The sequence below is a fragment of the Equus quagga genome, chromosome 14, assembly GCF_021613505.1.
Source record: "Equus quagga isolate Etosha38 chromosome 14, UCLA_HA_Equagga_1.0, whole genome shotgun sequence".
NCBI classification, from domain to species: domain Eukaryota; kingdom Metazoa; phylum Chordata; class Mammalia; order Perissodactyla; family Equidae; genus Equus; species Equus quagga.
The window spans coordinates 82,541,130-82,613,218 of record NC_060280.1 but is presented as its reverse complement, the minus strand read 5'-3'; positions in this window follow the sequence as shown (position 1 = coordinate 82,613,218).

Sequence of the window (72,089 nt, the reverse complement as noted above, 5' to 3'; positions counted from 1 at the left end):
TGGAGATTCTTAAGGTCTCTAACACATACCTGGTGAACAACTGGTGTTCACCCTATACATGAGCTTAGATGAGAAGCAGAGTCCTATTTGGAGGAGCCAGATGGAAAATGACTTACCCCAGACCAAAGATCCTTGACTAGCTCAGCACTTGCCCTTGCCAGACGGAAATATTTTTCAGCCTTTTCCAGACACGCCCTGCTCTTCTTTGCAAATTCCACTCCCCCTGGAATTTAGAAGAGAAACCAACATTCACAGAAATCAACTCACGTAGACTAAATCCTCGTTCACGTTACATCCTGAGCACAATTATGTAAAATGGGCATCATTATCCTTATTTCATAGATGAGAAAATTGAGGCTTAGATGAGTTATTTAGCATGCCCAAGGGCTCAAGAGTAAGAAATTCTGGGAACCAGATCTGAACCACCTTCTGCACCCACACTGTGCCGCCTCTCCCCGCTCCCCCGCTCCCCAACCTGGGACAGCCCCACTCACAACCTTGTGAGCCCAGCTGCACCCTCGGGGAAGGCTCCACATGCTCTCGGAGGAAGTAGCACCTCTCCTCTCTTTCCTGGCACCGTGCTTTCTCCACGCCTCTGTCACAGCCTTTTCCTCCTTAAACAAGCTTATTTGTGTGTCCACCTCTGCCACCAGACGGAGCTCTCGGACGTCAGGCCCTGTATCCTAAACACTGCTTTCTTCCCAAACGGAGAAGAGTGGCTGACCCGTGAAAAGTGCTCAGAGACAGTGGCATGAACAAGGCAGTCTTGCCCCCTTGGAGCCGGGAGTGGAGGTGTCTTCATCAGCTTTCGCTCTCTCCTCTTTCAGCCCCTTTTCTGGTTTCACTTATGCTGTGCCAGGGGTACACAGAGCCCCAGGTCTCTGAGTCCGATCTCTGTTCAAATCCTGCTCTCGTAAGAGCCAGGGCATGAGGCCGCTTTATGGGTGGTTCAGTTCAGGCTGTCTCTGTTGGTGCACATTCGTTCACATTTCTCTTTTTAAAAACAATAGTAAGTAGTTTATGATGACTTTAATGGAGATTAAATCACTAGAACCAAGTTTTTCCTCATTGTGGAGCTGAGCTATTCTCCACATCTACTGTACAAAGTCACATGGGCCACGGGGGCATGGTATTAGAGGTCCAGCAACTGAATTGAGTTGGTTCCAGAATTACAAAGCGTGTGTCCAAACAACCACCAGAGCCCCAAACCCAGGCATGGAAGGAAAGGGTAAGTTTAAGGTTATGCAACATCTCCTCCAGTGACTGGTGATGGCAGGAAGGGAGGTTGACAAGTTCATAAGACAGTCTGTGAGGCACCTGACATTTCCGGGAGCTGTCGACGTCAGGAGAGCACACAGGCTTCATTAATCCCAGCAAAGGGCGGCTCGAAGGCCTGGCAGCCTCCTCTCACTTCTCAGCTTCCCCTGTGTGACTTGACACTGGCCAGTTTCATTACCATTAACAGCTCTGCAAATTGCACCATCAGCAAAATGCCCAGAAAGTTCATAAACAGCTTCACAAGCAAATTCTGGTAGAGGACTCACCTCTCTGTCTCCTAACAAAGGGTGCAACTTCCTGGTGTTTCTACCAGCTTCTGGGGGTAAGAGACAAGTTTATCCTGGTGCCCAGGTAAGGGCTCAGGTGTGGGACCATCTCTCTGGGCTAGCTGGGAGTTCATTAAATTTGGAGCCAGAAGAACTGAGTTCTATCCCAGGTTCTGATGGCTACTAGCTATTTGACCTTGCAAAACTCACTTAACCACTCTGGGTCTCAGTCTCCCCAACTGTAAAATGGGAACAATAATAGTATCTGCTTCACAGGGTTGTTATAAGGGTCAAACGAGATGATCTGTATAAAGTAACCGGTAAAGGGATGACACAAAATAATGCCTCAATAAGAGAATAGCTATCATTATTGCTATATGTCACACATGCGTTATTATAAGACTCAGCCCATGTCATGGGTGTTGTGAGGTTCCAATTAGTGCTCTGAAAACACTGCACATACAGATGCAAGGAACCATCACCCCTGTGAGTATTCTCAAGCCAGTCTTTCCCATCCACTGAGTCTAAAGGACCCTCCTTCTCAAAAACTCCCGTCCATCTCTGTTTTCTCTGCCTTCTGCTCCCATCTTTGCTGTGGCTCCTCCCCTTGGTTCTTTTCCTGAATCCTGGAGCTGCCAATGCCCGCTGGATGCCCTGGCACTTTCAAGGCAATGTTCTCCCAGCCACAGGAAGGGGACACCAAGGGGTTCAACATTCTGAGAAAATGATCCATAAGCCAGCTGTGTTCTGATCGCTGCTGCAGCTGGGTGGGATCAAAATGTGACCATGTGGTCCACTTAGGGGAGCCCAGGCCACCTGGAGGCCAGAGGAACAAGCAGGACCACATCATTGGCTCACACATCCCCCAAACCAAGGCAAAGGGGCAGAAAGAAATTTGGCTGAGTGTCAAAACAAGTAACTGAATGAAACCGCCCAGGCCCTCTGAAAAGTCACTGCCCCCCCCCCCCCACCCCCCATCCAGCCTGCAGTCTGGAGATGGGTCCTGTGGTCAGATGCGCCTTTGGCGGGTCCGGAGTCTGTGTGGGATTGATTTTTAGAGCCTGACTGTCTGCTGATAGATGGTGTGATGAAATGAGAGATATAAATTGTCACCCTCTGCAATCCAAGAGGCTGTCGCTGCTGCGGTTACTCTCTGGCAGGAGGAAAGGGACGAGGAGGGCAGTGCCTGGTGCCATGCGATGGGGCCCAGCCCTGCGGGGTTCAGAACTGTCTGGCTAGCATTCCTCACAGACAAATGGCTGCCTGCTGCTGGGTTGGGGAGTATGACGGTCGGAGCAACGGCTCTAGGGTGGCCTGAGCTTACCTCCGGCACTTCCTTGCTGCGTGGCCTTGGGCAAGTTACTTAACCACTCTGAGCATCAATTTCTTCCCCAGAAAAATGAATACAATAGTAATACCTACTTCATAAGATTGTTGGGTTAAGAAATAAATGCATGGCTACCCATGCATACAAAATATTCCAACTAGCAAGCCAACCCCAATAAGGCAATTTATTATTGCACAAAATAACTGTCATAGGGAGGAAAATTCCCAGATTTTTTAATTGAGTGACTTAACAACGTCATCAAGAACCTAGGCTCTTTCTATCTTTTCTCTCTGCCACCCTCGTTGTCTTGGATCTGTGCTAATGCTAGGCCCCCATGCTCACAGCTGCCATTGCTCTGGCATCACAGCCAAGCATGACACATCCGGAGGAAGAAGAGAAAGGCCCCCCACCTTATGTCTCTTTTCAAGGAACCTTTCTCAGGAACCTCTCTCCTCATCTCCCCTTTTATCTCATTGGCCAAGATCGTGTACCCTGCCCTTACTAGCCCTTGTGTAAGCCAATGACTTACTAGGGAAATGTGCCCACGATTGACCTGCTCCTTGGGTAAGGTCACCTTCCCTGGACACATGACTGCATATCCCAAAACTATGAAGAGAGGAAGCAAGGGTGACAGGCTTGGGGAGGGAAGTGCCGTGGGCTGCAGCAGGCGAAGCAGCGGCCGCGCCAGCTCCTATTGCGCGCTCCAGGTCAGCCCTCTGCGTCTGGACTGCAGCGCCACACCTGGAGGCTGGGCCCGGGGGACGGGCTTCCAGCTACAGACACTTCCTCACAAAAGCACGTTTCCTTACAACCAAGGAAAACGTTAAGAATACTATTCAAGATTTATGTTATTTATTTCTAAAGCTAAGTTGAGGCAGTTAATTAAATTTTAAAAAGCTACCATTAAAGAAAGCTACACTAATATCAAATTTAAAATTTGAAGAATTACTTAACAGAACATAAACATGTAAGGATATTTAGATACAAATCATATCAATTTTAAAACTTAGCCCTTTGTGGTAAAGTAACCAAATTTCTGTTTACAAGAACACACAGAGCCCTCCCTTCGAGTTGGTCCTGCATCTCTCCTGGCTTGCACTTCCTTGTCTTGTCGCTGCGCAGAGCCTGGCTCCACTCCTTGCTCAGCTAGACCCTCATGAGCTCTCCTGGGCTGGTTTTCTCTTACCTCAATTAAAGAGATAGTGCTGCCATTTCCTCTGTCGTCTTCCTTCGCTTTGGACTTGCTTGGCCACAAACCCCAAAATGACAACTGTCCTCACAGGCTAGGGCTGCCTTCTCTAAGCTCCATTCTGTCAGCCTCCTCAAATCTTTTCGAGAAGAGGTAAGTATATATAATTGAAAAATGTGTATTCTGATGTTTCCTTCCTCAACTCCATCCAATTCTCTGAGAAGTTATGGTGTGTTTCTTCACTTTTTAAGTTTTTTCCTGCAGATAGACAGGCGGGAGGAAGAAGATCACGGCTATAATTGCAAGGCGTGCGCCATCCTTTCCCCTGTGGTGCCGGGTCGACAGTGGGCAATGATGACAGGGCGGCAAGGGGGCAGGAGAGCCAGGACTCAGCTGTGAACACTTCTGTCAGATCTGCTGCAGGTGTGGCCCAGTGCCTCCCGACCCAGGCACAGACCCCAGAGATGGGGCATCAAGTGAGCCTGCTTACTTGATGTGCGGGACACCCATCTTCAGAGCACAGTGCCTCCCCTCACACCCACACTGCAGGGGACCCAGGAACCTGTGAGTCGGGGGCCATAAAACAGGACTTCCTGACAGGACTCCCTCTCCTGACAGCTGTGCGTCTCCCTCACCCACGCACCCCTACCACGCCTCAGCCATGGTCTGAGCAGCCACTTAGGGAATCAAGCTCGTTAAACCAGGAGGTTGGATTTCATGAAGCTGCTTAATTTAGCTTTTAATTGCATGCAGGTTCAAATTATATCAGTGGGTTTTCATAATGGATGTTCCCCTTCTCTTTGAGAGATGAGAAAATAGCCAAGTCCCCAGGGCAGCATGGAGAAAGGGTGGCGGGGTGGGGCTGGGGGCAAAGTAACTTGTATTCAGCCAGAGATTGGAAATGTCGCCAAATCAGGGATTTAGGGGTCATTTTGTCCAGGCCTTCAGCACCTTCAACTTGTACTGTTCTTAATCTATTTTAGACATAGCAACCATCCTTCTCTACTTAGGGCCATTAGGGACTCCCCTCCCCAATAAAATGCACCAATGAGAATCAATTCCTGAGACTTTGGAATTTCTTATGGAATATAACCTAAATCTGTCTTCCTGTGAAAGATTATTATTCTTGCATTTCAGCAGGAGGGAGTTGGCCCAACTGCTATTTGATACTGAAGACTTGAAAGCGTGGGCTGAACTCCGATGTGAAAGCCCCAGCAATAAATAACAGAAGGAAGCAGTTCCAACAGCCATCACAGCTGTAAGGGGCCTTTGTCTTATCTGAAGAGTATCTTTCTAAAGCTCTGTCTCCCACCCCATTGCTTCCCTCAGTTTCTAGGTGGGAGGGGAATAAGGACATCATTGTTGGGAAGGGACACGCAGGCACAGAAATAACCTAATGCATTTTGCTGGTGAGGATATTAAACAAAATCTTATTTGAGCACAAAGCCCTCCTCTTCGACCAGTTGAAGGGTGAAAGATGGCAGCCATGCAGGTGCAGGTGTGTGCCCACTTAAGGGGGTAAGAAATAAGAAAACAATTCAATACTAAACAATTGAGTGGAGACTCAGCAGTTAGCTTTGAGTAAAGTTGATGTTGGCATGGGAGCTTAGACAAGGAAGACTTCTTGGAAAAGGTGAGCTCCAAAGAATTTCCTCAGAGAGAGGAAGGAGAGAGGCAGGGGGCCAGCCCCATTCTCTTGGGCACTAGAAAGGGGATACGTTGGAGCAGGTGCTCTCATATTTCCCTGAAGAGTAGACATTCTCAAGGAGGCAGCTGACAACAGAACAGCAAGACAGGCACCCCTCTTGTCCGACCATCAGTCTTCAGGTCATGGGTCACAAAGGTTACATGGAGGGAGAAGTGATCCAACAAATGGGAAGGCAGCCCGAGGAGGATGGCTTCAGCAGGGGAGGTGGAAAGGCAGGCTAAGCACATTCTTAGCGGCTCATAATGGCTCAGGATCCGAGTCTTGGGCCCCAGCTGTGTGTGGGGTACCGCGTCCTGAGAGCAGAAGGGCTCAGGGCCTCAGGAGCATTTACTTCACTCCAGGCTTCTCAGTGTGAGATGCCTCCTCTTTTCTCCTCTCCCAGTTCCTTGCCTTCTCTCCCAGTATTCAGCTCTCTCCTCCCAGGCTGAATTCTGAGCCCACAGCTTGGAGTGGTGCCAGAGAAGCATGTGAGCTGCATACTGCTTGTCCTCAGTCTCCTTCCATGGTGGTTTCTTCTCCTCCCTCCCTCCCCTCCTCTTCTTCTCCAATATTCTCCTTCTTCTTTTCCTCCTCTTGGCCCTTCCTCCTCACCACTCTCTCTCCCTCCTTTTTGCAAAGATTGCAAACCCCTTTTTGCTCGCCATCCCTTCTGCTTGCAATTCTACCAATATGCCACCAGATTGTATCCACTCTTGATTAAAGTCCCCTCGAATCCCAGCCCTTCTCAAGTTTTCACATCTCGTTTGCCTCCCTGTCCTATGAACCCCCGCACTGTTGTCTTTTTGGATAGTGAAGTATTAGAAGGTCCAGTGTTTGTGCCCAACCTCCTTTCCTTAAGGACAGGGTCATTGTCCGTGGGTCTCCCTCCCCGTCCTGGGCATCTGGCGCATATGAAGTATGACCCGAGGACCAAATCCTGCTGGATTGGAACTATCCCTCATGGGTTTCAGGAGCTCTCTCTGCTGGACAGCTCCCTGCCCCTTTGGCCGATTTTGTCCTTGGGCGGGATCCCTGAGAAGAGCAGTAGCTGCACCTCTCAACTCTGGGAGGAGAGAGATCCAAACAGAACACTAAAATGAAAGTGCCCCGGGGTCTCTGGAACCACAGTGGGTAAACTTGACGTACTTTTCCGCTAGCCTCTCGGCTTTATCTCTGAGCTGGTTCTTCTCTAACCATCTGTAGTCTCTCCCAACCAAAGAAGATCAAAAATCAAATATGGTAAAAAGAAGATCTCTTTTCCCTAAAGGCTTCCAGGAACCAGAATGTGGGAACTGGTCAAATCTTTATATACCATTTAGTCCAGAATCCACGATTTATAGATGAGGAGGCTGAGGCTCAAAGTGGGTAAGAGACTCACTCAAGATCCCACGGCAGCTGGCTAGAGTCGGTCCTGATGCCAGCACACACCAGCCTCTGCCTCCAGGATGCTCCCTCTTGCTGTACCCTCCTATGGAGGCAGAGATGCATTCCACCTGGTTCCCTGCCTCAGTTTCGCCCTGTCCTCCACGCCCTTCTCTCCCAGCTCATGGTCACTTAATAAGCACAAGATATCTTCATCCTCACTAAGTATATTACTGAGAGCACGGCTCCTACTGGCCCCTTCTCAGTAAGTTTGGGCTCTAATGAGGGCAGATGCTCAGCCACAGGAATAACTCACTATGTGATTCCGGCCCTTGGCAGCTGTCCTGCAGGGCAGTTTCCCTCAGGATCCACTTAATCACGGCACAGATTGTATATATTGTATTGTATACTGTATAATGGTACTGGAGTTCTACCACCTCCTTCTCCAGTGAACTGAGATGGAGACGGATGGTTATAATTCTCTGAGCACTGAGGCACTGGGAGGCCTCCAGCTCCTGGGGAATAAGGTCTGTTTGGCAAGGAAGCCCTCTGCAATCATGGGAATGCGTTAAGCCGCCTCCACAGGCAGCTGAGGGGCTGCAGACTATGCTTATCTCAGCCAGAAGTCACCAGCAGAGTGAAGGCAGCTATGGCCTCGCCTCCTCACAAAGCCTGAGGTCACCATTTAGATAGGCACTCTTTGTGCCACGCTCCAGCTCCTGTTCTGTTCCCCAGGAGCCTCTGCACAGAACCCCTCTTAGGCAATGGAGGGGGCAGGGATTCCACTCCAGCAGGAGGAACGGCTCACTGAGGAGTCCACACAACAGTCAGAACTGGTCCCAAAGCTGAATCCACAAAGGAAGAGGGAGCCACCAAATCCCCAGCCCAGCCATGCGCTGCTCTCTCCTCTCTGCCTCCTCATGCTCACAGCTCTGGGCTACAATCCCACCAAGAGCTACTCACTAGGTGGAACAACATATAAGCCAAGGTTCAAACAGGACAAGGGGGTGTGGCCCTTAGTCCATATGGTGGATGAGAGAGGAGAGAAGGGAGCAATAGCAGTGGCCTAAACTCCTAGATAATCTGGCAAGTAGGCATCTTCTTAACGCGAAGGGTCCAACAGGCTGTGGAGGTGGGGGCAGGAGACAAGGGGCAAATCTTTCACCACGCCCTAGGCAAATCTTCTGAGGTTATGCAAGATTCAATGAGGGATTCTACTGAGATCTCAGGCTAGCATGGTCAGCAAAGGACCGGCGCGAGGAGGGGTGGGGAACACAGCAGGAAGTGCCCTGAACCTAGAGATAGCGAACTGGGTTCAAACCTCAGCTCCTTCGCTTATTAACAGTGTGATTTAGGACAAAGTGTTTGCTATCTCTGAGGCTCAGTTGTCACATCTGTACAACAGGGGCAAACCACATGAGGTTTGTTTTAAGCGTTAAAATGAAATAGCCTACTTCAAACTGCTTGGCCCAGTGCCTGCCTCCACATAGGCACTCAGCAAACGTTTGTCCTCTCCTGCCTTTCAACCAAGGAGGCTCTTGCCCTGTGGTTATTTCCCAGCTGGCAGCCGCGTGCTCCAGCTTCTGCAGCTCACTGCAAACCAGCCCCCAAGGAGCACTTTCCGGCTGACTTGCCTGACCCAAGCTGACAGCCGAGTTCTTGGCACTCCAGCATCCTCATGCCCAGAGGTCCCTTCCCTGGGGCTGAGGAGGGGGTCTCCCCAGGGCCCAAGGAGTATCTTCTCCCTGATTCTCTAAGATTTTGCATGGGCAGGCACGGGAGGGACCGAGAGGCCAGAGAACATGGGGCCTAGACAATCTGGTCCCCTCTCTCCTCATCCCCACACCAAGCCACAGTTAGAGCAGAGATGTGAGTGGGCCTCTCCCAGGACTCCAGGTTTCTCCATCAGCACCTGCCCGCAGACGCCCCACACCTGCACAAACTCTGGACCCAGATACGGCAGACTGCTCGTCCCAGACTCTTCCGTCTCTGTATCTTTGCCCAGGCTGTGGTGCCTTGCCACTCCAGCTGGGGTGTCCTTCCTGGCTTTCCTCCCCACTGAGATTGTCAATTCACACTTTCCTCTCTCTTCTCTGATTCCCAAATCAGCAAGGCAAGCACCTTTTGAACATGCTAATATTACAATCCACAATGCCAATATGACACTCATTGACTTTATTTCTTTACTCATCCAAAAATATTTTCTGAATCCTTATTGTGTGCTAGATATGATTTTAGCTGTCACCTGTCTCTGCAGTGCCCCCCGGCAGCTGGCATGCTCGTTCATCTCCACACCCTCACCACTTAGCACGGGGCCCATCCCAGAGGAGGTGTTTGGTAAGTGGACAGAGTGCATTTTTCTCCAGTCAGCTCCTGGTCCCAGTCTGGGCCATTTGTATGTTAGGCAGCAGTTTCTTTTTATCTTCGGGGGCCTCCAGGCCTCCTGCCTTCATACCTGACTTGTGAAAAACACCCTCTGGAAGCTTTACCAAGTGAACTCAGGGCATTAGAGGCTGGAACATCCTCATGAATGATGTTTTCATCAGAGCAGGCTTCCCAAGAAGGCACTGGGGCATTTTTCCCTCCATCTGGGAGGTGATTGGACCTTGGCAATGGTGTAAATACTTCCTTACTGCCTAAGGGTCAGACCCAACATTGATTGTACTGCTCAGTTTAGGAGTCTTTGCCCCAAAAAAGCAAATGCCACCATATGTTCATGTGACAGAATGTGTAGTCCTATGTAGGAAAACCTCTAAGTGGGGAGTCCACCCACCCCATCTGACCTGGAGTGAGCCATCCCGTTTCTCCGTCCACAGGTGCCTCACTCATCACACGAGAGACCAGCCTGCTGCTCCAAGGTCCTTCCTCTCAAGGTCTAGAGGTCCCAACTCTAGACCTCTCCACATTTATTATCTCTGCCTTATGCTGTAAAAAATGGTTTGCTGGACTATCCTTTTTGCTTTGTCTCTCATTTTTTTAAAGAAGTCAATGGATATTATAAGTGTCCACTAGAGTTGCCGATTGGTAGGAGATGACTACACCAAGTCGCTGTAATTCAAGCCAAACTTAAAGACTTTGGCATTTCAGTTAGCCTTGCAACTTTAACATGGGTCTAAGCACAAATTTTATTAGACTTTTTTGAAATATTGGCAAGGGATTCCAGAATCCCCATTGTTGCAAAAGGCCTCAAGAGGTCTGGGACTCCCCTGGGTGAAGGCCCATGAGTGAAGCTTCATTTCTCAACTCTGTGTGTTCGGCCGCGGCATGGAGGCACAGGGAGGCAGGGAAGAGACAGAGCGGGTACAGGGCTCCGAGGTGTGGAGTTTGACTTCCTAGTTACAGTCCCCCAGATAAGGACTTGTCACAGGGAAAGTGAAAGAGCCTTGCCTTGGCTTGTGAAACTGTCATTTCGGTTTTGCTTTCGGCCCTTGAGGGAGACCCACACTGAGACTCACAGCCCTGGGGCCCAAGGTCAGTGAAGCAGAGGGACTGCCTTCTGCTTGTCTCTCCCAGCCTCTGCTTCTCAGGCAATTCTCCAAGCAGAGCGAGCTCAGAGCCACAGAGCATCAGAGCTGGGAGAATGTCAAAGGAACACGGGAGCTTCCCACTAGTTTTAGAGATGGGGACCCTGAGGTCTAGAAAAGTGAAGTGACTTGCCCAAGGTCACATACACCAGCTGGACATGAAACCAAAGCCAGAGTTCAGATCTTCAGACCACGTGGCAGAGCCCTTAGCCAGCACCAACCACTGCCAACGGCAGCCCAGGCTCAACACTGGTCCTCACTTCCCAGCCTCCAAAGCTGCTGACCTGGAAGAGGCCACCAGATGGCAAGTGGCAGACAAGTACACTCAGACCCAGCACCCTTGGTCACTAGACTCATCTCCGCTCCCCTAACTCTCCTCCATGAGCACTTTGACTCAGTCTCCAAGCCAAATGTGAGAAATGATAGTCCCTTCATTCCCTCATTCAGCAGATGCACTGGGTACCAACTCCATGAACAGCCTGCTAAGTCCAGAGACACAAAGCCAAGGGACCCAGGCCTAATGGGAGACAGACACATGCCCGGCCCCTTGCAGCACCAGGCGAGTGCAGGCATTCCACAGAGATCCACACATGGGTTTGGTAGCCGGGGTAGAGGGAGTGGGAAAGGACTGGGAGGCCCCCTGGAGGGGAGTACCTGAGCCAAGCTTCAAGGACAGCTATGAATTGACCAGAAGAAGAGGGCGAGAGGGCACTCCAAGCAGAAGGAACGCATGGAGGTGGGAAGCAGCCTGGTTTGGGGAGATTCCTCCTGGCAGCAGATGGTTCTCAGGAGGCTGTGAGTGGCAGGAGATCGTGTCCGGGCTGCAAGGCCTCGCAAGCCCCCTTTCAGAGCAGGAACGTTTGTCGTTAAGCCATGGGGTGCTCTTGCAGGATTTTAAGCAGGAAGATGACCAAGTTCAGATCTGCATCTTAGCTAAATTACTTTGGCAATAGAAGGAGGATGAATGTTGATTGATTAGGCATGCAGGGCCAAGACACTGGGATGCACCGAGGGAGGGAATGCCAGAGGAAAATATGGAAAGTTCTGGCTTCCAGCCCAGAGTCCTGGGCTTTGGCCCCATGAAATGATGAAATCGGGTGCCTGCAGGTACCTGCATGCCACATGAGGGGAAAGTGAGCTCTGATGCACTCCACTGCCCAGACAAAGCCCTGCAGAGGCCCGCTGGGCAGCTGTCCACAGCGCCCACTGTGCCGCCCTGTCCCACAGGCAGCTCCTCCGCCCCATCGACGTTTGTGTGCTTGGAAGGGCGAAGGGACCCCACTCTACTCCCAGATAGGGTGGGCCCGTGCTCACCCTCCCACAGAGCAGGCCACCTTGGCTCACAGACGGGATGCCCTCAGGATGCCTCACGGTTAGACAAGGATGCCTGGGGAAGCCTTCGCCGGTCAGGCAAAGCTCAGGCTTTCCCACACTCTTAACAGCTCTACTCCCCCCACAAACTAACTCTGTTTACAGAAGTAGAAGATTCTAGAGCTGAAGATCTACACGGTCTATTCGTTGACAAGACAGAAATCCCCAACAAACAGCTGCGGAGGGAGGAATGCAGGTACAGATGGTGAAGAGCACATCTCCACGCGCGTGAGGCGATTTACCGGTCCGTCTGTACATGCTTCGTGGGGAGCGGTCATGAGAAAGGCCCCGGGCCCTGGTGATGACATTGGTTATCTCTCAGGGATGGCATTCATGGCTTTTAGTTTCTTCTGTGTGCCTTTTGGCAATTTATTTTATAATCATTTGTAAAAAAAAAATGATTTGTGTAGAATGACGCTATACTCTTCCTAAATAGTGCTTATTACAGGTTTATTTTAATTCCTTGGACCCAGGAATTAACTCCTTTTCCCAGGTCTGTGCGGGAGGCTTCCTGCTATAATGAAAGCCTCCTGTCCCAGCCCCTGAGGACCAGGCCCCGCCAGACAGAAGGCAGGGTCTCCTCCCACTCAGCTGCATCTGTAGCCCACCTACAACGTCCACAAGTCCCCGCTTCCTTCTCTCCCACAGCCAGCATCATGGCCTTCCAAGCCTGCTAATGACATCCTCAGAGTGTCGGCCCATATGGCACGTTCAGGTCCTCCCTGTAGCCTGCCAAGCTAGCCCGAGCTCAGCCAGAGAGGATGTGCGTCCTCAGCCGCGCCGCACGGATCTGCTCTGTCTGCTCTGTGGGACAGAGAGGCAGGCTGTGAGGAGCAGTGTGCTCCCCAGCCCGCAGCCCTGCTCAGCCACAGTGCTTCTCTGCCGGTGGGCTACCCACATTCTGTGCGCCAATTTCCATGAGAAAAGCCTCCTAGTCCTTGAGAACCAGGGGTGGTATGGTCCTTCCTGACCTTCTAGTTCATCTCAAAATGGCACTCCATTGGGGACCTCCTAACATACCAGGCTGGCTACCTGCTCAGCATCACGGGGGAGAGAAAGGGCAGAGGCTGAAGAAAGGATTTGGGAAGTAAGGAAGTAAGAAGGAGGAGACTGTAAAGGATGACAGGGAAGGGGGGCTGGAAGTTGCCGCCTGTGTCCTGGAACATTTCTAATACTGGTTTGCCTGCGTGATGCCTGAAATTTCCCCATTAACATCACTCCTTTGGATCTGGACATTGAAAGCTCTGCTTAAAATGAAAATCAGTTTCCCAGAAGGAAAAACACACCAATAATAATAATATCAAATATTCGTGTAATGCTTTATGCCATATCTCATTTCATTCTCAAAACAGCCGCCTGAGGCAGGCAGATGACTCCAGCCCTGTCACAGGCAGAGAAACCGAGGCTCCAGGAAGCTCGGTCTGGCAGCATGGTGCAGTGCTTGCCTTGTCCTGGGAGTCAGGTGGCCCCGGGCTCGAACGCTGACTCTATAAAATCTCAGAATGAGCACAAGCACTGTATCAATTAAATCCTCACGTGTTTAGGCCACGAGGTCAGGTCTCTGTTAAGAGCCAGATGCAATCGCTAACTGAGAGAGAATTTGCTCTCAGCTGTGGGTGCTGCACGTCATCAAACCTGAATGTGGATGAGCTCAGTGAGGGCGTTGGGCAGCCCGCGGAGGTGAAGCTCCTCCCTGGAACCTGCATCCTTTACGAGCAGGGGTAGAGCACTGGGTCAAGGCTGCTGCTGTTCCACGGGAAGTTAGACCACACCGCTTCTGAAGTACAGCACTGGGGAAATGGGAGAAATAAAACAGAACGTGTGTGATTTGACTCATTCTTGTCACTTTCAACAAAATCCTGCAAGAGAGAGATGGACTTCAAGTAGAGCTAGCTGGTGTACAAGCAGGGGAAGAAATGCTGCGTTTCTCTATCCCACACCACGCATATGATGAGTGAAAGTTTTTGCAAGCTAAAAACAGCTGAATGGTTCTGGACCCCAGACTGAAACAGTTACAAATGGGGGCTGTGAAATGGGAACTCTGGTGGAAGATAAAACTACAACCCAAAGCCTTTATTAAACTGTTTTATTAAGAGTTCTCTGCAGATAATGAGAGTCCATGCCCCACAAAGATCAGATTAAGGGCGTTATCGTGGTCACCAGTAATTTACGAGCTGAGGGGACAGACCGAGCTACAGACGCCAGCAAGTAAAAGACACAAACTTTCTGGCTTAAAACAATGTCTAGACATGAAGAAATGTGCCTGGGGTTATTGCACATTAAGATGCTCAGAAGCAAATAGGCTAGAAGTCAATTTAGGGACGAGGGAACTGTGTTTTAAAAGAAACCTCAAGCCCAGTCTGAAACCTGAGACTCAAACTGAGTCTGCAAAAGCCTAAAACACTCTCCCTTCCCTGGTCTCACCCTCCAAACTGTGGGTGTTGAAACTACTCATCCCTAGGAAGGACCAGCACTCCAGTGCCCCACTCCAAGGAGGCAGGATGTCAATCCACGGGGAGGACCCTCCCAAGGCAAAACCAGAGACCATAGAGGACACAGCCCAAGGAGCTGCTCCCAGAGAGCTGGAGGGGGTGGCCACATGGGCCGGCCAAGGAACCAAGCCCACTGGCGGGGCAGCAGTTCTTTCCATTCCTGCCTAGCAGGGTGTGACCATTGCTGTGGACCAGTCATCTCGGTGTTTCTCTTTCCCCCATGCCTGAATGGAAGGTGGATGCTTTAATTGTGGTTATTTTATCTTTCTCCACAATGACACATTGGGAGGTTGGAAGTGTAGGGGAGGAAGACATTTCCTCTACCCGCTCTGGGTCCTTCTAGCCAGAGAACAAATTAAATTCAGATGAGACAGAAACAAAGCTTTATAACATATATATGTGGGGGACTGGAATTGGCCACCCCAAGATATGTCTCTTTGGCATGACGATTATTTGGGACTGGTTACTTTTAAAAGCTGCAGACAGGAAAGAAACTCTGAAAAGTAGAATTTACTTACCCTCTGTTAAGAGGCATTTACATTGTAAAGGAAATCTCCATCTGCAAAGCTGTCTCCCTCTCTGTACCAGGAAGGAGGGGGGATGACTTTATCTCTAGAAACTCTTAATCAATGTGGAAGGCAAGGACTTAAATCTGCATAATAACCTGACTCTTGTTTACTGTACTTGTGTGGTCATCTCCCGTAACTGACTCCCACCACCCCCAACATCCTCCTTTGTCTTTAGCTGAAGATGATATTTAAGGTGGGGGCTTCAGCCATTTTGGTGAGTTGCTCAGGTTGCCTGAGCTTCTCCCATATATACATGTTATAAAGCTTTGTTTAATTTTCTCCTGTTGTTCTGTCTCATGAATTTAATTTGTTCTCCGGCCAGAAGAACCCAGAGTGGGAAGAGGAAATGACTTCCTCCCCTACAGTTTGGCGGCTTGGATGGGATAAAATTTCACTGGCTGGACACTGTTTGCTCCTGGACTGCTGCAGTCAAGAGATCCCGGACCCCTGACGAGAGCCAGCAAGAGGTAAGAGTTCTTATCATGTCAGTCTCCCACATCTCTGCCTGCAGGGTCCAATGGAAGCAAGCGTGGTGAGTTTTTCTTTGCTCTTCTACATTTAGATTAGCAGGAGAAAATTGTGGTGAGGCTAGCTTGTTGGATTCAATGACTCTAGGATTTGGTTGAGTACTCATTGATTATAGCTCCTTTTCCTCCTGGAGATAGTACTTTTCCTTGTCTCTGTCTTTTTGTTGTTTGTCGTAAGACATAGGCATCTCTATAAGCCTGTTGTCTGGGCCTTTTGTCTTGTTCTATGTCTTGAGAGCTTGGCTTTGCAATCTTTCTGGTCTCCGCCATCTGGAGGATGCATGTACCGGCACACATCTTGGCAGCCAGTTGTGTAGACTGGGGTTCTGGGACACACTCTCTTTGTTGGGCTGTGTTAGTTCTCAGGGGAGATTGTCATAAGGGGTCACAATTGCTTTCATAAAGGGCCTTTGTCGTCTCAACCTTTGTTGCTTGCTGTGCAATGAAGGTCTTAACTTTCTTAGACTATTTTTGGGAGTGAACTTTCTGGATCTCTTTTGGAGACGTCTCTTGTGTCCATGGTTAAGCTTATTGTTTGAGTCGCTGTTAAGATCCTACTCATCAATGTGGCCAGATGATGCATCATTTAAATTCGGAAAACTTCTAAATTGGGGGAAAAAATTGTGAGAGCTCTCATCAAAATTTTTATTGGTACCTATGAAAAGGCCAAATTAAAAAGGAAATACATGCAATGAAATAATGACTAGCTTTAAGACCCTGACTCAGGTTACAATTGAATTGATGAAATATAAAGGTCTAAGTGTTGATGAGATTATAAAGTTTGGAATGCTTGAGCTGATTTTCTTTATAAAGAGGTTATATCAACTTTGCCTGAGTATGTTTTAAAATGTCTGGCTGGGAATACTTCCCTACTCAATAGTATAAGACCAAGACCTATTAAGCAAGTCCTGCCCATGGGTCCTGTCCCCATGCTGCAGCTCTTCGCTGACCATGGGCCCTGTCCCCATGCTATTCTCTGAATAGAGGAGCACTACTTCCAGACCTTGAGAGTCCAAAAAACCTTTCTTTTGCCTCCTCGGCTCGCCAAGCCTGCTTGCTTCACCAGCTTGTGAGGTGAAGTTCTAGTCTTCCTTGTGCCCTTCTCCTTTTCAAGGATGGATCTAAATTCACTTCTCCAGTGGGAACCTTCTCGGACAGCTGTATGAATCCACGTTCGCTGCCCATGGCTACTCTATGGGGCAAACCTTGGACTTCAGCCTGAAGAGAATCAGTACCTTAAGCTTGAGGGTGATGGAGAATGAATTAATCCATTCCTTCCTAATTCTATCTCTAATATATAAATTTTATGTGGGCACAGATTGACCACTTAAGTCATTAGGATGGTCACCAATCTCCAAGACTCCCGTGGCAGGTTTCTTTTCCTAAGGCTGGATTGGTATTCCTCCCTATGGCTCCTGACCACACTCTGAACCGCAGGAACATCCCAATCGGGACTCTGGTTCAAGGAAAGTACCAAACTCTAACCTTTGGTTGAGTATGTCAACCCCTTCTTGGGAGAGTGGCTCCAGGATACAATTGGGTAGAATGTCGCCCAGACTGGCAGAAAATTCTTCACTGTTTTTCTCTATTCTTTTATCTGTGGGACAATTCACCGGGCACCTATTACTGTCAGGCATGATAGGGCAGGTATACAAGGGATGCAATTCTGGGCGATGCCCCCATCACCCCTTGCTATAGGAACCCCACAGGCAGAATGGGTAGGATGCTGCCCTAGGTTCAGGGGAGATTTTCAAGGTAATGGACCCTTTTCTTTCCTCTCTCTTAAAGTTACAGTGGCCATTTTGGGCTCCTTTTGAGCTTTGCAATAGAGAAACAAAGAAGTCTTTAAAGTGTCAAAGGCTCCACCTCTGGGAGCCCCCTCTCTGGTTTCCAGACCTGATCACCCCAGCAACCATGTGGGGTGCCCTCTCTTGGCAGTTGACTCATTGAGTATTTTAGGTGCCTACTGAGTCAGTTATGAGGATAGGAGATCTGTGATTTATCATGTGAACTGTCCTGCCGGTGTTGTGTGCCCAGGCACAGGAACTGTTGTGTGACCTTTACCTTGATAACCCTCAGGAAGAAGCCACAAGGGTGAGGCCTGATCCCTTCTTTTCCCTGCTTTGTATGTCTTGTTTGTCACCTTCTCTCTTGTCACCAAGTCGAGGTTAAGGTCAGGCTGGACCTAACCAGAACCTGGACCTTCTGCGCTTAACTCTCAACCCCGGCACAGGGACCCCCGGCCCTAAGCCAGCTCCAGGCCTTTACCTCCTGCTTCCCTGCCTCACCTTGTGCTGGCTCAGGGACTAAGAGTCCGGGCTAAGTGGGACTTGATTATATCTTATGACTATGTTGATGCCCACAGTCAGGCTCTGCACCCTTTCTCTGGCTGCTGTCAGTCAGGTACCAGCTTTACTGCCATGGGGAATGCCTCACCCATCCCCAGAGACTCACCCCTCGGGTGCATTTTAACTAGTTGGAAGCGCTTTCAATTGGATCGTTTATACCCCAGAAACTCCATCTGAAGAGACTTGAGTGGTTTCTCTGTGTAGTTGTGATGAAGTTAATTCCAAGGACTGAAAAAAAAAGGGAAAAGGCCATAAGCATGCCATTGCCAAGGAAAAAATCTAGCATCTTGAGTGTCTTCTCCACAAATATTAGGAAAAAGGCTCAAAACAAAATTTGGATTCATAACTATGGAGCTTTGTACTATTGTATCTGATTCATGGCAGCGACTGTTTTAAACAATAGCTGTGGAGACTCTGTGTCTGTGTGTCTACAAGTATGTCACATATGTGTGATTTTACCTCAGGATGCTGTGGCCAAAGCTAAGAGCTCTGTTTAATTGGCTTAAAGTAAGCACTTACATAAATTCTTCAATGTGATAGAAATTAACCCAGTGTCTTTTAAGTTAAGACGATATAAATTAATCTTTGGTTAATGAAAGTTTAAGTTTGTTGATTTGATTGAAAAGGCATGTCCTCAAGAGTTGTCAGTATTTGAATATGATGCAGGCATGCAGCCTGGGTTTACTAGTCGAATAAGCTCACGTTGTCTGTTAGAAATTGGTCAGCATAATAGCTTTAAATGATAGCTAATTTTGTCTAATGTCTCATGAAGTTTTTGTGGGTAATCTAAACATTATTATTGGGAACAAGTGATTTAGATATAAATGAAGTAAGAGTCTATAGATAAACTTTTAGCAATAATTATAGTTTATGGCATGTGTATTTAAAATAACTTCCAAAATCTTTTTGGTAATGAAATTCTGAAGCTTTGCTAGGTTAATTTAAATGACAAAATTCATTGAGTATCTCGATCATTTCCAAATAAGATATTAGACATTAATTATTAAATGTAAGTTTATCTACTTTTGGCTTCTTATTACAAAGAGGCTAAAAGCATTTGAGTCTATTAGAAAGCATGCCTTGTATTTTACTGTGAAGTGGCGTGTTTCTAGAAATTATGAAACGTGTTTAAAATGCTAATATAAAAGACAGTTCATAATTGCTTAGTTTTTAGTTTTTACTAGGGTCTGTAAGGTTTAAAATTCTAATTAACATATGTAATTAAAGCTACTGAAAATATAATAAGGAAAACAGCTCTGTATTCAAGGAAAGTAAAATGTGTGTTTTCAGTAAAGAGGGTATAAAGAATAGAAGTATTTTTGTTTGTTGGGTTAAGAAAGATAAATTTGTGCTAAAGTACTAGAAAGGAAGAAAGAAAGCATGGGACAAATTCTGAAGGTAAAAGAAAATTGCATAAGTTTGTGAAGGAGAAATTCTGAAAGGAGGTTTATGCTGGTCAAGTTGACTAAGATTAAGTAAGTTGAATTAAGTCAATGAGTTAAAAAAATAAAATATGTCATCGCAAAAGTTAAAGTTTGGTTTTCTCTCTCAAAAGGATAACTTTCTTGAACTTTTGGCCTGCTCAAAGTCTACTCAAAAGACAGAATCTGTTAAAATAATTTCTTATGTTGAGAAAGAAAGACTTCTCTTAAGAATTTGACTGTTTTAACTGTTTTGCCCTTGACTATTTCTGTTGTCATTTTGAGTATATACCTGAGCAGTGTTTCACAGTGAGCATTGTTTCCTATCTGAACAAACGCTTTAAAACCTTTTGATATTTTTGACTCCCTTCTCCCTCAAAAATATTCAAGTTCTTAATAAAGGCTTTCTTCTGACCTGGATGAAGGCAGAGAGTTTCTCTGGGGATTTTCAGAGGGCCCCTGGGACTTCACAGAGAAATTTGTTCTTTCTTCCTATAAGGAGGAAGATTCTAAACTAATTAGGCTTATTTGGTCTGTTAAATTACATTAGAAGCATTGTCAGATAGTGATGATAATCTTTCTTAGGTGGTATTATGTGGGTAAATGTTATTGATATAAATGGTTTGAAATTATATAACATTTCTAAAATTCTGATATGTCCTGGTTATCAGGCATAATTCTGCTTATAAGTGTTGTATTTCACAAAATTAACCAAATATCTCTGGCAATTGTCATTTTTGAGTCTTTTGTCATTTATAGACAGTTATTGTTTTACTCTGATGCTTTCTGCTTTTGCAAATATGTCTCATCTTCAGAGAGATTCATGGAAAGGACACTGACACTCTGGTATACATGTTTCTGATAAACTTTCAGATCATAGAACTGAACTGGGTAAGAAATTACAGAAATCTAATGGAGAAACTGATGACCTCATGAAACTGCTAACAGAAGATTAAGACCAAGAATCGGTTGTACAGAACTGAATGAACTTATGAGGCTGATTATAATTTTTATGACTTTTATTTGAAATATTGTTGATTTTTTTGATGTTTTGTTTTGTTTTCTCAGATTTAAGGAAATCTCTTTTTCCTCTTTTCTCTTACGCTAGCTATGACTTAGAGCAATTTGGTGAAATTATACCTTTGTGAGCAAAACTGAAACATTTAGCTTTTTCTCCCTACCTGATCCCTCCAGAATTTGGAAACTTAGTGAGCGAGTGAGTATGGTTATTTCATGGCAATATAGTTATTTGCGTAAGTTCAATAAGAATCTGTTCTCCTTATAACAGGGCACATTTGTTATCTTACCAAAGCTTTGACTGGAATGTCATATTTGAGAGAAACATACAGACTCGGATATGACAGTACTGCCTTTGAGGAATAAGGTTGACTTTCTGAAAATAAAGCCACTTGGAAGTATAGGCCTGGTACCTTGTTTACAGAGAGAGATTCCAGCAATCTTAACTGGTAAATAAGGAAGCTCACTTATCTGGCAGGTGCAAGGAACCTCAAAATATTTTGGGGAATCTCAAGAGAAGAGAGAAATTCATCCAAATCTGTAGGTACTGCAGGCAAAATCTGATGGCAAGTCCTTGGCTTAGCTTTTCTGTTCTCAAGAGGTCTTTAAAGTTCAATCTGAGATTCCTCATAAAAAAATTACAGCAAAGCAGATTTAAGAGCCTATATGATCAACTGCTATTCTTGCTGCACTTATGTAAATAATTGGGCCAAGTTTATTGAAATTAAACTTATATTGCAAACCAATTAGTCTTAATTTGGCTATCTTTTGTAAAAATGAGGGTGATTTTAGGGAGAAAAATTATGTTTCAGTAAAAAACTATAATACACATTTGTGGATATTAGATCCTAGTTCTGTTAATTGTCTTTGAGGTTTTTCTTTCTACCTGTGAACTGGACTGGATCCTGAACACTTCTCCTGAAATATCTGGTTACAAATCTCCAAACTAATGTTTTCCATTTTTTCCTTCATTTTCATTTGGAATCATTGAGAATTGAACATGCGCTTTTTCCTGAGCCTTGCAACCTAAAGCTGAACAACTTGATATAAACTCGAGAAATTTCTGTCTGTTGCTGTGTAAGCTGTAAACCACTCAGAAAGATACCTGAATGCCTGATGACGTCATCAGAGACATTTCAAGCTGCAAAAGATGTTCTGGCTCTGACATCTAGAAGTCTTCTTGACTGGCTGCCCCCTGCACTCAGGAACTGGTTTATAATTTGCTCCAACCATTAACCTTGTTTTTCTTTTTATTTCCATAGTAATACTTATTAAATACCTGATTTCTTGCTTCCAAAATATAGGGCTAACTTTGGAAGCTCCCCCCCAACCCCCGTATCACCACCTTCTAAAATGTATTTAACTGGACTGATCTATTACCAGCACTAAAAAAATGTGTTCAGTGAGGTGAAATAATCTACCACTCAGCTTCCAGACTATGAAACTTCTTAAAGTTTCAAAGGACTGTGAAACTTAAAAGTTTCAAAGGCGGGACTATGGGTGACTGGAATTGGCCATCCCAAGATATGTCTCTTTGGCATGAGCATTATTTGGCACTGGTTACTTTTAAAAACTGCAGACAGGAAAGAAACTCTGAGAAGTAGAATTTACTTACCCTTTGTTAAGTGACATTTACATTGTAAAGGAAATCTCCATCTGCAAAGGTGTCTCCCTCTCTCTACCAGAGATTACCTGTTATGCTGTCTCATGTGAATTTAATTCGTTCTCCAGCCAGAAGAACCCAGACCGGGTAGAGGAAATGTCTTCCTCTCCTACATATACATGGGAGAGGCTCAGGAAAACTGAGAAACTCACCAAAATGGCTGAAGCCACCACCTTAAATATCATCTTCAGCTAAAGACAAAGGAGGATGTTGGGGGTGGGGGTGTCAGTTACGTGAAATTACCAGACAAGCACAGTAAACAAGAGTCAGGTTATTATGCAGATTTAAGTCCTTGCCTTCTGCATTGATGAGAGTTTCTAGAGATAAGGTCATCCCTCCTTCTTCCTGTATGGAGAGGGAGACAACTTTGCAGAGGGAGATTTCCTTTACAATGTAAATGTCCCTTAACAAAGGGTAAGTAAACTCTGCTTTTCAGAGTTCCTTTCTTGTCTGCAGTTTTTAAAAGTAACCAGCCCAAAATAATCCTCATGCCAAAGAGATGCATCTTGGGGTGGCCAATTCCAGTCCCCCACAGAAGCAAATAACCTGTCTTTCAGTTTACGGGGCACCAGGCCACAAGAAGCCATGTCTGCACTGATGGAGAGGTGGTGCCTGTAGCACAACAGTGAAAGGCCCTGGGCCTTAAGCTGGATGCAGTAACTAGACAAGATCTGGGGGTCTTGCCATAGGAACGGAGGTAGGTGTTCTCTATGTGGGAAGAACAGTGTCCATGGAAGTTGGGGAGCCACAGTGACAGACTCAGCAGACATTGCTAGCAGCCTTCCCAGTACTCATTCTCCCCTCTGTGTTGGTGACATATCCCTATGCTATACAAGGTGGGGATTGCCAGTCAAAAGACCACATTTCCCTTGCAGGTAGTTATGACCATGTGACTAAATTCTGACCAATGAGATGCAAGCAGAAGATTTTGTGTGATCTTTGTAGGGAGATTCCTTTTTTGCCCTTTTCCCTCTTCCCCCATCATTCCTAACTAGAATGTAACCCTGATGAGTGGAGCTCCAGACATTGTGTTGGTCCATGAGGAGACCTGAAACTGGAAAATAATGTGGTAAGAACGCAGAACATAGATACGGTCTGCCATATTTGCTCATCTCCAGATTTCTACTGTGGGAAGGGGGAAAAGCTTTAAATTTTGTTTAAGCTACTGGTTTTACACATCCTCTTCTCCTGCTAGAAGCTGAACAAAGTTCTTAACTGATTCAAGCTCATCACTTATATTGTCTGAGTCTTAGTTTCAGCAACTATAAAATGGGGATAAAGAAACCTACATCTGAAATTTTTTGAGAATTTACATGTAATAATGTATGTAAAAAGCCCAGCCCAATATCCATCACACAACAATTGCTAAGTAAACAGAACCTGTTACTTCATTTACTACTATCATTATTATTATTATATAGTCATTAGTTCTTGCCAGGATCCAAACACAGCCAAGCCCTTGTGGTTGCATTTTATAATCGTATTAACTCTTAGCACTTTAACATTAGCTATAGAGAGACTCAAAGCACCAGAAGGGAGGACAGGAATATTTTGTTTGAGCTCAAGCATCAGGAAGATTTACTGCAAGCAGCAAAAAAAACTGAGAGCCATGTCAGGAAACCTTTTCCACAAAGGTCCAGATAGGAAACATTTTAGCTTTGCAAGTGATACCATCTGTGCCGCAGGCACTCAACAATGCAGTCATAGCACAGGAGCAGCATAGGCCATATGTAAATGAATGAGCATGGCTGTGTTCCAATAAAACTTTATTTACAAAAATAGGTGATGGGCTGGATTTGGCCAGTGCACTGTGGTGCTGACCCCTGGCCGAGAGGGATGCACTGTGAGAGAGATACAAAGCAGACCTGGAGGAGTCTCTAATTCTATAGCCATGTGTTCCAAGGGCCGAGTGGGGCACAGAGGCCTGGTGACCTGCTCTTGCTGGTCACCTTGTCCCCTTCCTAGGGCTCTTAGAACAGGTCACACCCAGCCTGCAGCCCCCTGGTCATGGAGCATTTTCTTCCCCACCCCCCACTCCACTTCACCTACTAGCTTGCATTCATCCTTCAGTTCCCAGCCTGGACACTTAAATGTCGTACCTTTCAGAAAACCTTCCTGATCCCCTGCCAGGGTAAGGAGCCCTGGCCAGTGGTTCCACCCTCTGACCCTTCAGACTGGCTGTCTCCTTCTTCAGACTCCTATGTGTCACTAACTCTGTGTGTAGCTGTTGAGAGGACATGACATCACGGGGTGCTCATAATGCTCAGGGTTAATCAGGGAGGGCTCCTGGGAGAAGTAAGCTTTAAGCTGGAGGTCAGGTAAGAGGGGGAGCTTGGCTGGATGTGAGGCAGAAGAAGCAGGCCTCCAGGTCCCAGGGTCAGGACTAGGGTGCAGGTTGGCCCTGAACCCCAGCAGGTGGTATCTGCCAGTCCAAAGTCTGTGAGCACCCCACCAAAAGGAGGTGTCTCCAGCAGGCTGTTAACCTTGGTAATGAAAAGCACAACTTTATGAGCATCAAAAATTGGCTAAACTTATTAATTTTATCTATAATAGAAAATTAATGGTTGGGATGAATGAGCCAGCAGCAGTAAGGACCTCTGGTTTCGAATATGCAGGGGAAGCATGGAATCACTTCCTAATGTGGATGGTTCCTTTCCTTTTATTACACTGCAGCAGAAATAAATTTTAACTGTCTTCTTTTTTTCAGGGGAGTATTTGGTTTTCAGTTCCAGGAATTTCCTTTTTACCCACAGGAGGGAAGATACCATGGCCAGAAAGCTTTCGTTTTCCCTCACCCCTCAACCTCTGTTCTTCCCTCTCACGCATCATCAGGATGGAAAGGCTCCTTGGTCCTACCTCTAGTGATGAAGGAGCTGTGGTCAAGCCTCCTGTGGCGTTTGTGCAGCCCAAGGGGGTCTGCTTTTCCTTGTTTTGTCCTAACCCGTCAGCATGACTCTAGAAGCTGAGCCTTGGAGAATGGAGTTGGGGAAGGAAAATAGAAATGGAGAGTAGAAGAAATGATGAAAAGAAGGAAGGGAGAAGGAGGGAGGGAGGGAAGGAGGGAACGTGGTCGTAGGAACATTTATTGAGAGGTTGACATGAGCTAAACACATTAGGGGGTTTACCTATTTAATCTCATTTAATTTTACAACAATCCTTTGGGATTGGCACTATTTACCCTGCTTTGGAGATGAAGAAACTGAGTCTCAGAGAAGATAAGTAAAGTCGGAAAACATGTGAGCCACATCCCGCCGGTGTGGCTGGTGTGGACAGACACCCCATGCTGTCCCTTGGCCCCTCTCCTCTGTGCTGACTGCATTCTAGCATCCAGGCCCCCCTGGGAACAAGAGTGCAGTGACCAGTGGATGCGCAGACAAGGCATGGCTAGGTAGCACCAACTGTATAGCCAAGGGGAAGGAAGAAAGTGTCTCCAGAGAGGGGCAAGCACAGATTCATAGGAGCTTCTTACCATCCACACAAATGTGTCCTAGTCCCTCTGATGGGTTAGCAAGCCCCTGCAGCCTCAAGGCCTCCTGTAGCCAAGCACCCCAGCCCCAACAGTTTGCACTGTAATGTGAAATGTTTGGTTAAGAAACCATATGCTTTTTGCAGGATCACACAGACTCAGAAGGCAACAGCTGCTTGCCTTGCCTGAAAATGCCTTGTGGTGGTGACTCCAGGACACAGCAAGTCCCTTCAAGGAGCACGTAAGTGGCCAGTAATGGTTACCTTTGGGAGAAGGAAAACATGATGGGAGATGAATTGCTTCAGGAAAGCTGACCCTCCTCTTACCTTCTACAATAGAAAAGTGGTGGATTTTGGCCCAGTGTGGATCCCGCTGGTGCAGTGTGGGTTGAATTAAGAGCATGGGCTTCAGTGTTGGGAAGATTAGGCTCAAATCCATACCCTCACCTTCACTGTCTGTTACTTCAGACAAGACGCTTAACTCTTTGAGCCTCAGGCTCCATGTCCATAGATGTAACAACAATACTACACAGTGATTGTAAGACTTAAAGAGGCAACAAATGTGAGGAATTCAGCACAAGCGCCCAGTACCTACAGGCACAGAAAATGAAGTCTTGCTATTATTGGGACGTGTGGGAGGTTGTTTGCTTGGTGGGACACAATTCTTAGCATGCATTCTTCGCCTATAAGCATCCTATTTCACCTGTCATCAAGACATCATTGAAATATGGCTCCTTCTCCCAAAATCCAGGAAATCAAGGTCTGCTGGACTTATACAATGTCTTTCTTGCAACTTCTCTCACCATTCACCCTAACCTCCCCTCCTGCCACAGCAAGTGCAGCATGTCATGACTGACAGCAAGTTTGGAAAACAGAAGAGTTTCACAGGGCACTTACGGTCTCCACCAAGTGTACCCTACAACAGGCCACTAAGATCACGCCTCAGAAACGTGGAAAAGCTTTGAGTCAGCCTTGTTCGATTTGACGTTTAGGTGCTTTACTCTTGTTCTCTTAGAATATATCTCTTTTGTAAGTGAGTTGGTGTAGTGTTCGAATCCAGAAGGAATGATTCTTGACTCCCCTTTGTAAGCTCTCAGGAGCATAAGAAATCGGTTGACAATTTCCGGTTGTCAAATTTTTCTAAGAGCATGAATGCTTCCAGCATAGAATCCCCCAGGTGTGAACTGGCCTGAAAGCTTTTACACCATCCTTTGCAAGGAAGATAAGAAGCTTTTCTGTGAAAGAGAGCTATGTTGCTCATTCACAGCATGGCTTCCAGGTATATGATCACGGTAATCAGGAAGGGCGTTACGTGGCTTAACACTTTCAGTAAAAGATCTTTGAGAAAAGATTCTGAAAAGCATTGCTCCAGTTGTTGACACACCCAAGAGTTGATTCCCACCTTGCTCTCAGGGTCCCTGATGAACGCTCTTGAAAACATACAGAACTGCAAGTCATCTTACTTTAGACCTCTTGAGTTAACTCTCATAGGAATTGTTAAGGTCGTGACTCTTCCAATCTCTGGACTTAATTCTGGTGGGTTTTAGATGCCATTCACCCTTCAGGTGGCTCATCTGCTCATAGAGTAGGTTCTCGGCAGTCTTAAATCTACTAGCAAAGTGAGGATGTAAATCTTCAAATGGCTTGAGCCGACTGTTAATAATTCTGAATAATCTGGAAATTTCAAGTGCCTGTATTACTTGGAGTTGATTGACCCTTGTTTTAAAATGTACCCAGAATTTGCTATAATCAGGCATATTAAGCCCATAAGATCAGGAGATGATCACCATTGAAAAGATAGTTACTCACGTTCCCAAGAGGAGGTCACACAGTGCACCACACAGGGCCACACAGGGAAGCACCAGGAGCCAGAAGGAGCAAGAGGAAAATGAGGTGAACAAAAGCCGTGGCTGTGGCTGTGCGGGAAGGGATGAGTGAGGCCGATGAAGTGGCTGAATAGGCTTGGAGTTGGATAGTTTGAGGACTGTGCCAGGCTCTGGGCTGTGGGGGTGTCTCCAGTTGTCCAGTACCTGGCCCAGGGTGACTTAGGGCAGGGAGATAGAGTCCCAGACTGATGAAATGAGGCAGATGGGGGTACGGGCTCTGAATTTGTTGGTTTGCATATCAAAGGTGTACTCTATCTCCAGGAATTGGCTAACTCTGGGAGGGGCAGTTTCTCCCCAGTTCCACAAGGGTCCAAGATGTCAAAGCATCGTAAAACACAGAAAATAAAAAATGTGATTAATACAACCCTTTGCAATGACTTGCTATCCTTAGATCATATTTACACTTGAATTATAAAATATTTTATGAGTGGTATTATTAGTATTATAATTGCTATACACAGTCTTTCTGTCTATTGGCTTCTTTTAGGCCATTACCAATATAATGCTTGATTTGGTCAAGAGAAAGCATTAAATTACTCTCCACATAAGCCTTACAAGGTGGCCCTGAATCTTCTTATCCAGCAATTTTCGAGTGTGCAAGACTGAGGTGAAAGTAAGTTTCTGCCGTGTGAACAGCCTGCCTTCAGTGAGCCGTTTGTTCTTTAGGGAAAGCTTTGTCTCTCCATTGCCTGATGCTGCTGGTGGGAAACACGCTTTCAGCAAACCCACAGTCCTTTCAGTGCCTTGGCTAAAGGAAGGAGAAGGAGAGAAAGGAGACCGAGCGAAGGCGCTGGGACGGGCTTGGTGCCATAGAGCAGGAAGAGCCACGCTCTTGATTTCTGTGCTCTGAGGCTGGAGGAGCCTCCTCAGTCTGGACCCCAGGAATCTGACTGACCAGGAACACCCCGTCAGCATACTCCACAGCAGTGCTGTCCCCCAGAGACAGCGCTGCCTTACCAACTGGAATCACAGGCACACACAGGAAATGCTTCTTATTTCACAAAATAACACTCAACTTTGAATGTTGGGTTTTGGTTTGGGTCTTGTTTTATTTTATTTTATTTTATTTGTGAGAAAGATCTGCCCTAACCTCACATCCGTGCCAGTCCTCCTCCACTTTGTATGTGGGACACCTCTACAGCATGGTTGACCAATGGAGTAGGTTCGCACCCGGGATCGGAACCCATGAACCCCGGCCGCCGAAGCAGAGCACGTGGAACTCCAACCACTCAGCCACGAGGCCGGCCCCTGTTTTTGTCTTTAATTCTGTCTATAACCTACCAAATTGATTTCATAACCAATAATGGATTTTACTGCAGTTTGAAAACCCTGCTGTAAAGAAGCTCAAAGGCTTCCAGAAGACTTGACCAAAAGCCAGAGCCAATAGCTTACTGGTCATTTATTTTTAATTAAATATCTTTAGTTTTCATTATAATGACACTTTTTGAGTGTAAAAATTCCAGCAATATGAAATTTGCCCTAAAAAAGGAGAGGGAAAAACCTCCCACGCTGGAGATATCTGACGTTTACGTCCAGTGACCCTCCTTCCAGAGTGTCCCCTTGCAGATACGTGCACATGTGCATATAATTTTCTACAGGTGGGGTCATCCGACACACGCTGTCCTGTGACCTTGTTTCATGCAAAATGTTCTTCAGGCATTTTCACTTTAAGCACCATGTTTAAGAGTTACAGTGCTTTGTCGTAAAGATCTGCCATGATCTGCTCCACCAACTCAGGGCTGATAGGCCTTCTGGCTGTTGCCATTATTTTGTGATTATGGACAATAACTTTATGAACATCCTTGCGTGCATATCTTTTTGCACTGCTGTAATTCCCTACTTATGGTAAACCTTGAAGTGAGCTAGTTGTTTCAAAGGGTAAGTACATTTATATTCCATACATATTACCAAACTGCCCCAAAATGTCAGGACTCCACCTACTAACGGTACTTGAGATTGTCCAAATCCTCACAGCGTCTCTAACGCTGGGTTTTGCCCATCTTTTAAATTTTTTCCAATATGACAATAGAAAAATGTCTCATTATTGTTGCTATTTGCAATTTTTAGCAAAGATGAAAATCTTTGCATAGGTTTATTGTGTGTCTATACGTCGTTGGTATGTGTGTGCAAATTACCTGTTCAGACCCTTCACCCATTTTCCTACTGGTTGTTCTTCTTGCTCTTGTGGATGTGGAAAAGGCAATGATGTTCAGTGGTTAAGAGTATCAGCTTCGGGGGCTGGGCCCGCGGCCGAATGGTTAAGTTCAAGTGCTCCACTTCCGGCGGCCCAGGGTTTCACCGGTTCGGATCCTGGGCATGGACCTAGCACTGCTCATCAAGCCATGCTGAGGGGGCATCCCACATACCACATGTAGAAAGACCCACAACTAAAATATGCAACTGTGTACAGGGGGGCTTTGGGGAGAAGAAGGAAAAATTTTTTTAAAAAAAGTATCATCTTCAAAGTCAGAGAGCCCAGATTCAACACTGCTCCATCTTGCTCAGTCTGTACAACCCTGGGCAGGAGGTGACCTCTCTCTATCTCTATTTTTTCATCCCTAACCCAGGATAGTAACAATATCCCCTTCCTAGAATTGTTGTGAGGATTACATGAGTTAGTGAGTCTAACATACATAAGACAGCACCTGGCACATAACAGTCATCCAGTCATGTTATGTTAAGGATGGAGTGAAATTCAAAGTATTTTGCTGATTGTGTGTCATGGGCATCAGCCAATTAGGATCAAAATCAGCCATAGCGTTGGAGCAACATCCTACTGGCATTAATCTGCAAATTCCTGGATGTGGGGGAGGGTGGCTGGCCCTAGGGGAGCTGGGGACGGGGAACATGGTGCTCTGAGGCTGAGGGAAGCACTCCTTACCAACTGGTATGGAAGATGGTCAGTGTTCTGGCCTGCATTTCAGCTGCACCGCCCTTGCCAGCTGGGCTTGCCGTGTGTGAGGCAGGAGGCTTCCCGTCTCTCACTTGTCCTTCAGCTTTGTCCATGGTTTTCTAAAGCTTTAAAATTTTGTGTGATCAGAATTATCAATCTTTTCCTTCATGCTTTTGAAAAGTCTTACCCACCCAAAGATTATACGAATACTCACCCACATTTTCTTGTAGTATTTTCCTGGCCTCTTTCAACATGTAAAATCTTTGAGAGTAAATTTACATTTTCTGTCAATGTTGAGCTTTTCAATAGACTCATTCTTAATTCCAGAAATCATCCTCTATGGGTTGCAATTTAAAATATACACATATATGTGTATATAATAAATGTATATTATAAAATATATAGTATTTATGTATATATAATATTTTATGTTTATAATGTAACATATACCAACAATAAAGAATCAAAGGTCTTTAGTTGCTGTGGCACACACCCAGCACTCCGGGGCCCATCAAAGAGACTGCCCCACAGGCCACTCTCCCCGCCCCGTGCCCTTCTCGAGCACAGTTCCTAAGTACATACTTAGGCGCTTATTTGGTTACTGGTTGTCTTTCCCACATACTTGAGTAAAGTCCATGAGGACAAGGATGGAGTCTGTATTCAGCTCACATTCTCCCCTAGATGCCAAGCACAGAGTCTGGAGGAGAGTAAGAGCATCACAGATATTTGTTGAACGAGTGAATGAAAAAGGGTGAAGATGTAGAGAGAGCAAAGAGGTAGAGAGAGAGAGAGAATGAAAGATCAGCTTGTGTTTCATAGTCTTTGCAGTCTCTGCTTTTCCACTTTCCCAACTCATCACTCTATCGTGTTCCCCAGAAACAGGTGCTTAGCACAGACTGTTGAATTGAATTGAATATAGATGACTTACAGGGGTTATTTGGCTCCCTGATCCCATAGCACAGAAACACTTTCGTGACTGACCTCCTATGCAGTCTCAAAGGCTAGTTATTTCTCTCATTATACTAGAAGCTCCTCAAAAACAAAGACCATTTGTTATCCATTATTTTATCCCCACCCTCCGCATACTGATTTGGAGCTAAGATGTTTATATATAAGATATTTGGTGAATGAAAAAGGAACACTTGGGCTCCTCACCATGATCCTCAGGCAGCACAGCTTCAAGAAACCCCAACTTCCAGGACTCCAGCTGTTGAGAGACGGCCTTTCCCACAATGTTTTGGTATGCACAGCTCTCCCACCCAGTCACGTTACCTATGCCTCCATCCATGCTAGCTATAGTTATTGGATGTGTAAATTATCATCTATGGAGTGACAAAGACTCAATTGAGAAAGGGGATCTGAAGTCAAAGCTGTCACCTCAGAGGATTCAGACCTGACAAAGAGAAGACAATAGCAGCTCTTTGCAGGGCAAGTGCTCCAGAGCTTGGCAGTTGGAGATGTCCATTCCCTCAGCCCCCAAGCTCCCCTTTGTGCCTGGAGAAGGGTTAATCCATCAAAGGCTGCTGCCATCTCCCTGCTTGTGGGACCTGCAGCAGACTCAGGCTTTGCATAGTCCAGTGTCCTGGACCAGCTGAGAGGAGGGGCCAGGAGCAGGAAGAAAGCCTTCTGCTTCATCTACCATTCTCCAGACCCTCTGGGAGGGCAGATTCTAAGGGGAGCCCCAGAGAACGCTTGGCTGAGCTGTCACATCCAGCACAACACAGCCTCCTGAGTAGGGAGGCCCTGGAGGCAATCACTGCTCCTCTCCTGGCACAGTGTGCTGTGTGGGCACTCGGGGCAGAGCAGTGAAAAGACACAGGCTTAGCAGCAAGCAGGCCACTACTCATTGGTGTTGACCCCAGGCTGGACCCTGGCATGGAGTCCATGACTTCTCCATGATTCCATTCCCCTACTCATAAATCAATGGGACATTTTATAAGAACAGGCAGCTTGTTATCAGTGGAAAGAACAAAGGACTTGAGGTTTCTGTGCTAACTTCACCGCCTGCTGACCACTAAGGGGCCTCAGGCAAGGCTCAACTCTCACCTGGGCCCTCCTTTCCAGTCCCTGTTTCATGGTCCTCAATCCCTGCTCAAATCTTTCTAGTTGCTATCTAATACAATGCGATTTTCTAGCCTGGCATTTCAAAACCTTCGCTCTGTCTCAGCTCCCAAAAGAACCTTTTCGCCTCATCATTCATCACTCTATACCCTCTCTGTAACAAACACAACAGACCACTTTCCATGCCCGGTAAGTCCTCACGATTCCATCAGATTTAATTGCCACTTTTATATGTGATCCCAGAGAAATTTTTATCTCTATATTTCTTAAAATTTATTATTTTTATATTATACATTTTCATAGTTTATACTTTTATAATACAATATTATATTTTGCCCGCTGGATTATGCACTCCTACAAGGCATTTCTTACACAACAGATATGTATATATTATGTATTCAGTGAATGTTTCCTGAATGAATGAATGAATAAATACATAAATAAATGAATGAATAATCTTAACTTGCCTTGTGTATACCTATGAAAAGGGAATTACGAAGAAAGTCTCACGGAGTTAATATGAACAGTGATTTTGACATAAATAAAAGTGCTTTGCAATTTGAAAATAATTATTCATATGTGGATGATTATTGAAGTTATCAGGATAGATTCTCTCCCTTTCTGTGTTCTTTGGCAGCAAGGATGGTATGAAAGCACAGCCATGGGAGGACTCAGATGGGATGCAGTGAGGACAGCCATGGGAGACCTCAGGCAAGGCTGTGTGATAGCACAGCCATAAGAGACCACAGGCAAAGGTGTGTGACAGCACAGACATGGGAGGCCTCAGGCAAGGATGGTGTGAGCACAGCCATGTGAGGCCTCAGGCAAGGATGGGGTGATGGTTCAATCATGGGAGACCTCAGGCAAAGGTCTGTGATAGCACAGCCGTGGGAAGCCTCAGGCAAGGGTGTGTGATAGCATAGTCATGGGAAGCCTCAGGCAAGGGTGGTGTGATAGCACTGCAGTGGGGGATCTCAGGCAAGGTTGGTGTGATAGCATAGCTGTGATAGGCCTTGGGGGGAAGAAATCATCTAAAACCCATGTTTTGAGTCACACTCTAGAAGTGGGTTTTGCTTTGATCTTTTAATACTGAATAATTTTCTGTCCCTGAGGTCACAGTCTCTTCTTGGCTATTACCACTCACCAAGGGCTCCTCCATGTCCAGAGATGTCTGGAAAACTGGCAAACTAGAGAACTGAAGAAGAGAAACATGTCCAATGCACAGGCTACATCCATGATCCTGGTAGGGACAGAAGAGGGTTATAACAAATGATTCAGGAATCTCTCACAACACAAGAAAAACTGCCCCTTCCCCACATACAGTGACAGAGGGGGCTCTCAACTTCCGCCTGTCTCCTTTAGGCCAGCATCATCTTTTACAGACACCTCCTGCCTATATTAATGACTACTAAAAAATGACAGAACATATAAATAAAAGGAGATAAGCAAATTGGGCCAGTAGAGCTTGAACTCTTCAAAGATGGAAGGAAGAGCCCTGACATGAGGTGAAGGAATTAAGATGGAGGATGGAGCTGCTTCTTCACCCTTGGAAACTGATAGAGCAACAGGCTAGAGAACACAGACCTTTAGTACCTCTCTTCACAATAACGACAACAGAAGCCTTTCCGTCAGTTGGAAATGTTCATCCTCAGAGTCTGGAGGGGGACCATGCTCTTCCTCGATACCTATGGGAATACAGCTGAATAGGAGCTAGAATGTAGGAGGAAGTCACAGCCCCCACCCTGGGGAGCCCCTTCTAAGGGGCACATGGGCAAAAACATAAGACTCACGAGAGGAAGCGCAAAACTCGCAGAGACAGCTAGACACAGCCAAAACTTTAGTAAAAACAGGCAGAGTCAGTTGGCCCGCATTTACCCTGCCCCTCTCCTCTTCGGTTACATCAGATCGAGTTTCACTGATGAACATTCATTAAATTAAACGTGTCTTACGATTGAGATCCAGGAAACTTGCCAGACAGCAGATAGAGAAATAAGTCCTCACAAAGGCATCTTTGCCAGTGTGGATAGGAAGGGTAAAAAGAATACAAAGTATCCATCCATCCAATAGTTGTTTCAATTGGTTATTTGTTTTGGTAGCATCACGTAAGTGTAGTTTTCTCTTTAACAAGAATCCATAATTTTCACCTAAAATGTCTTCAGAAAGATGCCGCCTCCATGACAGAGCCTTGGAGGGAAAGTGATCGTGCATCCTGGAGATAGCCATTTATTTACCAGCAATACGGTGACAGGCTCCTGCATAAACTGCCAAGGCTCCAGCACAGGCTGCAGCACTGTCAGAGCTGGGAGGGTGGGGGAACCACAGCATGCGTCTGGAGGGAGTATCACTCACCAGCAGAACAGCATCTGTCAAAAACATCTGACTCATTCTCGAGACAGGCTACTTTACTTCCAGCAATATATAAGTCAATATAGAATTAAAAAGAGTAGGAAAAACTGAGTTTAATCAAACAGCAAAAGCAGAAGAAATCATGGCATTTTTTCAATATTCTTGAAATTACGCTGGCAATCCTAAAGTGCTCCGGAGGTCCGCGTCTGGCACACCCTGAGGAACGCGGAACGCAGTAGCTGCCGGGAGTGTCTGCGGAATGGCCAACGCAGCTCCCGTGGTGGAGAAGAACATTCCCACCCCAGATGTAACAAAGGCAGATCCAGACATTAATCCTAGTCCTTGCTGAATAGAAAATGCAGTGGCTTAGATAAATGCATGCGATTTTATTAGTCAAAAATAATTGAGCATACATGTAATGTGGCACTACCATTTCCTCTTAAAATGCAAGCAGATGGTATGCCTTATAGTATGGAATTCCCTTAGAATCAAGAAAATATAGAATACAAGGGCCAGCCCTGTGGCCTAGTGGTTAAGTTCTGCAAGCTCCACTTGAGCAGCCTAGGTTCGCAGGTTCAGATCTGAGGCACGGACATACTCCTCTCGTCAGCCATGCTGTGGAGGCATCCCACATACAACATAGAGGGAGATTGGTGCAGATCTTAGCTCAGAGTGGATCTTCCTCAATGAGAAAAAGAAAATATAGAATACAGTGCACACTATTTGAAGATAAACTCTGGGCCAGACACTGGTGAGGACGAGGACCAGTCATGGTTCTTGACCTCAAGGAGCTCAGAGGCCTGTGAAGAGGCATGTGAGGTAGCAGGTTATCTGAGAGCAGACTGGCAGGGACTAGGATGGAGACACACAGACAGCTTCAGGAGCACCCACAGGAACACCAGCACAGGGGTTCAGGGAAGCTCAGCTCTAAGCCAAGCTGGAGGGCAAGGAGTTGGCCAAGGCAAAGGGAGAGGAAGATTCCAGGCAGAGGAGACAAGAGATGCAAATGTCCAAGGTAAAAAGAGGACAGAACTTCGGGGAACAACAAGGAGTTCTATTTGGCTGGAGGCCTGGGCAGTGCGGGGAGAGGGAAATGAAGTTGTAGAAATAAGTAGAGCTCAAACCATGAAGGGCCCAGAAGTTTGGCTTGGACTTTATCCTGCAGGCAATGTGAAGTTGTTAAGGAATTTAGAGCAGAGGGATGGTGTGAATAGAGCTGAGGGGTCACTGGGGAGGCTGCTCAACAAACAGGTGAGAAATGATGGTGCCTGGAACCAGAGTGATGACACTAGGGATGCAGAGAAGTGAATGGACTGAGGAACGCTGAGGAGGCAAAATCTGGAAGCATTGGAAATTGATTGGATTTGGAGGGAGGGCTGCAAAAAGACCCCGTTGAGTGAATGGATATAGATTAGGGCCATTCACAAGATAAGGAGGAACAGATCTAGGGGTACATAAGTTTAGGCTTCAACTTGCTGTTTGTCTCACCTGTGGTTTGAACGCTCCATTCAGCCGGCACATGCTGAGCAGCATCCGTATGCCAGGCACCATGCTGGTCACTGGGAGAAAGAAGATACAGCCCTCAAGGAGCTCTCAGGCTCATAGGAAACCTAGCCCTGAACTTTAATTTCTCCTGCCACACTGACCTCAGCTGGCCCTCTCTGCAAGCTGGGGCAGCCCCCTCCCAGCTCCTGCTGTCTATTGTGGTATGCCCTAGTCCAGGACTGTTCCCTAACTCTTCCTCATGCAGGCCTGGTCCAACTGTGAACTTCCATATCTTGTTAGCTGGGCTTGAGATTAGGCAGTTCAAAAGAGAGGAGGCTTCTGCAGCTCCAGAAATAATAAGCTCAGAATTTCCCCCAAGACCTTTGCTTCAGTCCTGGACTGCAGGTAGCAATTCCAGAATGGGAGCCTGCGGGTATCCTAGACCTCGGCAGCCAGACTCTCCTCCCCTGCTCTGTCCATCCCAATAGTTGAGAGCTCACACTCAGACGAATGCATACCCTGCCCAGCAAGGACACAGCTTGTCCTCTAAAACTCCTAGCAACTTCTACAGATGTGTTTTCCATTTACTCAACACCCTCTTTCCTTGCTCCCTGTTTTGGAACCTCCAAGGCCCATGCTTAAAATAATGGGATCCCAGATTTGTAAAGACCTTGTGCAATCTAAAGAAACCTCCTTCTTTACAAGGGAGTAAACAGAAGCTCCTAACAAGCCTGCTGCCACCCCCTTTGCCTCCCCAGCCAGTGTACTTTTTTACCCTACAAACTATATTCGCATTTTTTCTCTTCCTGGTGCCAACAGGGAGGAAAGGCATTCCAAGGAGTTCTCTATTGATTGATTCAGCCTTATCCATATGTTAACAGGGCCCCTCTCCAATTCCACTGCAGGCGCAGTGCTGGCCAGAGAGCCACTGTGCAGATGGGCTCTCAGCCTCTGCATGAACCCCTGCGGAGGGCATATCAATCGTGCTGCTTAGCTGCCACAGCAGCTATCACAAGGCTCCCAGGGGCCAGCCCCGCCAACTGGGCTGGAATGATCCCTCGCTCACCTGAGGCCACTCCTTTGCCTTCCTTCCGCGCCTTGCCTTTTCATCTCTCCCAGCTCATGCCCCAAACACCTCTGCTGAGAAGAGGCCTCCTACCCGTATCCCTTTGCCTTTGGTAAGAGCCCTGCTGCTTCTGAGAGCTCCGCAGACATGCGCCTGCCCCTCCAGAAAGAGCCAACTTCCCAGGAGCAGCCATCAAGGGCAAAGAGAATGGTGGGTGGACCCTTTCTGAAAACAATTCTTTTCCAGGTCCTTATTAAGGGGACCTGGCAAGGGGCTCAACTCCTCTGAGCTGCAGTTCAGCTTCTTCACCAGATAGGAGCATGGACAAGGCTTCCAAAATGCAGAACAAGAACAGCCTCTGCAGAGAGAGCTGAAGACAAGGAGACAGGGCTTGTCGGTGTTCGCACACAACCTGTGCAGCAAAGCCGAGCTTGTTCCTCAGCAGGAGCCTCCGTTTCACAACAGAGGCCTCGCCGCAGGGCCTGAGCCACAGCGGGCGTTTCTGCATCAAGGCCTCTGTACACAGTGCAATTTGGAAATGGCCTGGAATGAATTAAACCGCAGTTTTGCTCCACTTCAATCACTGCAGGCAGATCGAGACGCTGCTGTAATTACGACAAAGGAACCCATATTCATTGTCTTGAGGGGATTTGCATCGAGGTACAGTGGTCTTTCCACAAGGGGCCCAGTTTACTCATAAAGCCATAGCAAGGCATGCCACTGTGAGCCGTTCTGCTGTGTCTTCCTCTTGCCTCACAGAGCCAGGGGGCAAAGCCCATCTGCTCAGCAGGCTTCCCAGGCCAGCCTCTGGTCTAGAGGCCTGGGGAGGAGCCGCGAGCCCAGCCCCCCAGCAGTGAGGAGTGGAGGTGGCAGAATCACCCACCTTGCCATGAGCACAAAGGGACAGGGTCATTCTTAGCTCTAAATACAGAGGAGGAACCAGCAAGCCCCCGAGTGAGAGCCTACAGCTGACAGAAAGACCAAGGCCCTTCAGGCTGGTCCAGGACCCAGGCAAAGGGAAGCCTCGAGGGTTCTCAAATTCTCCTCCCCTGTGCCCACTTGGGACTCGTGGTTGAAACATCTATCATGGAGTAGGCCTTCATAACGCATTCCCACCACATCTGACTGCGCCCTAGGAAAGGCGGAGGGTGGGAACGCAGTAAAATGCCACCCAGCAGGAGGCACCACAGAAGCTAAGCCACACAGGATGTCAGAGATTTTGGGGCTGTAGCATGGACCCAAACCAACCAGTGCCACCACCAGTTCCAGACCTGGTTGAGGTACTTAGGAAACAGCCGGGAGAATGAGCACCCTCAGCTTCAGCAGGGTCTGAGAGGCCAAGTGGGAGGAGAGGTGGTGAATGGGGGGTGTTCAGCACCAAGCAGGCTAAATCCCACCACAGTGCATCTCCCCCTCCCCAGCAGGGCCGGAGCCCACGCACAGTGTATCTCCCCTCCAAAGCAGGGCCGGAGCCCACCTCACCACTCATGAGAGCCCACTGTGCTCATCTCTTCCAAGTCCAGGGTCAGTGACCTGCGCTGGAAGCTCAAAACCAGCCATGGCAGGGTATTTACACCATCAAAACCAGCGCACATCATGCACCAAGGCTTTTTTTTTTTTTTTTTGCCAGTTGATAAAACATTTATGAATACACCACCACACCCCCAAGTCTGAATGGCTAGAATAAAGTGAATTCTTGTTATCTCTAACCTATTCTTAAACTGGTTCTGATACTTCATGCCCTAGGCCAGCAAAGCATTCTGTTAAGCAACATGGGGTCCAGAAATATGTCCACCCACCTCCCCCAAGGCACGAAGGGGAGATGCCATCTCTCCCAAGGACACAGCTTCCTGCCTGTGTTGAGGGCACCAAGAATAAATGTGAGCGATGGAAAAATGAACTCTGGCTCTCTCTCTAACACGCACACACACACACACACACATCAAGCACATATTTATTGGGCACTTTACAGGATTACATTATTTGTTCCTTTTAGAATTGAGGAGTAGACACCATCTTGTGCCCATTGTATAGATGAAGTAACAATCTCAGATAGCCTAAGTGTGCAGACCTGGTCCCACGGCCCGTAAAAGCCAGGACCACTGAACACTGTGCAGATGGGTTCTAATCCTGGGGACTCTCTGGGAACCACCTCAGGGGCCCAGGGTGGGAGTGCACACAGGAAACCTCGGCGCACTCCCAAACAAGAATATGACAGGACACTTCTTTTGGGGGCCACAGACACCAGGTTGTTGAATATTGCTGACTCTCCCAGAGCCAGGCCCTCAGGGCTGCCCTGCCTCCCAGTCACAGTTTGCTTGGTCTCTGCAGGCCACCTACAAGTTGACAACAGAACAGAAGCCCAGCTCCAAGGGTAGAGCCAGGGGCACTTCTCAAGGGGCTGCTGCCTTGCTGCGGCTGGAGACAGTGTGGGCAGCCAGACTGGGAGACTCTCAACTTGCCGAACAGTTGGCTGCCCTTGTATGAGGACACCAGGCCTTTCTCCCTCAGCAGCCGCGTAGCTGAGAAATGGGCGAGAAGGGCTATGGCCCTGTGAGAGCTGTCTGTGTCCTGGCAGCAACGCCCCAGACCTGGCGGGGGAGCAGAGGAAAGCATAGCAGGGCATGTTTGTATCCTCTTTAAGCCTCTGAATGAGAAGGGATTGAACTGGATGTCTCTGGTCCCTTCCAACTCAAACTTTGTTGCTCAGATTCCTCCTACTTTCCGATGATCATCGGGCTCAAGAGGCACAGCCCGGGAGAAAGACCCTGGTTTCCTGCCTTTGGCACTGGCAGTTTCCCTTCTCTCTCTCCTTGGACTCCTGACCATGGACAGATAGAGGTCCCACTCCCTCAATGTGATTAAGCCATCTGAAGCCATTTAGCAGAATTTTTGGCGAAAGAGTGCTTAACAGGCATTGGAAGCTGAACACTTTAAGACATCCAGCGTGACAGGAGAAAACGGGCTGTCTGAACCGTTGTTCAGCAGTAGATTGTAATTCTAAACATGATATTCGTTATTCCACTGTGTGGATTCTAATTAACTGTCAGAAATGCATTGTTGAAGGGATGACGGATTATGCTGGGGAACTATTAATACCACTCACTCACGTCTGCCCATGTGCAGCCATAGTCCAGAGCAACTGACTCGGGATGCTGAGTGGGGTACCAGAACCTGAGATGGCCACTCCAGGCCTAGCATGAGAAGGCAATCAGCACCACCACACCTGCACCTGCAGGACGCACAGCCTCCAGCCCAGGTGAGGCCCTCTAAGAAGTAAACGATGCCTACAGCTGAAGCAATGGGCCCAATTCAGTGAAATGGAAATTTCTTGTGATAGATATAAGGGTCTGTACGTGGATCTGCCAAAACCAGTTCCATGATGGTGGGGAAGATGTGGCGTTTACAATGAAAGCCACCAAGCAGAGTCAACCCACCACCCCACAAGCTAGTGCAAAACTAGTCTGCATGAAGAAAAGCAAGTTCTCTCCACATACAACTCTGCAGGGCTCCTTCCTTCTTTGTTTTATGTTGGTCATACTGTTCAATTCCATCCAATACATATGAAAAGATCATATTAGTCTGCATGCTCCAGAGAAAGGAACCAATAGGAGGAAGAGAGATTTCTTTTGAGGAATTGGCTCATGTGATTGCAGGGGCTGGCAAGTCCAAGGTCCATAGTGCAGGCCAGCGGGTTGGAAACTCAAGTAAGAGTCGATGCCGCAGTCTTGAAGCAAAATTCCTTCTTCGAGAAAACAGTTTTTGGTCGTAAGGCCTTCAGCTGATTGCATCAGTCCCATGTCCACCCCCACATTATGGGAGATAATCCATTTGACTAGTCTGCAGTCAACTGGTGTAAATACTAGTCATGTCTGTAAATACCTCCACAGCAACGCCCAGACTAGCAGGGCACCAAACAACTGGACGCCATAGACTAAAAAGTTGACACAAAAAATTAATCATCACAAAGAAACCCTGGCAACCCGCCCTGAACTCACTCACAGGAGAAACCGCAATCGCACGACCGCGTCACGCGAGGACCACTTAAAGGGGCCACAGACACCTGTGACTTACCTCGTACTCTGCTTCACTGAATCTGAGATGCTAACAACTGAATTTTATTTTTTACTTTGTGTATTGTTTATTAAGAAAGAAAAGATTGCCAATTAAACTAAGACACAATGCATTCTTATGATATAATTTTTATTTTGCATTTGTTCAAAGAGCCATTTAGGCTTATTTTGGCAATGTCTTTTATTACATATTACTCTTTTACATATGTAAGAGGAAAAATATCAGTTAGATAAATTGAATAAGATATTCTTAAAACTTCTTCCCATTTAGAATCCAACTCTCCTGTACCACTTTGATTCAGAGCTGGTAGTGTTCAGGTTTTTCCACACGATATCATCTGTGCCATCACAAGCTTAGCTGATGCAACATTTTTAAAAGAAGCTGCATAAGAACTTGGGAGCTCTTACGCACAGTTTGCAATTACATAGAGGTGACTGACTTTAACTCTTGCTTTGGGAAGGTTGCTAAACAAGGCTCATTCACCATCCCCACAACACTTGATTCCCATGAGTTAGAAAACAGCCACTATATTGTCCCCCGGTGGTCTTCTGGGCCACTGGCACCCAGTCTGCAAGTTTGGAGGCTGGAGCTCTGGACCTTTGCACATGTATGGGCGACGAGCACGGTGTCATGACACCTAGCTAAAGCCACCATGAAAAGTTATGGCATGCTCCTACGGCAGAGGTGCCAAAATCTGGGGGAATTGTGGCTTTCAAATTGATGAAACACATTCATATCAAGTACTTATTGGGATCTTGTGATGTGGCACTCACTGGTCTACGCACCTCACATACATTGCCACGTTTGAAACACACAACAACCGTGTCAATGTGGCACTGCCACCAACCTTATCTTACAGATGATGTAAGCAAGGATCAGAGAAGTTAAGCAATTTTCCCCAGTTTACAGCACGTTGCTGAAGAGGTGAGCAATAACGCAGGCCTGCCTGACAGAAGGAAGAGTGCTCATGCTCACCAAACCTCTTCAAGGAGATGCACTCTCGGAGGTGGGGGGGCCGGTCTGCCAGTGCTCTGAGGGGTCTCCTGTGAAAAGAGTTCTGAGGATCCTGCTAAAACTGATGATTAAAATGGTAAGAACTTAAGAACAGTGGGACCTTACAAGGGAAGGGCTGGTCTGAGGGTGGTGAGTGCCCTGCCACCACATTGGTCTCTCTTCTTGTGGGATCTGGGAGGGGTCTCCACACTAGTGCTCCCCCTGAGCTGTTAGGGGGCTAAAGGAGGGCACATGAGAAAGAGCAGCATCTGCCGATTCACAACCACTCACAGAGTCCTGGGTGCGGCCGCTCTGGTTATCCCTCTCTGGGTGTAGAAGTCTTTCTACACCCCAAAGAAGAGAGTACTTCCTGTCAGTGGTAGAGACAGAAAATCAACGTCTCAGCTAACAAAAGATCTTTAATGTTTTGTACCCCTGGATAAACACTGTGAAATCCTTATCAATCTTAAATATGTTACTGGACAAACATGTCTTTCAAAAAGTGGCCTTTCAGGAATTTGCTCACTGAGGATACAAACTTTATCTTCCTCTCACCTGCTGAACATCATGAAGTGAGCTCTCTCCAACCTGAGCTGACCACAAGGAACTCTCAGAGGAGTCGCAGACTGAACTTTTATAAGAATGGAAGCCGGTAACGACCTGCCTGGGAGTGGTCCCGGCATCCAGCAGTGAGCGCGCCCCTTCTCCCTTCTTCAGATGCAGCTCTTACAAAGGACGGTCTCAGTGTAAAACTCCCAGCATGTCATTTCCCTGGCCGTTAAATCACAAGCACAGAGGCTCTAGAACCCAGACGTCTGTGTAAAGTGATGACCAGAGGACTTAGGCAGGCAGCAAAGGGGTTTAGTGAGGATGCTCAAGCGTGCGTTCTGCAGTGAGAAGTGCGGAGGCCTGTTCTACAGGGTCCTCTGCAGTGGCGGTCAGACACCCTGGGTTTGGGTGCTGGCCTGCAGTTCCTCCTGACTGAGAAGTCAACCTAACATGCTTCTCTCATGTTTATCCAAAGCTCTCTTATGGCCCTGTGTTTGGCTGACCGTCTCTGATCCAATGTGGACCTCTTCCAGGAGCCCCACCCAGTCTTCACTGTGCTAGGATGGCCACTCCTTGCCTCTGTCTCCACCAATGCACAGACCCGAAACACACTTGTTAGGTGCATGGCTTTGCCAACTGATGTCTATAGAGGGCTGACCCACCTCTCCTCTGTGATGCCCCGCTTTGTCTTCCCACAGCGGGTGCACTAAAGTTACACCTGTGCTCTGGTCCCACCTGGGTTTCTGCTGGCCCTTTGCAAGATCCACCCACCACCACCAGCACTACCTGTTCCTCTTCTAACTGCCTACCCTTAGCTGATCGAATGAGTGCTAGAATAGGAGAGGGAAGGTGGGATTTGACTGCTGGGAATGAGAGCTTGGGCAAACAAAGTCACCATCTCAGAGCTTCCACTTCCTCATCTTTGTCAGGATCGTCAGACATGTCCTTTGCTTTATACCCATGATGGTTTCAAGGACTAAAGGACATTGTCAATATCAGCAATCACTACATAGATGTGAATTCCCTTCGCCATTGTCATTATCATTATAGAGACATGAATAACCATCACCGTCACCGTTGTCACGGTATAGACGTGAATTATCACCACCGCTGTCGTTTTTTCCTGTGGAAGACACCTCTGATCACTGAGATAAGGCCTTCCAGGACCTTGACCTAAGATCAGGGGCTGGGACACCCTCCTCTGTAGTCTGTGCAGGATGGTTTTGCAAATGAAAATAAGAAAAAAGGAAGAGAGGAAGGTGAAGAAAAGAGAATTTGAGATATAAAAGAAGAGAAATGGGGTTTTCCACTGAATAATCTCAGCTTTCTCCACAGAGCAGGAGAAAAATGTCATCTGCTCAAAATGAGACAGTTGGAGGAAGCACCAGAGGGGTGAGGGGAGAGGATGTGGAGATGCCTCCAGGAGCAATACGCTAAGCAGAGGCTCCCAGCAGGGCCAGCAGACCATGAGCACCAGCCCTGAGGACAGAGTGCCAGGGGGGCCCAAGCAACCCGGAGTGGGCTTCTCAAGGGTGGCTCCAGCACGGTGGGGTCGCCGGCACAGGACAGGCGCACATGCTGCTCAGTGCCATGCTCCCTGCATGGCCGGACAGTAGCTTGGTAAGGGGCCCACGGGAGGATCTGTGTCCCCATCACCCAAGGGCATGGCCTGCAGCCAAGGAGCAGCCAGTTGTGGTCGCGGCACGAGGGGCTCGACAGGGCCTTCTGGCAGGTGCAGCTGTAGGCAAAGGACCCAACCGTCTGTGTCCACCCACCACTGGTGAGCGATGTGCCCTGCGGTGGTGTCCAACTCTTTGCTCCAACAGCACACACACGTTCCTGATTTAGAAATATGTGATATGAGAGAAGCCAGTAAGAAATCCCATTCAAATTATTACAAGAAATTCCAACGTTATTCCATCAGTGAACGCAAAGGAAGAAGCCTTTAAACACAATTTCAACTGTTGTAAATTTCTGAATGGCTGTAAAATATGGTTTTAAAACTTTTATCACTTACTTGTGTGAACAAAGCTTTTAGTCAATGGTGCCTACCAGGAATTGGAATGAAGTCTGAGGGAGAAATTGCAATGTAGGTATTTTAAGCATCAACACGGACATATAAAAAAAAGCTACACTCTCAAAAGCCTGCTCAGTTTTCTCATTTAAAAACTTTCATGGATTTTTAGAACTCTTATACAAATTTATTATTTAATAGCTTTCTTTAAATTGTGTATTTTACAATTTCTCACCAACCTTAAGGCATAGGACAAGAATGTAATGACTGTTTTCACCGAGTCCCATAGAGACACCCCCAAGTCCCCTCCAGGTTGGTCCAGTGCACAACTCAAACGTTGTTTTCTGTGTTCATCATGACTGGAAAAAGAAGCCAGGTTGGGAAGCACTGTGGAAGGGGATCAAAGAGAAATGAATAGATGACGAGACATTTGAGGGGGGCCAGGCAGCCACAATCCAACAGCCCTCCCAACAAAGTTCTGCATCCCAGGAACAGATTCCCAAGTGGAATTGCATGGGAGCCCAGAAGAAAGCTTCAGGGGCGAGGGCCCTGTTGTACAATCCCAGGTAGCATGAGTCCCACCTGGCCAGGTGGGTAGGGGGCCATGGGGAGTTTGTTTACCCTACCTGGGAACCTAGATTTGAGGGTCAAGCCAATCCAGGTGAATGTCTGCAGGGCCAGCCGCACTGACTCGTCTCTGCTTTCCCCATCTGGAAGCCCTCCCAGGGATGTCCCAGAGACGTGCCTCCCTGAGACATTACCACGGGTCTCACAGACAGGAGGCGATTCCATTGCAGAAATGTTCCCTCTCATCCCAGATTTCAGTCACCTGAAATGCCACTGTCTCTCCTGTCCCAAATGTGACCTCATGTGCACACAAAACAGCCTTGTAAACCATCCACTCACAGAAACCAAGTCTAAACCCAGGAACCACAGGTGGGATGGGACCACACCGTGCAATGGGAAACGCTCTGCACAGGATGGGTTTAAGCCTGTTTTGGCCACTGACCAGCTGAAGTACCTCTAGCCACCCCATTCCTTTTCTAGCCTCAGAGTCTTCATTTGAAAAATGAGAAGGTTTTACCTGATGATCTTTAAGGTACCTTCTAGCCCTGACTTTTTCCATTTCTCAGGTAATCAACATCCAAAAGATTTAATTAAATGTTGGTTCATATTATTGAATCAAAATCATCAGAATGGAATCCCCTTGACAGGAGCTATACCTCCACTGTTCACAGCTGTGTCCCTGGTTGGGGTTCAGTAGCTATTGGATGGAGGGAGGGGAGAGGGAGGGCAGGAAGGAGAACAGGATTGATGGACGGATGGAGGAATGGAAGGAGGGATGGATACACTTTCTGGGAATGTATCGAAGTTAAGGCTCTATTAAAGATGTTGTAAAGATCAATCATTTGAAAAAAAAATCCAGTAGGGCATGAGAAACTAGCCCACCATGGACCACAGTAACTAGATAGAAGCACGTTTAATATCAAAACCACATTGGGAAAAATGCACTGAGTGGAAAGTCATGGACAAATGCCCATTAGAATTGCCAGACAATGGGGCCACGGAAGTTGCTGACTCTCACTTGACCAATCTTGGAAAGTTCCTAGAAGGAGGGAGGATGTAAAACCCTGTTTGGGGGATGGAATTCTGTGCTGGGTGGTGGACCAGAGCACACAGCCCAAGTTAAAGAAGCTATTAGAGGCGGAGTTGAAGACCAGGCCGAGTGGACAGGGAGAGGAGGCACCGAGGAGAACCACTTCTTCACGTTGAAGGGGCCACTTCTATCAATTTGAGCAAAGCTCGCAACGTTCTGGCCCTTGGCTCTTCTCTTGGCTTCTCCTCTGAGCCCTCATAAGGATGGTAATGCCCAGAATGCCAGAGAAAGCCTGAGGAGATGCCCACCTCACTCCGGCCTCCCAGAGGAGAAGCCCTCCACCCTCTAAAGCCGGCACTGAATGCCCCGTCAGAGTCCATCCAGCCTGTGTCTCACCTCCAGCACTTCACACCTGCCCAGCTCCCAGGTCGCCTTCTCTATTGTCACCGGGGCTCATCCAGGAAAGGCAAAGACTGAAAATGATTGGCCTGGGCAAACTCTTATGAAGGTGCTGTCTCGGTGGGACCATCCACTCCACAGACACTTCTGCTTTCACAGAGAGGGGAGGAGAGGTGCTTCCCTCCAGGGGCCAGTCAGGCCGTTTTATATCTATTATACAAATGAGAAAACTGAGGCCCAGAGAGGGCAAGTGTCTGGGCCAAGATCACGCAGCCATTAAGTATTGGAGCTAAGTTTTAAACTCACAGAATCTGGATTCAGAACCTACCAAATTGTTTTTGTTTGTCACTGCCTTTGTTTCTTCAGAAGTGTTGTCTTTTTAATTATTACTGTACATGTCAGCAACATCAACCGGGCTTCAACAGAAAACAACCACCCATAGCCCAACCCAGCAAATCGGAACTGTGGGTCGTGTTCCTGCCTCCTTCTAGTCCCCACCACTGAGATGGCATATTTGCTCCCATACAGGTTGGTTAACAGCTGCTGCCGAAGCCTGTCCACTCTGCCCACCTCAGCACTCCCCTAAGAGCCCCAGGCCTCCCCGCATCCAGCAACTAAAAGATCGATACATGACGCCGCCTCGTTAACTGCTGTGATACCTGCCTCTGGGGACGGAGGCTGATGGTGCCACAGGGAGTGCCTCTTGTCCCTCTTGAGCAACAGAAGCGGGAGGCAACCTCAAGCCCCAGGTGGTACCCAGCAGGAAACGGCCTGGGCGAAGTCGGCGCCGGCAGTGGCCGTGTGACATCAGCCCTGAGAGAGGACGCCTTCCACAGCATCAGCTCAGTGCCCTGCATTTCCAGGGGCCTGCTACCTGCTGCCACAGGAGGTACTATCATGGACACTGTAACTGGGGGACCTACAAGGCTGGTGATGATTTTGACGGGCTGCACTAAAAAATGTGTAAAGACGGTTAAGATTTAACACGACTGACTGCCTAAATTCTTCTTTTTATGTGACTGTAAAAGTGTATCATCAAAGCAGAGCCTTGGGACGATTAATCTGCCCGCAGCCTACAGGGAGCCCAGGCAGGGATTATTTCTGGGGCCTGGAGGTGCCGCCAGAGGGCCTAAGTCAGGGCTCTGGCCCTGGCCAGAAGGATGTGGACAGGGAGCACCAGCAGGACATGAAGATGGGGATGGACGTGGGTGAGGGGCAAGGGGGGGTCATTGGTGACTCTAGGGTTTGAGATGTGATCAGGAGAATGGCGGTGCCAGAAACCCATAGAAAAGTTAGAAGACGGTGGGTTTTATTTTGAATAGTATGAGTTGGACACACAGGCCAGCCTGGAACTTAGGAGAGAAGGAGGAACCGGGATTTGATGCTAGTTTGAGGGGAAGGTTCACGCCTTGTTGACTGTAGTATTCTCAGCGCAGGAGGCATCTGCTAAGGGAAGAAGCCTTTGATATAGCAGGGAGGGGATGAGCTCTGTGTGGGGCACAGACAACAGACAAGGACCGTGAGGAGACGTCCTCCACGCTGCCCACCCCTGGAAGACAGGAAGGAAAATGTCAGGGGCAGAACAAGCAAACAAGAATTGCTGTCTGCTGCCATGAGCAGCTGTTGAGGCACAAAGCCAGCCCCTGAGCACCGCTGGGGCATTCCCCACCCATCGGCTTGGCAGAGGAGATCCAGCTAACACGCTAAAACAGAAATGATCCTTTTAAGGCACACAGAACTGGATTAACTCGTTCTTCCCATCAAATTCTCTGCAAAGGGATGGAAAGGTTGGCAATGGACCCGTGGGCAGCCCAGAGATTAGCACAGGGCTGGGGCCTGTCCTCCCTCTGAGCAGCTCTGTCACCTACCCTGGGACCCTAGGTCTGTTTGTCTTTTGTGGACTGTGAAGGACTCTGCCTGCGAGGTACAGTTTATCTCAGTTTCTTTCTCGTCCCTTCCTTAAATCCATCTTCAGGGCACACAGATCCACCCTCACTTTCCACTCACCACTTAGAGGCGAAAGCAAGGTGGTCCCTGCAGCAAACTGCGGGGCTGAGAGGGTGCCGGCGGGCACAGTAAGGCCACTCCGCCCGAGACCACTGGGAGTGCAGCCCCTGGACAGCCACTCCCTTCTGGAATAGAAGGGCTCCAGTGTGTCCTCACTGTGCCATGGAGTCAGGTCTTGAGGGTCGTGGTTTTTGAGGACCCAAGGGACAGGCAGGCTGTGCGTGACGTTAAGACCCATCCAGAGAACGGGGCCTCTCTGTGTCATCAGCCCATGTGTGTGAGGTGTCTAATGTGATGATTACAATATAGAGGCCAGAGCATATACAGTCACATCAGAAATTTTCCGGAAGCTTCCGATATGCCCCCTCCACTGACAATCCCCCAAATAGATGGCCCACCAGACAGCAGACCTCTGAAGTCCCCAACAGTTCATAAAGGAGCTTTTGTCTCACTAGTGCGGCTTTGGGGCCACAGCAAAGAGCAGCAAAAGCCTCAGGGAAAATGCTGAGGTTAGAGGGGGGCTTTCTCATCTCAGGGGGATTCGAGAAGCTGGCTGTGGTAAAGACCTCAAATTCCCAGGACTGCAGAGTCTGGATCTCCTGACCCAAATGCACCCCAGCAAGTGCCCTGACCACAGAGCTGGCTGTGACTATGGAGACGCTGCTCCCCATCCTGGCTTGCGACCCAGGGCCCAGCCAGGCCCCATTGCTCAAGGCACGGAGGTTCTGTGTTTCATGCTCTCAGAATCACAGAGGTGGTTCAGAAGGTACCAGATAGAAATGTCACTCCAAACGCCACATTGGCACCCCCAGAACCAGTAGGATTCAAAGCCCGCTAACTGGGCAGCAGGATGGAGGGGACCTAGCCAGTGACCTCAGTGCTCTGGGAGGACACCCCGGACCCCTCCACGCAGGATGGCCCATTGAGGAAAGAGACTCCGAGTTTCACCCAGGTTGCCCGACTGCACTCACAAGGAAATAGGTGCTCGGAGAGGCTGAAGAGTTGCCCAGGAACAGGGGCAAGCCCACGCTTCCACCCAGATCTGTGTGACTGTGAAGCCTGTGTGGCAGGGGCTGGGCTCAGGAACAAAGAAAGGGGGCCCAGCCAAAGGGACCCAGAAGAGCACTGCCTCAGAACCATGGGAGAGCCTGCCGAATTCTGTACCCCCAGGACGGCCTTCCCAGCCAGGCCCTCCTAGGGTACAGGAAGGCGCAGCCCTCACCACAAACCCGGTCCAGGAATGATCCCAGTGCACCCAGGCAGGAGTGGGATCTGTGTTCCATCTGGGCCTCCCAGATCTTGCCTGACCCAAATGGATGTTATGTCATCCATTTCTCTCTCTGCGACAGCGGATTTGACAGGAAGAGTTGTGTGGGTTGAGAAACCCAGTTCCCATTCGACCCCCCAGCCCTATCCAGCTTGCTTCTTTACGAAATCAGATATCCATCTGTCTCTCACTTGAGTTCTCCCACCTGGTGACTGGTGTTGCCCACTCTCTCTGCTCGTCTCTCCATCCCGAGCCCCTCCCCCGAGTGGTCCTGGATCTACTCCCAGGTCCTTTTACAATGCAGTCACCCAACAAAGCTTTGTGCAAGAACAGCATGACCCAGACCCCTCACATGGGGGTTTTCTTGAGATCCAGGACTGACCGGGGTCTGAGCAGTGGCCCATGGGCTGGGATTGCCTGGGGCCACCTGCCATCTCACCTTTGCCTGAGGCCAGGCACACAACCAAGGCGCCCTGCTCCAAGGATCAGGAAGAACGGCTGCATCACTTTCCCACAGCATCATCCACTGGCCCAGAGAGGCTCGGCTGTCCGCGGCTGTGACGCCTCAGCACCTTTAAAAACTAATTATCTCTGTGTCATGCTTCTCTCTGAGAGTCATTGGGCTCAAAAGAACGGCTTTACTCAGGAGAAAAAAACAAGGCACAGAAATTGTCAGGAAAATACAGCCAGTTGGACAGCACTGCTCTGCTGACCTGGAGTTTTTTGGGTTTTGTCTTGTTTTTCTTTTCTCTTTGCTAAGATGTGTAGTGGAGATGCTGTGGGGCACAGACAGTTCCTCTCACTAACATGCTTTGCAGGAGAAGGAAGAGAAGAGCTGCCATGCAGCTTTGAAAAAAGGTACCATGGGAACTACCTAGGCTGATATCCGGCCCAGAGCTCAGACCCCAGTCTTAGGGGGAGACTAGTCGGAGTGGGAAATAGGGACTCCCCACTGGTAAGCAGTTCTGCGACCTCTAGAATTGTTCAGGCATTTTGACCGCTGTTCTAATCCTGCCTCCACATCCTCAGTGGAATGCATCACGTGGGCCAGCGGGCAGACAGGAAGATGACTCCTGCACCCGAGGCCCTCACAGGGCCTGACGGGCCTGGATGGAAGGCATATCTCCTGTCATGGAGCTTTGTAAAAGCACCTCGCCTGAAGACAGCAGCTGGACGCTAGTCAGAGGACCCTTCCCCAGACGCAGACAAGAGTTGGATTTAAATACCTTGTTTACTGACCATAAGGATCTTACCTTCTTAGTAGGAAAGCTCCAAAAGGAAGTTCTCCTACCCAAGGATGAGAGGAACGGGGGTCAAGTACCCACCTCCTTCTGACACACTTCTTTCAGTGATGGCAGTATTGACTAACAACATTAATAATAAAATTGTCAACACATACATAGCAATTAATAAAACATTTCATATTCATTAAACACCCATTACATGCATAGTACTTTCTATAGAATATGAAAAAAAAGAAGCATAACACAGCCAGCCTATGACCTGTGACGTGCCAGAACAGTCTTCAGACAGCGCTCAGCTCGCTTCCGTCTGTTCCCTCACTGACTCATCCTTTAATTGCATCACCCATGAGGCCCCAGCGCTGAGCTGGGCACCTTGGGAAATACTAGGATAAGTCAGATGTAGGTTTTAGCTCTACAGGGAATATGTTCTAGTGGATAAAAATGATTTATGATTCACAAAAAGCCAGAGTGGAAGCCCATGGCGGGGTGACCCCTGACCGGGCCCGGGAGCGTTCAGTAGGAGTTCCACAGGCAGGAAAGGGAAGGATCGCCTTCTAAGTAAACAGAAGAGAATGACACGCTGGGAGGACAGCTGCAGACACACCAACAAATAATTGGCAATTAAAGGGCAGAATGTGATAAACGTCAAATGAGTGTTTCTGAAAGTAGATGCCAGACAAGTTAGAGAAAAACGCCTGTTTGATTTGGGGTGATCAGGAAAGGCTACACAGAGAGGTGAGGTTTTTAACAAGATCTTACAAAACGAGTGGGCCTTCCTTGAGCAGCTGGAGAAAGGGGAGCTCAGTCCAGATGGAGGACAAGGTCAAGTAGGGCCACATTTCAGGATGCCTGGGACCCGTGGTCACAGCGTTGGGAGTTTGTTCTTGGAAATAGGCAGTCAGGAAGTGTCAGATCTGAGACAGCAGCTTGGGGAAGGAGCGTTTCCCCGTTCAGAAGCAGAAGGTCCTTGAGCGGTGGTGTGTAAGGCGGGCACACGCGAGCTCTGAGGGCCTGAGGGCCGGCAGGACAAGCACGGCCTCCGGGCCCAGCTCGGCCCGCACCCAGAGGAAGCGCTCCCTGCCTCTCAGCTGCGCAGAGAGTGAGTCCTGGCACAGTCCTCCAGCGTCTCTTGCACCAGGTGGGGCCGCGGGCTGCTCCTTATTCAGAGAGGCTTTTCTATCAAAAACAAAATGGAAACATCAAGGTCTCCTGAACAAAGCTTATCTTGAAAATACAACTTTCCCCTTTCTCTCTGCGGGTGTAAGGGCTCCCTTCTTCCCTTATTGCTCTGGGCACTTTCCGAGTCAGATGTGTCCTTTCTCTTAAAGCCTTCAGAGCCCAGATGACCACCTCTTGTGCTTTGTGCTACTGCAGCCAAGTGCCCAGTGGCCGAGTCTGTGGACTGGCCAGCAGTTACTGGGGGAGACCTGTGAGGAGAAAGCAGTGTTCAAAAATCTGCAGAAGAGAATAAAGCAGGAAACAAAGACCACATATAATCCCACCAGCCACTGCTGACATTTTAGTACATTTCCTCCCAGCGTGTCCTTACAGATTTTACACCATTGACGTCATGTTATATTTACCGTTGCTTTTTCTAAGGCCCCTCCCCATGTCTGCTTGTAACACTATTCTCTTCAGATCTCTTGATCTGACTAACTCCTACTCATTCTTGGTGTCCCAGCTTAGATGGCATTTCTTCCAGAAAGATTTCTCTGACCACTCACTCAATCTCAGGAAATGGCCTCTCTCCTGAGCTACCTCAGTCCTGCGCTGCTTCTCCCAGAGTCCTTATCAACAGCATTACAATTTCCTGGTTATGGGAGAACCACGAAGGCAGCAATGTGTCTGTTTGAAAATTGTATCCTCTATGCCTCGCACAGTTCCTGGTGCATATTAGGTATTCGAAAAATATTTTGTTGGATGGATATCCTTCTTTACAGACGTCACATTTAATAGTCAGAATATTTTATTGTAAGGATACACCATAATTATATTATAATTGTTGAATAATTCTTTTTTTTCCAGATTTACTGAGGTATAATTGACACGTAACATTGTATTTGTTGTAGGTATACAACATAGTGATTTCATATATGTGCATATTGTGAAATGATTGCAACAATAAGTTTAGACAACATCCATCACCTCATATAGTTACAATTTTTTCTTGTGATGATTAACCATTCTTAGTTGTTTGTTTCTTGTCTCTCCCATTAAATTCTAAGTTCCACAAAGTGCAGAAGCCATAAACTTTCTATTCATCAGTGTCTCCCCAATATCTAACACAGTATTTAGAACATAACAGATTTTGATATTCATTGAATAAATGATTTAAAGAATGAATGAACATTTGGGTTACAATTCTAACAAACAACAGTATGATGAACATCCTGTGCATGAATCTCAAACACAAAGGAGAATTACTTAATCAAATTGTTTGAATGTACACAAAGCCTTCTAGTACCTGTACTCAGACCTTTTTAGGTAAAGGTAACACCAGACAGCCTCCCACCAGCAATCGGTGTATGAGAAGGCTACTGGCCCGTCCTCAACTCGCTGAAGCGCATCAAACGCATATCTGTCAAACCTTTGTTAATTTGGTAGGTGAAAATAGTATCTCATTTTTGTCAATTTTCATTTATTTATTTCTAAGCAGAATTAACATTTTTAACATGCTTCTTAGTCATCAGTATTTCAACCTGTTCTTGTAGGATCTTTGTCCATTTTCCTCTTTGGGTCTTTGTATTTTTCTTAGTATTTTTCTTTAGTATTTATCTCATAGCCATGAGCTCTTCAAATAAAATTTATTCTTTGTCTTTGATAGCTGTAACTTTTTCCAGTACATTTGGCTTTTTATTGTAGAACACTTTTGCTGTACAGAATTTGTGTGTGTGTGTGAGGAAGATTGGCCCACAACTAATGCCTGTTGCCAGTCTTCCTCTTTCTGCTTGAGGAAGATTGTCGCTGAGCAAACATCTGTGCCAACCTTCCTCTATTTTATGTGGGATGCCACCACAGCATGGCCTGACGAGCAGTGCTAGGTCTGTGCTCAGGATCTGAACCTGCAAACCCCGGGCCACGGAAGCTGAGTGGGCAAACTTAACCACTACACCACTGGGCCTGCCCCCCAGAATTTTTGATATAATCAAATCCATTGTTATTTATTCCACCACTTTTATGCCTAGATTACCTTTTTTCACTTAGAGGTAAGCACTGACTTAAATTTTCTTCTAATTGCAATATGGTTTGATTTTTTCCCATTAACATATATCCCTTTTGATATATGGTATAAAGTGAGGTTCTAAACTGCTTATCTTTCCTAAAGCACAAGCCATTTTTCCCAACAGTATTTATTCAATGCCCCCCACACTGAGATGCACCACTGCCTGTGTTGTGGCAAAGGCCTTGCTCTGGGCCACCCTGGGCTGTAAATCTCTCTCCTCTCCCTTAACTACTGTACCGTCTTAGCAACGCTTTAGGATATGTTGTAATATATAATAAACAAGCCCCCTCATTCAACTTCTCTGTCATAACTCTTAGCTATTTTCACCTGAACATTGTTTCAAATGAATTTAAAGATTATTTTGTCAAGTCCTCCTGAAAAACATCAGAGTTTGACTAAGGAGAATCAAGCCTACACGTTGATATAGAAGAACTGACATCTCTGTGACACCTAGCCCTCTCGTAGCTCTTTCTGAGGCCCTTCCTGTGTGTGCCGTGTTTTGCTGAGCAGGGCCTGAGGGCAGGCGGTGGGCGCCCCAGTCTCTAGGAGCACCAGGCCTCCCTGGCAGGGCTCTCTCCCCTGGAGGCAGAGGGTGCAGGGCAGAGCCAGGCCTGTGCTGGCTTTGAGGGCTCGCTGTAGCTGTTGGTATGAGATCCATGCAGCGACTGTTCAGCTAATTTACAGCCCAAAATGAACATTTTGATCTAAAATAATTTGCTAAATTGGGCCAAAATGAAGATGAGAAATAGGATGTTGAAAGTAGCAATATTATGGCATAATTCCAAAAAAAAGCACCCATAAACATGAACCCTAATCTCAGCTCTGCTGCCAGGTGCATAACAGAGACATCGTTTCCCCTCTCTGGGCCTCAGTTTTTGCGCCTGTGAAGTGAATAAGTTGGACTGGATAATGCTGAAATTTCTTTTGTTCTCTGAGTTTCTACTAGCCAATTTGTAAACTATTGTGCCTACATTTGCTGACTTACTAGCAAAATTTGGAAGATCCTATTCACTGGTCCCCTAACTCCAATTCCACAAAACATGATCTAACTTCGGCATTCCTATCTATGACATTTAGTGTCAAACCTAAGACACCTACAGGGCATTGGGTCAGATTCCTAGGGCTTCTGCCCACATGTTGAAGCTGGGTATGGGGACTAGAGTCTGAGGATTCCCCCACTGGCCACCGGTCTGTGGGGTCAGAGCTGGATACAGTGGTCTGGCCAGTGTACTTTCCTCCATGACCAGTTGAATGGGACCAGAATGAGGGCCACAGTCAAAGCCACAGGGCTCAGGAGGTTCTGAGGGGAGCAGGCAGCGGGGACAGCTTATCACTGAAGGACAGCAGTAGGCTGAGGGTGCTAAGTGCTGTGGACACTGCAGGCAGGCTCTCAGCCTCAGGGGTAAGCCTCCAAACTCCTACAAAGACTGGTGAGATGTGCAGTGACGTCTAGTGACTTCTAGGGGAAGGTCCTGTTCCCCAGTCCTCACAGCTACAGAGATGAGCTCTAACTCTGAGACACCCACCAACCAAAGAGACAAGGCTTTGCAGAGGGGCACCAGGCACGGCTAGGCTGAAATAAACAAGTAAACAAAATAGCTGACTGCCCCACAAGGTTCGACTGTGCAGACCTGAGGTGGCTACACAGTGTTTGAACCCACAGAGGGCCGAGTGATGAGGAACCCAGCCCTGTTTCGGGTCCAGATATAACTGGAGCGCCACAGGAGAAGGAAAGAGGTAGTGAAGTTGATCTGAAGCTACAGCCCAGCTCACACTCACCAGCTGTGCAACACTGGGCACATTGTTTAACTTCTCTGAGCCTCAGTTTCTCCACCTTAAAATGGGTATTATTGGTCAAATGAGTTAGCATAGATAAAGTGCTTCACACATAGGAAGTAATCAATAATGCTATTTTCTTCCTTTCCTTTTCCCCAACTCATAAGCAGAGATAAACTAGAAAGAGATATGGTCAAAAAAACAATTTCAAGTCCCAGCTCCTCACCTATTAACAAAATCAATTTGGCCCTCTCTTGAATGTTCCCTTCCTCACCAGTGAAATGGGAGTGCTAATGTCCGCAGCACGTGAGAGCTCAGCACACAGCCGTGGATGTTCTTTATCCACTGAAAAGTGCATGAGAAGGTAAGCCAAGACTCTAACGCTTAAGAATGCAGAAGGAGAGGACCTCTCTAACAACTGCGTGAGCCCAAGGGCGCTGTGTGGCTGCACATGGGGTCACTTCATCGTTATTAGCACCCAGTGCCCATCATTAGAGCAGACCAGGCAGGCAGCCTGGGTCTCACAGACGAGCCTGCTGCCTGCTGAAGGTAGTGACTCTGCTGCCGTGTCACCCTTCCCCGGGGCTGTTCTCCATCACTGGGCAGCCAGAAGACAAGCTACTTTCTGGCTTCGCTTTGCCTCTCACAGCTGGACAGCCGCCTTGAGGCTGGAACCACTGGACTCTCCTACAGTGGTTTTCCTGCACTGCAATGTTATTTTCCAAGAAAATAGGATCAGAGGATTCAGATACACTTGCTGACTCTCTGAGAAGAATTACCTGTGGATGACAAGCCCCTCGGGCCTCTGGGCCTCTGCTGTCCCTGTGCATGGGACGCCTCCTCTCAGGCCCTCCTCCATGGAGCTCTTCTCCTCCTTCAAGACGCACTCCGAAGTGCCCAGAACCCTCTCGCCAGCACTTCCCATGCTTACCATGCTGTACTGTTCCTATGTCCTCTTCCCCACAGGAGGTTGAAGCCTCGAGGCCGACTGCACCTTCCTTGTGTCTGTGACTCAGTGCCAGGCCTTCAGTGAAAACCACATTGAAACAGACCTGAGCTCTGCCGAAGGGCCCTGTGCCGCGACACCCCGGAGGCACCACGAAAGAAAAGGAAATAGAACTGCCAGGAGAGTGAGGGCTTCAGCGGTGAGGCACCCCCCAACCCTGGAATGCCACCCTACGTGGGGACAGAGGCCCTGCTCCTGCCAGAGGACTCCTAAATTTTGAATTCTTCTATCTACAGCAACCATGTTTTCTAGAAATCTAGAAAATGAAGATAAAAATTAAATAGCAAATGGTGGCCCATTGAAGAACTCCCTCTTATTGAAGTAAATACAATCACGAGAAACCAAGTTGCAAGACCCAGCACTTGTAACTACACCAGGACAAGAGTCTCGGGGGAGGGGTCAATCAGCATCACGCGCTCAGGGGGCCTGAGAAGCAATCCTAAGCAAAGTTGATGAAGCGCTTCACAGGTTAATGTGCTGGCAGCTGGTTCTGGGTCTGGGGCAACCCTGCCTCAGGGGCCATGAAGGGCTGCGGACTCACCTTCCCAAAGCCCCAGGGGCTCTGCAGAGAGAAGAAATCCTCCGATCCCATCTCAGTGGGATGCACCGAAGGACAGAGAACTGAGAACCAGGAGACCAGGGTTCTATTCGGAGCTCTCAGACACTGTGCCATCTTGGGCAAACCAGCTCGAGGCTCAGGTTCCTGTCTGTAAAATGGGGGCATCGGGCCTCTTGATGGCTTTTCCTCGTGTTCCGAGGAGCCCAGAGCTCCCCCGAAGTACCTGGGAAGCCATGTGGAGGTTCTCCAAGCCTGCCCCAGCCCACCCGGCCTTACTCCCCCGGCCCCGTGGCCTCGCCTCTCCCCACGCAAGAACAGCAACTCTGGGATCTTCTAAACCCAAGAGCTTTGCTTGGAAAAATCAAGTGTGTAAACCGCTGGCCTGGAGGATCTCTAAGAATCTTGCTGGCTCTCATTCCCGCATCTGGTCTCCTCAGTGGAACTGGAGAGCACAGTGGAGCCTAGCTGAAGTGGGTTTTGGGGCAGCCCCACGAGGAGCCATCCTTGCAGGGGGAGGTGGACTTCCCCTGGTGGAAGGAGAGGGCCAGGATGTGAGAGAACATTTTCCCCACGGAGCCACCTGGCTCCGACCAGAAGGACACAGGACCTGTTGCCCTTCCTCCCACCACAGCAGTGTGCCCTTGAGCAAGTCAGCTACTCTGAGTCTCAGTTTCCTCCTCTGTTGTTGACTAAGAAGCAAACGCCTCCCTGAATTGCCATGCTGACACATGCAAGAGCCTCTGGGGGAGGGCCCCTCCCTCTTCTACAGGAAAGAGAGGACACTGGCTGGCTGCTTCTAAGAAACAGCATGCCTTAGTTCAGAATTCTGTGTTTGGTTGATGTCTTCATAAAAGCTTAATTGGGAAGAAAATATATATAGCCTTCTTGCATTATTATTAAAAGCATCAGTTAATCTTGCTGTGAAGAGCTGCAATTTATTTGGGAGGGGCTCAGGAACAGCAAATTGGACCTCCAGATCAGAGTCATCATTGGTCCATAAGTCCTCCAGGCTCCTGGCTCCTAGCCAGCATGCCACAGTCCCTGCTGCTATGCTGGGTGCAGGGGAGGGCCAGGAGGAGCATGTCCACTGCCCCCACAAACCCCCACCCAGCGTCCTGGGTACGCACCACCCCTGCCTCACCCAACAGGACTGCAGCCTGACAAGCAGCCAGGAAAGGGAAGGTGAGCTTGGTCTTTCCTTCACTTGGAGTGTGTGAGGTCCCCACAGCTAAGGATGCTTATGTCCCATGAGCAACCCCAGGTAGGCGTGTACTAGTACCCGCAGGCCCTGTACACTGTATACTCAGCAGCAGCTCATGCCTCACCCTCCTGGAGTAGTCCCTGTCTGTTCTCTGCCCAGTGCTTACTTTCCTCTAGGGCTGGGACACCCGCTGCTTCCACGGACTGGTCCACACAGTAGGTCCCCCTCTACAGCTGCCAGACTTTCTGCATCAGCCACCCACCAGCCTGACCTTCTCCAGGTCTCCTCTGTGCCCAGCTCCCCCACCTGCCAAGCTGCTGTAGTTGCAGCCAAGTACACCTGAGGTCTGAGAGGTCAGTTCCAGTTCCCTGTGGATGTTATCAAGCCCATCACCATACCAATTTACCTGAGGATCAAGGTTCTTTATCACCATGATGCTAAACTGACAATGCTACACTAATTCACTGCAGAATTACTAAGAAGGAACTAAGTTTACTCATAGGCATGCATGCAAATCAAAGACAGAATTAACAAAAATCTTAGACCTGGCTCATTTAGCCCAACCACCCCATTTTAGGGTTAAAAGACTCAAGCTCAGAGAGGGGAAGTGATTGCTAGTGGCCACCCAGCAATCCAATCACATATAAAGGTAACAGTGGACCCAGTGGGGTGATGGAGGCGGTCTAAGTGTGGTCCTGCTTGGAGAGAGGAGCAGGACTAAATGCAGGAGTGGAGGCCACAGCTCAGCAGCAGGAAAATGGAAGGATATTTGGCTAATGGTGAGCTTCTCTGGCCCTTCAAGGTCAGTGTTGACAGAACTTGGCTACCAAGAGATAAAAGGAAGGTTCTGAAAACATTCCATCCATGCCACTGCCTCCAGCCATCTCTGTGCTCACAAGCTCTCTTGCAAACTTGTTTCCATTCTCCTCTTCTGCTTCTACTCGACTCAGCTAACGTGGGCCACTGCAACGGGGCCAAGGGACCCAAGGCAAGCCAGAGCTGGGTTCCTGCATTCCTGAACCCTCACAGAGTGTGGGCATGAGGAGAAGTTTGGGAGGGACAATGCCCTCCTCCCAGCAACCCAGCTTCCGCCCTGGTCCTTGGCCCAGAGCTGAGCTCCCAGGGAGGCAGGATGAGGAGGAGCTTCCAGCTGGGCTGAGGGAACACCATGAGCTTCTGGACTCTTCCTTGTGAGTGCCTCAGGGCCCGAGTGCTGATGGCTGTGCTGGTCTAATCGGGGTGTAGGACAGAAGGAATTTGAAGCCCCACATGACAGAAGGATCTAGCTCACTCTGCAGCTTGCTCTGAAGAGCTAAATGACACGTAATTCAGTTAAAGGAGAAGGAAGCAAACCTCATCACAACAGTTGAAAACACGAAAACAACAAATAAACAGCTGCTTTGAGCTGGCAACAAGGAGGCCAATTTGATCTTTGCAGAAAGAAAAATGCCTTCTTGCGAGTGCATGTGTGTGTGTGCAGAGAGAGGCAGCACTCTTCAAGAAGCTGCAGCTGCGAGCAGTTCAGAGCACAGCATTAACCACGTTCCTGAAACAATCTGCTAGATTAGAGCCACACCATTCACAGCACACACAGTACGGTCCCGAGTTGCAATACGAATAGGCTGCACCCACATACATGCTCCCACCACACACACGCACACGCACACTCCCGTGTCAGAGCTGGGCTCACGCGGAAGTGTGTGGACTCTGAGAGTCAAACATCCTAGGCTTGAAGATGTACCCCGACCCTCCCACCCAGCAGCCCCCAGTGAGCAGAGACACAGAGCATCGCTCTGCCCATTCCCTGGGCTGTAGGCAAACAACCCACCACAGAATCAGGAAGCACCAATTTAAAATGAAGATTCCTGGGGCCCTCTCCTGAGCTGGTAAATCAGAATCTCCCACTGTCCTGTGAAGGTGTCTTCGCAGGAACCTCAGTGATTCTTTTGCACACAAAGTTTGAGGAAGCACTCAGTGACATATTGTCTATAAGAGCATCTGTTAGCTATTGCTATAATAATTCGGCATAATGAAACAAACCCACAAAACCTCAGTGGCTTAAAACCACCTTCTTTGCCCTCACAGATTAGCAGGCCAACAGAGGCAGCTCAAATTCCAGCTGCAGGTCTGCGAGTATGGGGGCTGCTCCACATCCACTTATTCCAGGGTCAAGGCTGAGGGGGCAGCAACGCATCTCCTAGTACAGTAAAGGTAGAAAAAGGCAGAGACCTACAAGGCCTCTTCAGGCTTGGTCTCAGAATGGCTTGCTGTCACTTCCACCCCATCACAATGTCCGAAGTAAATTACATGGATAGGCCCAGAGTCACAGAATAAGGAACTGCACACAGCCTACCATGAAACTGTGACAGGGGCGTGGACTCAGGGAGGGGTGAAGAAGTGAGGCCCACTCGTCCTCACAGTTGCTTATTTTCTTTATCTACAAAACTCTCTTCTCTGTAGAACCGGTGCATAACAATCCCTGCCCCTCCATACCCCATGGAAGTGTGGCAAGGATATGCCCACCGCCGTTGTCATCATCGCAGTAAGGAGACCACGACTTTCACAGTGATTTCTGAGCCGCGTGAGATGATGCGCACATTAGCCACCATGACCATCATTCCTAAACATGAGCTCGGAGAGGTGGAGGACAGGGGCAGACCAGGCACCTCTCCGTCCTGACAGGTCCTCCACATCTGCCTCACGAGGCTGGATTGCATGGCCTGCATGTGCTTATTCACTTCTTCACTCGACCTGCTCCCAGCACAGTAAAGACCACAACAGGAGGCCTCCCCTTGGTAGGCCCAAGTCCTCCTGCTGAAGAGATTACATCAAAATTTCTAAATGCCAGAGCCACACAGCCCTGCGGCTCCAGAACCTTTCCTTTATGCACACAACTCCAACATTCCATCACCAGTCAACCCTACACCTCTGCTCCTGAAGACTCTTAATTTGTTTACACTGCAGGAACGTACAGATCCTGGCTGGTCAGCAGCTGTATCACTCTCAGCATGCCCAAAGCTCCTGCACTTTTGGTAAAGCCCTCTTCTGTTTGGTGAATTTGTTGTGGTGTCTACACTGATCCTGTGGTGTCTCCACCCTAGTACATTAACCATGCTAGGCCAGCAGCATGGAAGCATGGCCCACTCTTAACCAAGCCTTGCCCACAGCACTGTGCTCTGCTACTAGGCCACCTGGGGACACTGGCACCCGCACACCTGAACGTGAGGGTGCGGTCTGGATGAAGAGAACCTCAGGTCTGGGAAATGCCCATTTCCCTCGGTCCACCGAGCCTAGGCCCACCCCGCTCTTCAGTGTGCTTCTGAGGTCTGCTTCCTTGTATGTCTCTGTGGAGACAGCGATCAGGCCTGAGTCCTGCCCTTCACAGCAGGAGAGCGGTCCAGAGCCACTCGCTTTCCCCATCATCTCTGTGCCCTAAAGACGGGACCCGCGGAAAGGAGTCTTCCAGAGCTCCTCTCAGGGCCAGTGTTAAGGCGTCAACACGCTTAGACAAAGGCAGTCATCTCTCTGAGGCGGACGCAGGGAAGATGAAGACGTGCGTCTTTCATGGTCCCTAATACGTGCCTGGTGGGGAGATTTTCGTCAGTCTCACCTAGAACTCAGTGAGGTTTTTTAAGCTCCTAATTCAAGTTTTTGACAAACCAAGAAAAATTCCCTGTATTATTTTTTATTTATTGCTTCTCCATCTGTTCCTTTTTCTCCTTCTGGAACGCCTACTATTTACATGTGAATTCACCAGAATGTATCCTCCAAATATCTTATTTCTTTTCTCCTCATAATTTCCAGCTCTATATTTTTGGCTCCATATTTGAGATATTTCTTCCACTTGATCTTCTAAGTCAACAATTTACTTTTCAGGAGTTGCCACCTTCTTCTTTAATTCAGCTACTTAATGTTTCCACTTGGAATGTGTGCCTTTTAGCTCCGGAAAGTTCCATGTATGCTGTGCTTTAATCCCCTGGGGGCTTGGTTTGGTCACTCCTGTTGTTGGTTTGCATCTGCGTCCTGCAGCGGAGCTGCCTCCGCTGGGCGTTCCAATTGTTCTCTCTCGTGTTGAAGGGTCCCCTTCACTGTGTTTCAGTTTTCCATTGCTGCCCCATATTTACTTCATGGGCCCTTTCAAGCTGTTGGAGTTCCCTGAGCAGTGGCACACCGGGACGCCTGTGAGTCCTGGGGGTCAGCTGTCCGTCCTCCACTGAGGCTGCAGAGGGGAGACTCTCTGCTTCCACCCTCATGGCTGCTAGAGTAACATTCTCCAGCTCCAGGAGTGCGGAGGGACTCAGCGCAGCCCTACAGTCTCCAGCAGCTTCTCTGGGTTCAGCGACACCAGCCGCATACTACTGCCTACTCAGAATGTTCCCTGAAGTACCCAACATTCATCTCAAGCTTAACGTCCAAAACACAACTCTTGTTTTTCCTAAGAAATCTTATTCTCCGCCCACTATTCCCTACCTCTTTGATCCACAGACCTAGGAGTTACCCTTGATCCTCATCACATACATCCAAACTCGCCAAGTTTTCTTTGTTATCCCAGGGCTAATTTCCACATCTTTCTGACAAGACACTTTTCTTATGTCCACAGTAACCAGATTTCCTCTATTAGGTTGTACAGTCCTAGATTTTTGCTTCCTACTCCTAATTATTTATTCAGGCATTCATGCTTTTGAAAAATATATATTAAGTACCTGCTGTATGCCAGCTCCTGAGTTAGGTTCGGAAAGTTTGTCGGTGCTGACAAGTGGATTCTGACTCCTAGCAACCCTGTGCCTAGCAAATACATCTCTGCCCAGTCTTTTGCGCCATCCTCTCACCTTCCGGTGTTGTATCACACAATGCCCCGCTGTTACTTACAGGGTTTTCATGGCCGATTTTTCGGAAGCGAGTGGCCAGGTCCCTCTTCCTAACCTGTCTCAGGCTGGAAGCTCTGCTGAAAACTGTCCACCACGGGTGACCCTGCTGTTATTTGAAATCTCTGTGGCATAGCTTTTAGCATCACAGCAACACATAGCTGCCACAGTATGACAACCGACAGACAGATGGTGTGGTTCCCTGACCAGGACATGAACCTCACCATGGTAGTAAGAGCATCTTAACCACTAGACCACTAAGTGAACAAATGGTGAACAAATCGTGGTCCTCACCCTCAAGATACTTATTCTATATACGTAAACAGGAAATACTGTGCAGAGGGCTCTGTGCTGTGTGGGAACAGGGACGAGTCCTGTGGGAATGGGGAGGATGGGTGCCCATTTTCTCTGACACCTGTTAAGGGGCCCAATCCTTTCTTTCTTCCCTCCACCTTCAGCATCTCTTCCTATTCAACAAGCGTGTCTAATAGCCTTGCATTATTCCTGTCTCTGCTCTCCATGGGTATTTATCCCTCTCTTGATTGTTGCCTTCTTCTTATCACACTTCCCTCTTGTTCCCTCCCCTTTTCCCTGGCAGGAGCCACTACACCCTACTATTCTGAACCCTATGGAGCATCACTGACAGGACTACCTCTTCTGTGCTTCTGCCTCCTTCAGCAGCTGGGGAACCACATCTTGTCATCTTCTCTTACCTGCTCCTCTTACTTCCCATATCTGAAGGCAGCACAGTTTAAGAGAAAAAGTTCCTGGCTCAACAAACCTTAATTCTAGCTATTCTTTGCTCTGCCAGCCTTATGATTCTAGGCGTATTTCCAGACCTTGTTGGGCCTCAGTTTTCTCATTTGTAAAATGAAAATAAATTAGACAAGATCTCTTTCAAAGGAGAAGTTTTCTTCTAAACTTGACATTCTATGAATTTATAAAACTTGTTTACTATGAATTTAATGGAATGTAGGATGTTTATCTTGGTGAAGAGGAATCAAAAGATGGACATTATCACTGCCTTTAAAACTTTACCCTGTCTTGTGCCCATGAGCCTTTACCACTCAAAGTGATCTTGTGGGCCCACGGCATCAGCATCACCTTAGGACCTTTTAGAAATATGGGTCTGGGGCCCACTGAGTCAGAACCTACATTCGAGTCAGATGCCAATCAGACTCAGGAGATTTCTAAGTACGTTACAGTTTGAGTCTCCACCCTAAAGGACACAGCCCGAAGATGTCAAGGGAAGCAGTTTTCAGTTTCAGTAAAAAGAACTTTCTAATTTAGGGAGCAGAACAAAAATGGAATGGGATGCGTAAAAAGGCACAAGGGTCTCTGGCAAAACAGAAATAGGATAGGTCCCTCCCAGGGATGTTGCACAGGGGGATGGAGTATCCTGGAGGGGTTTGGATGGATAAGCTGTGGTTCCTTCCAACTCTGAGTTGTATGGTTTTTAGATTCTACTTCTGCTCATTGCCTCGGCTCTACCCAGGGGCCAGGGGAGCCAGAACATCAGCACACTACTCCACTCAGCCGGTTCTGAGATACCATCACCGACACAGACATACTGGTGGAAGAGAGCAGTGGGTCAGAGGAAAGGGACCAGGCCCATCCCTCCTCACAAGAGACCTTTTCTGGGAAAGCCCCTGGGCCTCCTGCAGGCCACAAACCTCTTTCCTGCCTGGACTACACAAAGCCCTTCTCTCCCTTCCTGGTCCAGGGCTTGGATTCTCAAGTTAGAAACTAATTCTTGTTCAAATTAGTCCATCTCACAGATAGAATTAGAAGCTGGGCAACTATTTGAGAACTACAATCACTTCAGTCCAATTGTTCTGGCATGTCAGCTCCATCCACTAGTGAAGAGTTTGCTCCTCATCCTCTAGTGCTGGTGGGAAGCCATTACTCAAGGAAGCAAGGCTAGTCTGTTGGAACAGAGGAGGCAAATGGCTGGAGGACTGGCTTCAGGCAAAAGCAGAGGCACCCAGCTAAGCCAGGAGGGAGGCAGGGGCAAGGGGGCCAAGGATTAGATTCTGCCCAAGGAGGAAAACCTGAGCAGAGCAGGACAATCTCCTCTGTGAGAGCAGACCCCAAGATAGGGTTTGGTCAAGACAAGGCACCCATCTGTGCCTCAGTTTCCTTATACATAATTGAAGAGTGATGAGACCTCCGCTGCCCATCTCATGAGGTTATACTTAGGAAAAATCAAACAACACAGTTTGTTTGAAACCTCATTTATTTATTCATTCATTTTTAATAAACTATTATAACATCTAATATTCGTTAGGTATCGAGCAGGTACCAAACACTGGGCTGGGTGGAAGAGCTGATTTAATGAACAAGACACAGTCTGAACTCCCATGGAACTCAGGAGGAATTATGCTGACTAATAGATAGCAGAGATGCTGGTGGTGGTGATGGTAATGATGATGACGAGGACGACCTCAGAAGATTCTGCTGGCCAGTACTTGATTTTAATGTGCAGTGAAAGATTGTTCCTCCCATCGCTCATCTTGGCTATGAGCTAAGAGAAATTAAAATGCTTTTGTATGAGGCAAACAATATACATATTTTATGAAATACATTTCTCTGCCTGTTTAATTGTGGGATCTTCAAGAAAGGCAGAGAGATTCACTGTTCACCACTCAGATAAATGGATCAAGTTTCAGCCTTCAGCCTCAGGAGGTCCCCTGACCACTGTAATGTCCTGGCTCTCCAGGTCTGCTGGGGGTCAGAGCATGCAGGTGGGCTCGTGGCCATGTAATGTGGCCTGGGCAGCTTTCTTTCCTTCCTGAGTCCCAGTGTGCCCAGGTATAAAGCTAAAACATCCACTTTCCCATTGCTTAAGGTTCCTTGAGCCTGATTTATCACAAACAAATCTTCTGAGACTCACAAAGATGACATTAGTTTACTAGAGAACAAGGGAAAAGGTCATTGGAAATGGTCTGACCTACATCTCCAGGGGTATCCTCAGTCCTCGCATTGTCAGAACACTCCCATCATTCTCCTCAATCCTTAATTGAGAATGTGGACGTTCCAGATCCCCCCTCAAAAAAATGTTAAGAGCTTTAAAGGTGTTCTCAAATGGGGGAAATGCTGGGCCCTCCTGTGCATCAACCGTGGAGTTCTACCAGGTAGTCTACAGGTGACGACAGCCAGGCCAGGCCTAGGAGAGGGCTTTGTGATTGCCCTGGCTACGTAAATAGGCAAGTGTCAAGTAACAAGGTAGGTTTACCAAAAAACTGATGACCCAGCCTTTGGGACCTCTTTTCTGGATCTCAGAGCTAAGTTGTGGAAAGCTCACTATAAAGTTATGCCAGTTGGGCCACCAATGTGTAGGGAGGATTACAATTTGATTTAGGGGACCCACTGCACCAGGACTTCATCACACCTTCACTACACCCAGAACATATCATCACTTCCATAGAACACTATCTTTATCTCACCATATTGAATCTCTTTAGACTGTAAGCTCATGAGCATAAGGAAAACGTACTGACCAGTAACAAGCACCTAGCAGGCACTCAATAACGTTAACTGAATGAGTGAACAAATGAATGGATTCTTTTTTAAAAAAGAACTTAAAGAAGAGAATACTGAGAACCACTGATTTTTAAAGACATATAATCCTAGAAATTAAAAGGATCTTAGATATCAACTACTTAGCAGAAATGGCCAGCACCACCCACTCAAGGCAAACATCACTAATGGGTCATTACACTGTGTCCTGCTTACCACACACATAGCCTCAGAACACTTCACACAGCGCTTCACACATCCATAACCAATTTCCTGAAGTTGGAATGCAAAGAAAATTCATTTGACATCCCTGATCTAGCTCAGTCCCCTCATCTGGACCATGGGCTGTCTTACCTTTTCTGATCCTCCCCCAAAAATCTTGTTTCTACTAGTACGCCTTATCTAGCTGCCACTTTAAAGAAGATCCTGTCTTTTTCAAAGAAACACAGCTACAGGGCCTGGAAACAAGGCTCTATGTGGATGTCAGCCTAGCTTCCACAATGTGATGCCCTCCTGCCAAGCCCAAGTTGGGCTTCCAGTGTCCTGATATTGCCTGTGTCCAGATGCGAGAACATATGCCTCTCATGAGTGGCGCTGGCCTCGGTGCTGAAACATAGATCTGTAGATGTGAGACCGTAAAACCTACATTATAGAGGATTTAGGGTGTTTGCTTTGCTGAATGAGGGATTAGAGACCAGAAAACCCAAAATGACCATCCATTTGCAGAAAATGGAGTTGGAGAATTACAACTGTCAGATGCGTGCTCTAACCCAGAGGGTCCTATTAGAGCTCTCCCTAACTCCTGACACCCTTTCTCCATCACTAGGCTATGAGAGGACAGATCACCAGTTCCCCTGCAGAGACCCTGAATGCAGGCAGCCAGGAAGTGGCTGTCAGATGAAGGGCAGCTTTTTCAGTTGCACGTCTGTATGCAACTATCTCTAGGGCATGGCACCTTGTGAGCAGCCACACTGGCCGGGGGGCTAATTGTCTGGGCAGGAGGCTCAGGACTGCCAGCTTTGGAATATCACCAGAGGGCCTGCTGCTGACCTGTGTCAAGGCATTCAAGTGGCCTTGTCCCCCTCATTCCTTCTTGAAGTCTGAGGAAAAGCTGTCTCCAACATTCAGCATCCTTTCCATTCATATGTCCATACCTCCTCCTTCTCACTGCCCAGAGATCCTAACAGACCCTTACTCATTCCATAAAGCCAGCAAGCAAATGCTCCTCGGCCCCTTCAGCTTCCTATGATCAAGGAGGCTGTCAGGTAGTGTTTAGTGTCGGTTCTCTCTTTTCCCATCTGCCATAACACTTAATCAGGCCACATGCAGGTTAGGCAAAGATCATCAGGGTCTGCTAATTGTAAGTATCATCCCTCCCCACCTTCTGCCATCATCTTGGCTCTAGGGGAAAAAAAAGAAAGAAAATCACAGGACTGAGGAATCTAGAGAGGAAGGAGAGAGGCCTGCTTCTGATACATGCAGCACAAAAAAAGATTTCTCAAATCTTTTAACATAAAATCTTTCTTTCAGAATGTGCCTGATCAAAAATCACTAAGTCTGAAATTTACCTGCAACCATTATATTCTCCTCCTCCTCCTCCTTTCCCACTCAAAAAATGTCATTATAACCAGCATCCTGGGTGATAACAAAGAGAATTCAGCGGCCACTGCCCACTGCTTTCCCCTCCTCCTCAGCATCTGCAGCAGCCCTTGACCAGGTCTCGGTCTGCCCATAGACAACCAATGCCCTGCCCATCTCTTCCTTCCTTCAGAAGGATCCAGTGGTACGGTACATGAAGAAAAGCAGATGGTGGAACTGAAACACAGAAACCTCTGGGTGAGAGGACCACTGGACTGAGAGCAGGAGCTGGATTTTGCATTTCTCTATTTTCAGCACCCAGCAGAGCTCCTAGCACAGAGGAGGCTCCCAGAAATTGGGTTGAATGAATGAATGAACAAATAAATGAAATCAAAGTACCCACAAGGGAAGACTCCTGGCTCCTCCTTTACATCTTCCAAATCTCAAAAAGAAAGGGTGAGAGAGGCTCAGGGGTAGGAAGCTACTTCTGCAGAAGCTCTGCTAACACCCAAAGGTCCAAGATGTCTGCCCATCACCCTGGCTGTGGAGGGGAGCCTAGGCAGGAAATTAAGCAACTACATCCATCATATTTATTCAACAGCTCCTCTCTAGAAGACACTAGAGTGGAGATCAGTCATGCACACGAATCCTTAAACTCCAAGAGAGAACGTTCTCACTTCACCTGTCACTGTCCTTCTCTCCATGCTCTAGCCTCACTTGCCTTGTTTTTGTTTCTCAAACACACCGAGCATTTTCCTGCCTCCCAGCTGTGCCTGTTGCCGTTCCCTGGGCCCGGCCCCTGTCCTCCAGCTCCTCATGAACCAGGCCCTTCTCATCCTGCAGGTTGTAGCTCAAACGTGACCTCCTGACAGAGGCTTTCCCAATCCTCCCCTCTAAAGAGCCCCTCCCAAGAGTTTCCCTAGCTCTTCACCCTGTTGATTCCCCGTCCAACATTTCACTCAACACCTGTGTTTATCCTGTTTGTCTGCTTGCCTATTACAGCTGCTAGCGCACGGGCTTCTGAGGTACACTCAGACAATGAGCAGCACGAGTCCCGGAACGAGACTGCCGGCATCAAAGCCAACTTTGTCACCTAGTATACATGTGACTTTGACTGAATTACCTGAATACCACGCCTCAGATTCCTGACCTATAAAATGGAATTGATAATAGAACCTTATCTTACACAGTCCCTCATAAATAAACATTGTGAAATTAGTTAACGCACAGGAAGACTTAGAGCATCACCTGGTAGATAGAAAGTTAACGTTTCTAATTGCTGTTCTTTACTGCTCTGTCTGTTATTACCGTATAGCCTGGTGTCCAGCACAGCCTGGTCTACAGCAGGAGCCCACATAACAGGAGCTGGTCACCCGCAGATACTATTAGCTGAACAAGTGAAAGACGCACACGTGAGTAGGAGCATCCAGAGAAAGCGCCATGGGACTGAGCGAAGGCAGCTTGCTTCCTGAGGTGCCTGGGAATAAGGAGAGGCTGCAGGAAGAGGGCAACAGGGCCAGGGCAGCCTTGAAGGAACTGAGGGAGCCCCTAGGGCTTGCTCTACAGTTGACTCAGGCCCAGGCTGGAAGGGGCTCTAGAGGGACTTGGGAGGAATGGGCTCTGGAGAGACATGAGGGAGTGGCTGGGGAGGTCAAGGGGCAACCTGAGTTGTTTACACTTACCCAAGGCGACAGAGAATGGTCCCAGTTCGCCTCAGGGAGATGCTCCCCCACACCGCAGGGCTCTTCTCCCATCGCGTCTCATGCCTCCTTCAGCCACAGGAGAAACAAAACAAAAATTACATCACTTCAGCCGTCTAGAGCCATGCAACTGTGCCCTTCCTGTGGACACAGAGGCTAGAGAGGGCAGAGACAGAAGGCAGGAGTCAGCCTGCTTGCTGCAGCTCAGGAGGAATGCTGGCCCTGCTGGGGTGGGAGGGAGGGGGAAAAGACCAGGGCTGAGAGTCCTGGTGACCAAAGACCATTTCAATTTGTTATGGGGAAACAAGCATGTTCAAGATCTAGAGCTCTGACCAGAAGCCTCCTGATGAAAGGCAAGAGCTAAAAGGTCTCTTCCCCTTCCAGTCCCTGGGCCCTGAGCTCAACCACCCAAAACCACACATGCACACACATCCAGCGAGAGCCACCACAGGAGCATTTCACGTGTGCCTGCGGATGCTGGAGGCATGACTGAGCCCTGAGGAGCTCACCCTGCCTGCCTAGCAGAGTGGCTCTCTCCTTCCTCTTGCTCCCCACTCTCTAGTGTGGGAGGGGCTGTGCAACGACAGGTGTGCACCCGCAGCATGTAATGAGGGCGTTCTCCTTGGACCTACCCGCTCACAGCAAAATCACTGCTGTAGATTCCAGGGGGGCATCCGATGCTCCCTAGAAGTGGGGCCCCAACAATTGGACAGCTAAGACAGGCGCCGAATCCCAGACAGGCAGGTGGCAGCTCAGTTGTGCTCCGATTCCTCTCTGGGGTGGTTAGCTGAGAAGGAAGGGCTCCTTGGAAAAGGAAGCACCATTACAAATCAGGAGCAGACCAAGGCTCCTTGGTAAAAGACAGGCCAAGGCAGAGGGAACTCACAAGGGGAATAATTAGCCAATAAGAGTCAACTAATTGTCATTCATATTAAATTAGGGCACAGGTGATTTGGAGAAAACCTACAGACCCTCCCAGATGTCTTGCTGGATTTGCATTGCAGACAACAGTTTTATGGGACCCTGCTGGGCATCAGATGGCAGGAGCTGGGCCAGGACTAGAGTGGGGGAAGGGCTGCTGTCCTGCTTAACTACACAATAAACAGATAGCAGCTTGTCCCAGAGGACAGATCTGGGCTTTGCATACTAAACACTTTGGTGCTAGGCTTTGGGGGCCTCTGAGAAGAGGGGCTCACTCTTGGCAGGGGAAGAGGGAAGAGGGAAAGATCAGTCATTCAGGGAGACCCAGGGGCTCCTTGCGTTTGGAGCAAGGGC